The sequence below is a fragment of the Lactuca saligna genome, chromosome 5 (assembly GCF_052625555.1).
Source record: "Lactuca saligna cultivar CGN05327 chromosome 5, ASM5262555v1, whole genome shotgun sequence".
NCBI classification, from domain to species: domain Eukaryota; kingdom Viridiplantae; phylum Streptophyta; class Magnoliopsida; order Asterales; family Asteraceae; genus Lactuca; species Lactuca saligna.
In genome coordinates, this window is record NC_136421.1 from 156,094,219 (window position 1) to 156,166,307 (window position 72,089).

Consider the following 72,089-nt stretch of genomic DNA (forward strand, 5'->3'; position numbering starts at 1 on the left):
CAGAATAATGCTCTCTCGTGAAACATCCTCGTGATCTCCGTTACCATCTCTTTCCTCTGTTTGAGAGATAGAAACTCATGGGGCCAACCGTACCCTCTCCATCCGGGGAACGAACTCATCCTAAAACAGTTGGGTAAACCTCTTCCAAATCACTACATGATGCTTTTTAGGAGAATAATCATTCGTCACAAACTTCCACCAGTCCTTCGCTCCCAACCGAAGCTGGTTCAGTGCAAATCGAACCTCCTGGTTCTTTGGGCATGAAAAGGTATAGAAACATCCCTCAACATTGGAGATCCATCTCATTTCATCAATCAGGCCATGGGTCCCTTCAAACTCTAGTGGCTTCGTGTTGTTGAACTCTCAGAACATCAAAGAATAACCACCCTGAGGCCTCACAGTTGCAAGGGATGTTGTGGATGCAACAGTGGCACCCTTAGTGAAAGACACATATCGCTCCTCAAAAGTCTCAATCAACGTGGTCTTAATAGAATCAAACATCTCTGGGATAGCCTCCCTGATTACTGAGTCCACCTCTTCAGCAATGATCCCGCAGATCTCATTGTCACTGGTATCTGTCCTCTCGGGGATGTTGGATCCCGAATATCGGGTAACCACCGTATTCTCTTAAACATAAACATGGAAATCATTAGGGACATAAGAACAAAAATCATCAGGGAGAGGCTAAAACGCACACACAATACTCATACATCCCTTCAATCTCCTTAGCATCCTAAGATTCCTTCTTGAGTCGCGTACGAATCAGGTGCTTTCAGTAGTACGACCCTAATACTACATTACACACCAACCCGTGTTTGTCCCAAGTTGTCCTGTTAAGACCCTAAGTCACAAGTACTTTATCCCACATGGATATCTAACTAATCTGTCAACATACTTCTCAGGTAGATATCTAGGCACTCAACCTAGACTATTCCTTGATGTCAAATCACATCGCAAGGATCTCACCACCCTCGCCATCCGCTCCATGCACACCAATTGTACATGATATAGGGCTCGATAGATAGTGAAATAAATGATTCTTCCTTAACTCCACAACCAAACAAGGAACAGGAAGAAAGGCTAAACCATGTATTCTAAGGCTATGAAGTCTTAACGATACACAACTAAATAGCATACCTAGAGCAATTAGAAAGGATGGCTTTAATCAAATAAATGACTTCAAAGGATAACACATCACAAATCAGGAAACTCTAGCTCATACTCGTGGAGACACTTAGCCTACAATCTAGCATGCAGTTCTAAGAACTCAGGAATAACTCATTCTCATAACATAATCAAGTAAGGGTATTTCGGGAAATCACGACTCGGGCTCTAGTTAATTATACACACTATTTCGACTGGCCTTTCTCTTAAATCCCTTTACTCTTTTTTTTAGAAAATCATTTCATTCTGAAATTTAATGACTCCTTAGTTTGAGTACAGACATACCCGAGGGTGTGCCTGAATCCCTTAAACTAAGGCTCTGATACCAACTTCTAACAACTCAAAATTTCAATTTTAAATTTCTTAGAAAATAGTTCATAGAATCCACCCATGCCAAAAATGTAATTGTCAAATACAAAATATCATGAAAAAAAGTCAACTATCCTAGAATCCACCTAAACTCTAATCATCAAGCTATTGTGTACAATCATGTTGGTGCCTTCCTGCGATCCTATGATGTACCTAAAACATACTTAATTAACAATGTAAGCACAAAGCTTAGTGACTTCCCCAAAATACCATATACACAGATAATTAGTCTCTCATGGATAAACCTCAATAAGGACCCTTCGGTCATATATCATAGTGAAGACCCTCCGGTCTTACATCTCGGTATGGCCCTCTGGTAACAGCTCAACAGATACACATAATAATATAACAACATAAGTGACAACACATAAACCGATAACACCCTCTGGTCAATAATACAGTTAAGACCCTCTGGTCCAAAACATGAATAAGACCATCCAGTCACATATAAGTTACCACACATGTAAGTATGGTGAGAAGACTCGCCTCTCATTGGAATGCAATCAATCTCGCACCCGAACGACATGTCTAGAGTCCGCCTTATTATGTCTCTTTCAACTCTAATTAATAATTAATACTAATAAGCTCAAAATGCTAGACCAAGTCTCTCTACAAAATTTTAGGTGGGTGAAAAAACCATTTTTCCCCTCCTTGGACAATGATCCACATATTGATTAAAAACTCAAAAGTCAACGAAAGTAAACACTCATCGAGTACGTTGGGCATATAGCCAACCATGCATATATCGGGGGGTCTCAATGCTACGCTGCATATAGTTGGGAGTACGTACGGTGTATTCCCTAGACTCCCACTCCTCACTTAACTTGGTGTTAATCCGTTCAGAAAAATCCTACAACTACAAATCTCAGTTGAATAAGGCAGATTACTTCATAAAGTCGTGGACTTTAAGCCTTAGCATGGCTGAACTAGTCCCAAACTCACACACTCTAACCTTCTCTACACAAAAGTCCACATAACTCATGCATGGAGAGGTTTAGACAACCAATCTCCCATTTTTATGAATCTAGATAACCAAATACACTCTCAACGACAAGAGATATGCTCTGGAGTTCACCAAACTCACAAGGCTCCAAACTTGGTACATAAAACCCAAAAAATGGACCCAAAACATTAACTAACACAAAAATGAGCAAGTTTCAAACTTGATACCTCTGGAAGACGAACCATCAAGAGTAGAGTTCAGATCTAAGCACAATCAATCCTTCCTTTAAGGCTCGTTCTTCACCAAAAGCTACACAAGAACACTCAAATGAGACACAAACACTCATACAAGCTAGGAATACGAAATTAGGGTTTGAGGGAGGTTGGAGGATAGAATTGGTGGATGGAAATGAGGGAATAATTTTCCTTAAAGAAGGGGAAAAAAGGGCATTAGGGTTTTACTATGACCCTAGTACGCCCAACGTACCCTCTGGTACAACCTGCGTACTTGGTGGCCTCCGCAATCATGCAAAGTGCATGAGCACGCTGCGCATGCACATGCGCACACCCCGCGTACTCAATTGCTACCTTTTTTCAATATGGACTAGTCTTGACAAATACATAAAAGATTAATATCAGAGAATTATACCTCTTTTTGGGATCTTACATTATGAGTCGACCAATCCATCTAAGTTATTTCTTTTTACTGCCTAGTTTCTTATTTATTGTTCTAGATCTGTTTTTAGGCATGTTTGGCTAAAACCTTAGTTTTCAGTTCTTCAAAGATTCATACTTTTTATGTAATTGATCATTAGATTTGGTTTTTTAATTTGTGTTTCTTTCTAGTGGTTTCATTTTATGCTTCACAAAGGTTTGATTTTTAATTCGTTTTAGCCTGATTACCTAATTTAGGATTAAATCATTCTAGTTAATCAGTTATTGAAGTCTGTAATTGTTTTAATAAAGTGGTAATAAGTAACAAGTAAAAATTGATTCCATATTGGGATTTAATTGTGTTGTAAACCGAAAATCATATATATTTATGCTTCCAAGCTTATGAGAAGTGTTGAATATTATTGGGAATTTTATATTGTTCATAATGTTTATTTTTTGATTTGATTAAGAGCTTGTTTAATTAAGTTAGTAAACAGTTAAGATTAACTAAAGAGAATGCTTTGGTTAATTGATTTGGTAAAAGAGGATTTACTAGACCTTATTATTAGTTTTCTGTACCAATTTAGATAGAAAGTAGTTTAAATAACTAGATCTAGTCTAATTGCAAAATTTAGAGAGTCACAATAATATTGAAACACATTTTAATATTGAATTTTATTAAGTTTATTTTCAATGCTATTTTTAGCTTTAATTCTAAACAAAAACTATTTTTATATATTTTTATGTTTTTGACTAGTATGTTCCCTACTCAAAGAGGCATTGACTATTAGGATATGTCCTTGAGGATTCAACAATGCTTCCCTGTGCTATCCTTTTAGTGCAACCAAGAAATGATTTTTAAATATTTAAATTCTTACGACACATTTAAAAAATTGGCACTGTTACCGTGGACGTAATATTGCTAACAGTTTTTATCGTAGATCTTTATGTATAGGTAATTTAGTCTTCGTCCTAGAAATAGAGAAAACCGCAAACAAGCTGAAGAAGCAAGTAAAACTCTAGAAGCAACAAATAGGTTCCTTAAATCCATTATCCTCCTTACTACCATAAATCACCACACCACAAGGTAGTCCATTGTGGAATGAACATGCCACGGTTTCACTTGCTTTCCAAAAGTACCGCCATTGTCATCCACTCAAAGTTTTCACAAATCATACTCATCATCCTCATTAAATCCAAAAACACTGAATCTTGCTATTTTTATCTAGAATCACCCACCACAACCACATGAGACAGGAATCTTAATTAGTGGGCTACGCGAGATGTTACTTAATAACCTCTTTCCATACTTTTCCTAATGCCAAAAAATTTAAACTTAAATTCTAATTTAATACACCTCCTTTCCATGTTTTGAGGCCGTGAAAATGAAGATCTAAACAAACTCCTCAAGGAATTTCATGTTTTTTGTACCAGAATGAAATCACACGTCATCACAAAAGATCAGATAAAGTTGACAACATTCCCCTTTTCAATACAAGATTCAACGAAGGAAAGTCTATGCGATCTTCCATCTGGCTCCATAACCACCTAGAATGAGCTCACAAAGCTATTCTATTACATTTAGAGTATACCAAGAGAATGATATATGTGTTGGTGGAACAGTATATGATTTTTTTATGGCAAGTTTTAAATAAATCATAAGCTCCCTAATGATTTATAGGTTGACATTATGTTATATAATATAAACATTTCAAAATGATAAATTTGATCATTTGTTAAATGTTATAATTAAAATTTTAACTAATCTTGTGCTTACTTTTTGTGAGTATCGTTTGTGTTAAGCAAAAAATGTAAACCAAAGCAAGGGAAAAATAGTCATCGACAAGTATGAGTTATTTTAAATGAAAATTTACATTTTTTTGTATAGCACTTTGTGACACAAAAGGGATATTGGGTGCAGTTTTAGCATGTACTCTTTATATTTACTTGTGTTTGTAAGTACTTAACTACCTAATGGGTTTTGATATATAATATTGGGTGTATTTTGTTCATAAAATATTTGATAAATCTGGTTGTTACACATTCAATCTATTAATCATCATCAATTCCATTAAGTTTCAACTTTTATCACTCCTTTCTCAAGGTTTTATTGTTTCAACCTTTGATAACCATTAGGTTACATTTTCTTTATGATTGAAATTTTGTTAAAGGATTTTATTAATCATTTTATTATTTTCATTCAAGTTAAACTCAATGGACGCCTAACCCATGAGGGTTACTTCTGAAGATGTTTAGGACTTGTGGATGAACACACTTGATTATTACTTGGTTCTAATTAATTTCAATTGTTGTTTTATGTTTCATGTTATGACTTTCAGTAATAATAGTTGAAATTGGGTCGTATGATTTTTTTGATGTCATAACTAAAATGGTATATTATCAATTCACCAATTGTTCCAAGCTCAAGTTGCAAACACACTTGTTTGAATCCACATATAGTAATCTAACTTATGAAATTAAGTACTTAATACTGTAATAGGTAGTTTCAAGACACTTTATTTCCAATTCACTAATTGTTCCTGAGCAATTCGATGTGGGGAGTAAGACAACTAGTTGAATGAACATATTTTATACCCAAAATTATGTGTTACAAGATAGTAAACCCTAATTACATATAAGTAATTAAATTAAAATTTTACGGAAGAAAATGTGTTAATCAGAACTTTCCGACAACTGAACCGGGACTACCTTACTTTTCTCATGGATAGTTTCGTTTTAATTAATAAAGTTCCAATCTTTTTGTTTAATATTTTTTAAAACCTTTTTCGTTTTAATTAGTTCTTTTAGTTTTATTTTTAGTTTAGAATCTTCACTATTTTTTTTAAATTTTTGTGTAGGTACACCAGTGTCTACAAACAAGGCCCAACGTGTGTGTATACACACACACACACACACACACATATATATATATATATATATATATATATATATATATATATTGTTGCTGATACTCGATCGTGAATGGAGGAGTATAATTCCATGAATCAAGAAATGTGGTGGGTGTGCGGAAATCTAGACCAATATCAATAGTATGATGATCCATACGATGATCCATTTGATAATGATTGTTGGTGGATTAGCGATTTGACTCAAAGCCAACACCATGAATTACATTGTTTCCCAAAACATCAAGAATTGGATGCATCTTCATTTAGCAATAATTTAGATCACATGTTATAAATAAATGAAACCTTTAACAAGGAGGAAGACAACTCCAAATCAATTTTGGTGCTTGAAAAAAAACTGCAGTAAATAAAAGAAAAGTTAAATCAACAAACAGGAAATCTTTCAAACAATACAAAAGTGAGTGCGGTAAATTTTCTATCTAGTGATAATGTTATGCATAAACCTACACCACCTAAACTTGAGGTTGTAGTGGATGATTTTGTATATTTAGATGATCCAGAGACAGTCATGATGTTTGAAATAAAAGAAGTAGTGATGGAATTTGAAAATTCGAATGTAAGGTTGAATGGATCGGAATCGTCCAAAGTTGGGGAGGGGTCCATGGAGGTTAATACCACCCCCTACATAACATTTTTTATAAAAGCTGAAACATAAATTCTTTTTCGATAGATTCTAAAACAGTTGACAAATTGAAACAAATAAATATAATTATTGATTGTCCTTTTAGCAACCATTTATGCTCAAATATAGTTGTTGGGAAGATGCGATTGATATGATAGATGGAAACCAGAAAGTGAGATTTCTATTATTTAGACCTACTAATGATCATCCAATCAGTGGTGATCTATCTGTAATAATTAAAATTGATGATTATTTTGATAAGCATACCATAAATATATTCTATGACACCACCCACGATTTGGAGAAACTTTTACCTTGTCATAGGTCATTGACATTGGATGAGATTATGTGCTAACAAGTGGAGAAAAATTTATAGACCATGAAACACAACATCGTTCTTAGCTAGAAACCAAAGATTTAGGTGTTTCATGATAGCAAACATCAAGTCAAGAAATCCAACCAAAAAATTATACTTGGCTGTTCAAATTAAGGTGTAAGTGTCATCGTGGAAGGATTAAAGGAAAAAGCATAGAATTGCACAATGTTAAAGATATCATGCCACACGATCTAGGAAAAACTCAGGAATGTGGTCTCATCAAAGATATACTTCCCTCCAATCGCTCAAAGTAAGAAATTGATAATATGGTTGGCTACTAAGGAACTAACATATGATCCTCTATAATCATCGCTCTAGGTAACCCATCTGGTTGAAGATGTTAAACTTAGAGCTATTATAGGATGTAACCCAGACACTTTGTGGGTAAGTTCCTTGTAAACCCTCATGAGACTTTTCTTGTCAACTACGCTAACCTAGGGGTGTAAAAGGCTTGTTGCAAATTCCAAGTGCAAACGAAGACCCTGATGAAATTGAGGGCTAGTTAGTATAGTTTATTTTTATTTGATTTGATTTGTATGCTTGTAGTTGATATATATATATATATATATATATATATATATATATATATATATATATATATATAATTAATTTAAGAATTCACCTTTTGATGTATTGAGGATGATGCATGTCTTAAAGTTGGGGAGGGGTGTACATAAGAAGAAAGCTAATAATTAAAGAAAAAGTGAAAATTTTCAAAAAAAAATTAAATTTTCAATGTTCATTCCTGCATAAAAGAAACATATTGCAACTGCCTCTAATTAGTGAAACTTTTCGAGAATAAAAACTGCCTCTACCACCGGCACCATCTGGTGTGTTGTCCTCATCATTTTTTTGTTAATTATGATGACTTTTATTGAAACAATCAATTTGGAATGAAGGTATTATACCTTAAACTCTCCCTTGATTATCTAATTCCCTTGAGTTTGGCCGTTACCAAATATGTGATGACTTAGTAACTTCTTTATATCTTGAATGTAACTCATTAAGATGTGAAATGATAGGAATTCCATACATCAAGTCATAATTACATATGTAATGTTGATTTTGTAGGTTGCTAAGCTGGTTTGAGAAAAATATAAAAATCAAAATAATTGTTATGTGAAACACCTAAGTTTTTGAAAAATGAAGGTTTTTGGATCGGCATTATGATCTTTCAATTGAGGACCCAACCAAAAAATATATGTTAACATGCTCTTAGTACTCCATCTTACTTATTCCTATGCCTATGTGGGTTAGGATGGGACTTGTTTTCACATAGTCAATCACTATCAGAAGACATCGAATAAACTTCCAAGTATCAAGATTGAAGATCATGTCAATCCCACAAATATAATCAAATCTGATGTATACTCACTTAATCATTACCATACAAGAAGTCATCAATGAAATAGATGAATGCACACTTAAGAGAAATATGAAATAAAGTTCAACTGGAAGACATTGTGTGAAACAATATGTGACCCCTTGATAACAGGACTGTATGGGTTAGTCTATTAAGTGTTATTGACTGTGATAACTCTATTAGTGCACCTTGGAAAAGATTCTTTGACAATGAGTTCAACTGATTACTCATGAGGTTGATTGTTGGAAAGGTTCAGAAAGTATAGGGTTTCAAATACCAAATTAAAATAGGCATAACATGTATAATGTGTTCAAATGTTCTGGATGAGCAATTAGATACATAAGATCGATATATCTTGCTTATTGATAATGTTTCGATAAAATGTAGGGATTTTTTTTTTTTGAGGATTAGGGATTAAGACTGTCTATGATTTCAAGCCAATCTCGTGACGAGTTTGGAATAAAATTTAGGAGGTTTGATAAGTCTATTTTAGGAACATGATAAGTTGTACTAAATGTGTTGACTTGAAGTGTGATTGCCCAAGAATGGCACTAATTTGATTAATTATAGAACATTATGTGCAGGTAATCATATGTGCTTAAATGTGGGCAGAACCTGCAAGAAATATGAGCAAAAGGAAGCTACGAAGAATAGGGGACAAATTATGCGAAGTTATAAAGAAAAATGGTGTTGCTAAATTTGATCTCCCTTCAACATTTTGGTTATATCTCAAGTTCTATATCTCCCATTTACTTGAGTCAAGATGTTTCGGATACTAGACAAAGTTACCTACAACTTTTATATTTTGTGTTTTTGCTAGTTTAGCAATTTTCATAGCTAAAGTTGGCTTGCAAGACCGATCAACATCTAAAATGTTCACTACAATGCCCTCTCTAACGCCTCAACGTATAAGATGTACACTATGACACCGACATAGAAAAATGCCCTGAAAATTAAGGTTTTAGCATCTATTTATAAGGGATTCAACCTTAACTGAAATTCGACTCCCTCCCTGTGATTTTTCCCACTTTTGGAGAGTTCCAAACATGTTCAAAACTTCTCTAAATTCATTTTTGAACACTCCAATCCATATTCAAGTTAAAATTTCATCAGATTCTTGATTAAGCACTATTTAAAGATCAATCAATCAGTGGATCAACATTAATTTCATTAAGTTGCATATTTCATTACTTCTTTCTTAATGTCTTATTGTTTCAAACTTTGATAATCATTAGGTTACATTTTTTTTTATGATTAAAAGTTTGTTTATGGATTTTATTAGTCATTTTATAATATTCATTCATGTTATTGGTTTTATTAACTCAATGGAAGGCTACTCGATCCATTAGAGTTACTTACGGGGGTGTTTAGGACTTGTGGGTGAACACACTAGATTATTACTTGGTTTTGATTAATTTAAATTGTTGTTTAATGCTTCATGTTTTGATTTTTAGTAATAATAGTTGAAATTGATTTGTATGAATTTGTTTGATGTCACAACTAAAAAAATATATTGTCAATTCACTGATTGCTCCAAGTTCAAGTAGTCGAGGAACAAAGACACTTGGTTGAATCCACATGTATTATGCCAATTTATGATATTAAGAACTTAATATTATAATGGGTAGTTGCAGGAGACTTTATTGTTAATACACTAATTATTCTTAATCAAATTAGACGTAGGGAGTAAGACAACTAGTTGAATTAACATATTGTGTACCCAAAATTATGTGTTACAAGATTGTTAGGAAGTAAAGTGGATAACTATGAAAACTATAAGCACATAAGTCACAGTATTTAGGTGGTTCAGTTAAGGCGAGTAACATCCATGGGGCAAGAGGGGAGTATTCTTTATTTCAAAGATCTCAAAAAGAGGTTACAAGTACAATTACAAAAATATTCACCTATCACTCTACAAATCAAGATATAAAATGATCTAGCATGGATCCCTATTTATACTTGAGGTATTACATCTAAAACCCTAATAGGCCAAGCCCATTGGCCCATAGGTCCATGAAAGGTGTCAACCAATCACAATCCACCATACAACATTTTCTGGAACATTCTTCCATGTCATACAACCCATAAGCATCAACAACACACATGATGGAGCAACTTGAGCCATAGTGGATCATCATGATGTACAAGTTGTGCATCATGAACACTAATGGCCCAACATCCATCATGGTGGCACAACATGGTGTAATCCTTGAGCAATACCAAAATCCTGAGCATCCTTGAATACCCTTAAGCATCATGGAGGACTTTATAACATATTTGGCTCATCAAGGATCAATTTGGTCTATCTTGCGCCATCATGGCGCAGCAGGAATATGGATGGTGCAAGTGGCTTCAAGTGTGGCATAAGAACATCAAGAATTGAGCAACAACACCATCATGGCGCAATAGGAAAATGCATGGTGCAACAAGGCCATGCATTGTGCAAGATCATTCCTCATGGCACAAGAGGAGTACCCCTTCGCGTAAAAAGGATTCTCGTTGCACACGAGGAACACCTCATGGTGCAATATGGAGTATCATGACACAAGACGAGATGCCATGGCGCAAGAGCATCCTTCTTGGCCCATCCATTTAACATGTGGGACAACAAGGTCCCCATGTTGCTCCATATCACTCACAAGTGGTCTAAACCTGTTCCAGGTGCTCTAAACCCCCTTCTATATGATCCGTTCCTTTTTCAGACAATCCATTCCTTTCTCATACGGTCTGTTCCTTTGTCACATGCTCCATGAATCCTAAGTGCTCCACAGAGTTCCAAGTGCTCTAAATTCTCCATGAACATGATCCAAATGCTCCATGAACATGATTCAAATGCTTGAGTCACATTTAACAATCTCCACCTTGACCTGAAAATCCTCTGAACTCCACCTCGAACAAGAGCTTCCTCTCCCTTCCTGCTACTTATCCCCAAAGGTACCTACCTCTTGTGAACATCAACCAAGTCTAAGAAAAGCTTGAACTTCTCTACGGACAAAAACTTTCTTAACATGTCTCCTGGGTTCACCTCGTTGTCAATCTTCAGTATTGAAAAACCTTTTCTTCTTCCAGAATATACAGAATGAAATTCAGCCTAACATTAATGTGTTTTGTCTTCTCATGATACATTAGGTTCTTAGTAAGACTCAATGAACTTTCACTTGCACAATACAAGACAAGCTTCTCTACCTTCCAACCAAGACTCTGAATAAGCCCTTTCAACCATAACTCCTTTATTCCTTCCGTCATGGACATGTACTCGGATTCAGTTGTAGACAATGAAATGGTATCTTGTAACGTTGACTTCTAATTGATGGCACATTCAAATAAATTAAATATGTAGAATGGCCATGACCTACGCTTCAAAAAGTCACCACCATAATCAGAGTCAGCATATCCCACCAAGTCATACTTCCTATTAGCTCCATACAACAAAAAGACATCCGCTGTTCCCTTCAAGTATCACAAGATCCACTTTATAGCTTTCGAGTGATTCTTCCTTGGATTGCTAATAAACCTGTTAACCACACTAATTGCATGAGGAAAATCAGATCTGGTACAGACCATAGCATACACGAGAGTTTTAACAACACTTGAGTATGGAACCCTGCTCATGCACTTCCTTTCTTCATTAGTAGTGGGTATAGAATTTGGACCAATTTTAAACTGAGATGCCAAAGGAGATCTAACTGGCTTGGAATGATCACGATTAAAGGATTGCATAACTTTCTCAATGTACTTCTGTTGAGAAATACACAACCGCCCTGCTTTTCTGTTCCTTTAAATCTCCATTCCCAGTATCTTCGTTGCTACTCCCAAATCCTTCATCTCAAACTCATTCTTCAGGGTCGCTTTTAACTCATTTTTTCCAACCATCTCCTTGGATATATCAATTTATTAGAGTAGAGACAATTATATATATATATATATATATATATATATATATATATATATATATATATATATATATATAGGAATCCGGTGACAATTTATTAGAGTAGAGACAATTATCAAACTGGTTCCAAGTATAGCCATTCAAGATCATGAATGAATCAGATCTCTTGTAACATTATCTCGGAGACTACTTCAAACCATACAAGGATCTCTTTAGCAAACATAATTGATCCTTCTTAGAATCAAGGAACCCTTTTGACTGGGACATATGAATATTCTCTTCTATGCTCCCATGAACAAATGTAGTTTTCATATCAGGTTGTTCAAGCTCAAGATTAAATGCACTCACCATCGCTAAAAGAAGCTGAATTTTCTTGTGTTTCATGACCGATTAGAACAACTCGCGATAATCAATTCCTTCTTTATGAGAAAACCCTTTCGTCACCAACCTTGCATTGAACGTAGCTGGTTCAACTCCTGGTATCCCTTCCTTTTTCTTAAAGATCCATTTACAATGCACTGACTTTGCTCCCTTTAGTAAACGAATAAAAATCCCAAGTTCCACTCTTCTCTAAAGATTGTGTTTCTTCATTAATGGACATTAACCAGTTATTTGCTTCTTTACTTGCCACAGCCTGTTTATACGGTTGATGCTCCTCAGTGTCAATGTCTTCTCCAGTTGTTAAGGGAAAAGCAATAGAGTCAAGTTCACCTGAATTCAAACATCCCACATATCTATCTGGTTTTCGAATGACCCTATTTGATCTTTTCTTTGCTCTAAATTCATATCCATCATCCTTCCCAACATCAGCACCACTGGAAGAAGATCCTGTGGTTGCTGTTGGGTTTCATCTTGTCCAGGATATTTACTATCACCTTGCTCTTTGTCACTTATAACAACTCTCTCTGGAGTTTGAGTTTCAAACGACACCTTCTAGCTAACACGTAGATCTTTGTTCCCTTCTTGAATTGTATGACCTCTTACCTGATTACCCATAGCAAATTCATCAAAGGTTACATCTTTGCTCATGATAAATTTAGGAGTTTTTCCTTTTTCTGTACATCAAATTCGATAACCTTTTACTCTTGTCAAGTATTCTAGAAATATACACTTCATTGCCCTTGGATTAAGTGTACCATCATTCACATGAGCATATGTGGGGAATCCAAATATATGTAAACCAAAATAGTCAGAGGGTTTTAAAAGACCATACATCTTGAGGAGTGTTTAAGTCTATTTTAGTTGATGGTGATCTGTTCACCAGATAGCAAGCAGTGCTCACTACTTCTGCCCAAAATTTCTTAGATAGGTTAGCAAATATATGCATGCAAGTTGCACGTTGCATTAATGTTTAGTTCATCCGTTTAGCCACTCCATTTTGATGCAGTGTGTGTCGTGCAATGTGGTGCCTTAATATAACTTCTTCGTTGTAGTAATTATCAAAAGGAGCACTGCAGAACTCCAACCCATTGTCTGTCCTTGGAGTCTTGACCTATTTTCTAGTCTCTTTCTCAACCATGGTTTTCCACTCCATGAACTTCCAAAACACCTCATATTTGATCTTCAGAAAGTACAACCAAACCTTCCTTGAATAATCATCATTTAATTTTACAAAGTTTGAGCATCCTCCTTGAGACTTCACTAATGCACGACCCTGCATATCTAAGTGAACATACTCTAGGATTTCCTTGCTTGTGTGTTGACCAGTACCAACTTCAATTTGCGATGCTTTCCCTTGAAGCAAGCTTCATAAAACTTTATCTTTCCAATAGCCTCTCCACCAAGCAGTCCTTGTTTACGTAGAACTGACATTCCCTTCTCACTCATGTGCCCCAACCTACGATGCCACAACTTTGTGTTGTCATTACCTTCATTCAAGGATTGGGATAGCCATCATTGTTATAACCATACTGCCTTCTAGGATATAGATCCCTCCATGGTTCATCTTCCTTTTCATTATAGAAAGAGAACCTTTGGTTATTTTGACACAATCACCTTCACCGCCATGCCACTAACTTTGATACTGCTCACCCAATCATCACCTATCTTGACTGCGCCACCCCACTCTTTGAAGAAGTAGAACTAGTCATGATTATACATCATGTGATAAGATGCTCCAGAATCTAATACCCAAGCATCATCAGGACATGATGTACTAACAATGAGTACATCACCATCGTCCCCTATATAATAACATTCCTAAACCACATCAATAATGTTATTTCTCTTTGCTTCACTCTTGGACTTCCTATTCTTCAACTGTGGATAATTTCGCTTGAAGTATCCCTTCTCCTTATAGTTATAACACTTGGAATTCATTGAACCTTTAGACTTTGATTAAGAATGTGATCTCCCTTTATTCCCCCTTCCTCTCATTTTTCCTTCCTCTCCCTGCAAACAAATAGGAACTGCAGACCTCCTCTTGAACTGAAACTTTTCTTTTCAGTTCCTTGGACATCAAGGAATCCTTCACATTGTTCACAGTGATCATTGTCCTACCATAGATCATGGTATCAACGAAATCCTCATATGATTTCGGAATAGAACATAAGAGAATGAACGCATGATCTACATCTTCAATTTTCACATCAACCCCTTGTAGATCCAAGAGGATGCGATTGAAGTTATTCAGATGATCTTTCACTTGGGTACTTTCAGATATTCTTAGAGTATACAACATTTGCTTATGTTACAACCTGTTTATCAGAGAGTTGTTCTGGTACTTGTCAAAAAGTTTATCCTAGAACCTAGAAGAAATTGTTTGATACACAACCTCCTTCAGTGTTTCATTTATTAAGCTCAATAGAATTTCACTATGTGCCTTTTTCAGAATGTCCACCTTCTTTTCAACTGCCATGTCCTTTGGCTGTTTTGCCTCCCTTCCAGTGTCGCTGAAAATCCTTTTTGAACCAGAAGAGCCTTCATCATCACCTTCCACAATGAGAAGTCATTTTAACCAATCAAATTTTCCAAATCAAACTCGTGAGTGGACATCTTCAATCATAGGAATACAAACCCTAGCTCTGATACCACTTGTGAAGAAGTAAAGAGGATAACTAGCAAAACTATAACACACAAGACATGGTATTTACGTGGTTCAGTCAAGGTGATCTTCTCTTATGGGCAGGAGGGGAGCATTCTTTATTTTACAGCTCTCAAACAAATGTTACAAGTATAATTACACATAGATTCACCTATCACTCTAGAATTCAAGATACAAAATTACCCAGCATGCATCACTATTTATACTTGAGGGATCAGACTTAAAACTCTAATGGGCCAAGCCCATTGTCTCATAGGCCCATGAAAGGTGTCAACCAATCACAATCTGCCATGCAACATCTTTTGGAACATTCTTCCACGTTATATAACTCATAAGCATCAGTAACACACATGATGGAGCACCTTGAGGTATAGTGGAGCATCGTGATGTACAATTGGCGCATCATGAACACTAGTGGCCCAACATTCATCATGCTGGCACACCATGATGTTATCCTTGAGCACTACCAACTTTTGAGCATCCTTGAATAATCTCGAGCATCATAGAGGACTTCATAACAAAAGTAGCTTATCAAGGACCAAGATGGTCCATCTTGTGCCATCATGGCACAACAGGAATTTAGATGGTGCAGGTGGATTCAATTGTGGCATAAGAACGTCAAGATTTGAGCAACAACACCACCATGGTGTAACAGAAACATGCATGGCGCAACTAGTCAATTCATTGCGATAGAGCAATCCTCATGGAGCAAGAGGAGTACCCCTTAGCACAAGAGGGATCCTCGTGGAGCAATATGAACCCATCAAGGCACAAGTGGGAGTATCATTGCGTAAAAAGAGATTCCACAGTGTAGGAGCAGCCTTCTTGGACCATCCCTTTAACATATGGCACAACAAAGTCTTCATGTTGCTCCAAATTACACCCACATCTTCATGTTGCTTGGTATTACACCCAAGTGCTCCAAACCTCTTCCAGGTGCTCCACAACCCCTTCTATATGATCCATTGCTTTAGCACTTTATTTGTTCTTTTGTCAGATGAAATGCTCCTTTCTCAGATGATATGTTCCTTTGTCATATGCTCCATGAACCCCAAGTGCTCCATTGAGTTCCAAATGCTCTGAATTCTCTATGAAGATGATCCAAATGCTCCATGAACATGATCCAAATACTTGATTCATATTTGAGAAATATAATAAACCCTAATTACATATAAGTAATTAAATTAGGATTTAGGGAAGATAGTGTGCGAATTTGAGCTATCCAAAAACTGAACCGTAAGTACCTTACTTTTCTCATTACAACTTTTTTTTAATTAAGAAGTTCCAATCTTTTTGGTTAATCTTTCTTAAAGTCTTTTTCATGACAATTTAAAGTAACACATCTTCCATTGATTATTTTGACACAAAGTTTAACTACGAAATCCTCATGCATTCGACCCGACTTACCTATCAACGTAGGTTAGTTGGTTTAGTTTTTATTGAGACGACGACCTCAATCAGGATTTAGTTCATAGAATGAGGATTAACATTTCATAACAAGTTTAGGTGGTTGTGGTACCTGCCTTCATGTGTTGTGAGGCATAAGGATTTTCTGATTTAACTCTGAGGTGTGTTTTTTCACAATAGTATTTATGGTAGAGTTGCTATGATGTGGTTGCATGCTTAGGTAAACCACTAGGTTCTTGTTTGTTACCTTTATGTTTTCATGCTATGTTGGGTGGAAACAGACCCATCTAGTTGATAGATATCATTTGATTAGATGCAAAATAGAGGGTTCTTGCAGACCCATGATCAATTTGGGCCTGTTCGATTGGAGGAAACCCATTGAGTCGATATAGACTCGAATTCGGTGTGGGCTCGGGGTTGATATGGACCCGTTATATGTGGTTATGTATGTTATATGTGATATTTTAGGGAAATAACTAAACTTTGGCTTATAATTATGGATTTTAATGTTTTAGGTACCTCTAAAGATCGGGGAAAAGCGAAGGCATGACTGTACACACTCTTTAGCTGTCTTCATGGTTTTGAGAGATGTTCTGATATGATACTCTGATTTAGATTTATGTTGTATAACAATTATTTTGGTGGGGTTTGGTTTAGAAAAATGACATTTATTTCCTTTTGAAAATTTGAAAAATCTTCTACAGTTTTTAGGATGTTATACAATGGGCTGGAGGTACATTGTTAATTACTTAACTATCATATATTGTTATTTCACTTTATGGTATATTTTTTATTGTATCCTTGAGAATTTAATGCCTTGTAACCGTACAAGAACTTATCATAGAGGACCTTAGTACTACACATGAAAATGACTTTTGGGAACAAGGCAATAAGGTAGTTACACCTCTCCAGTCATCGAATGATAGACTTGGGAAGATGTCTGCATATGTAGACCTGTCGAATCTAAAAGTGATTCCCCAGGGAGAATAAAAAACGCTACTGCTACCTCTTAGGTATCTGCATCAAGAAAAACATCTATCCATATAGTTTAATTCCCCATGCATACATATGAAAAAGAAAGACGTTGCACACTAACACCCAACACCGTTGGAGAGTTGTATAGACCCTAGTATTTACAGTCTATACAAACAAAGAAATGCTTCTCTATTGTTTGTCCATTGTTTTCTCACTTATATACTAACGATGGAGTTTTACACATTTTTACAGGGGGAATTTGACTCGGGCTGGTTGGAACATGAAACAAGTTATATATATGTGATCAGTATGTAACACAATTTTATATCTCCTTGTCGATACATGTGTTGATTGGAATCACATCTGATCTCCTTTTTACTAACTTTATTATATATATATATATATATATATATATATATGTGTGTGTGTGTGTGTGTGTGTCTGTTGATTGGAAGCAAATATGATCTAGATCTCCTTATTGATAGAGCATAGCTCGAATGATGCTCGGTGGACATATCTACCAAGAGTTTTCAATACACATGCATATATTTGGAATAACACGGTTGATGATCCGTTTACCCATCTTGTTATAAGTGTGATACGTTATACTTGTCTTTCAGTTACATTACTTGAGTAATAGACACTTATAAGAAAATGTTATCAGATGACAACTTAATGTCCAACATTTTGTGCAGCTATATATCACTATCAATATATCTAACTCACTGTGGTTTTAAGATTTTTAGATTTCTAGACATTCACAATGACTATATACAATAATTACATGAACGACGATCATTTTTCAAACTCAGCATCATGGTTAAAATCTACACGAGCCCGTATCCATAAACTCCTAGTGGATATCAACTATTAGGGTACCAAACCCAACGATGTAATCCACATTCAATGTTTCATTAACACCCTTTGTACAAGCATAAGCATACCACAACAATATAACGATAAAAGGGATTATGGAGTGTTCGTTTGTTGGTTCCTAAAGAGGTTGATCGTGGGCAATTTAGTGACCAATAGAGGGGTGCATTAAGATCTGTCAAGTCATATCGATGGAGATTTATGAAAATGGTATGGGGTACAAAGAAGAAGTAGAGGTCCATTAGACGATATATTATTAATTAAACATATTTAACTTTATGCAATTATTACTTTTTGCAATAGATTTAAGGGTTTTGATAAATTACATTTTAGTGTATGTTTTTTTTTATAAATTCATTTTTTTAATAAACCATTATTAAAAAAACTAATATATAAATTGATGGGTTATGAGCAAAACAACATTCCTATGGTGTTCATGAAAACGCTAATTCCTTGGATCTAGTTTTTGTATTTGTACATGCGTAATTGTTCGAGACTCGCAAACCCTAATCTAGCATTCAATGAAATCGAAATCTACATCTAATGAAGAGTTAAGATGATACCTTTGATTGTTGCTTGAAGATCTTTAGCTTATGAGAACCTAGCACCTCAAATGCGATGCCTCTAATGAATCACAAACATCAAATCAAGTTGGAAGATCTTGGAGAGAAGGGGAAGGCTCAAAATCGGCTCTTAGATCTCTGCGGTTCAAGTGGTAGCCAAAATATGAAGCATATGGGTCCTTTATGTAGGTGTGAGATTAGGGTTTTAGTTAGAGTCCTTATCCGGTTACATAGCCACCAAGCAGCCCATAAGAATCTTCTGAATCCCTACCTTGGACGAAATCTTATGGGCTATCCATAACCTATCCCTAGGGTTTCTCAACATACTTTGCAACTAACCAATAATTACAATTCAGTCCCCAAAGTTTAATTAATCTCTTTTGTTCATAAAATTAATTCTTAATTAACTCTTGACCAATATTAATTAAACAAATATGGTTTCTCTTTTAATATATTATTCATATAATATATTAATAAACCATAACAACCTCTTTCTCCATTAATTATCCAGTAAAGTTGCTCCGATGAAGACAAATGAAAAGGACCATGCTACAACCGGGTCAAGTACATACCAAATATAGTTATGGACTTAGACATTAATCCAACAGTCTCCCACTTGGATAAGTCTGATAACTACAAAAGCAAGTACTTCAAAATCCAATTAGCAATCGTTTCTCTCAAAAGCCGTTGTACAACTCTGACACGTCCTTTATATAAGGGATCGTATAGTCCTTCGTTCTCAAGATATCATGTGGAAAATTACATAGAACATGGTCATACTTATTATTGAACGATTTGTTTCTCGATCTCTGGTTCGTCTGACACAGAACTTTATTGAACACATCAACTTTGTCCTGACTGGGCCTAGCACATAAGTCAAACCAAATCATCCAGGGGCCCAAGATATCGCTTTTACCCTCTTAGGATAAAAGAAACAGACAAGCTTTGACTCATATGCATTTACTATTCACTCATCAAATCATACACAACAATACGTTTTATAACATAAGTTACTAATGGGTTTACGCATTATCAATGCACAACCAACTTGCAAACAATAAACCATATATCTAAGTTTAAAGCCTATATGATATTATCATCTCACAATCACTCATGATTAATTCCATGAAGTAATTCAAGTGAGTGCGGGTCTAATCCAATACTCAAATCTTATTCATAAATACTGATGAACGTTGCAGCAAACCTTTGATATGCCTAATAAACTTAGACAGTCTACAAACCAATTCATGACAGTCTTCTTTCATATCTACTTCCAACATATGTAGGATTGTGGACGATTTAAATAATCTTATTATTTAGGAAGTCAAAACAGGCAAAGTGAAACAATAGTAAACACTTAACACAAGACGTTAACTTTCCTTATAAATAAAACACCATTATTTAATCATCAAATGTTAATTACAATTTTCTCTTACAAGTTTCTAAAAGCTATCTAATCAAAAACTAATATCATCCTTCAGCCCAATGCTCTTAGCGTGCTGCAAGTGCTTAACCCTACTCAGCCCCTTTGTAAGGGGATCTGTTGGGTTCTCTTCTAATGATACCCTCTTCACTACGAGGAGTCCATCTTCTACCCGATGTCTAATAAAGTGATATTTCTTGTATATATGTCTAGATTAGCCATGATCCCTTGTTCCTTGTTTAAGGAAACTGCACCTTCATTATCACATAAAATTTCCATAGGCTCCTTTATGGCTAGCATAACTCCAAGGTCTCCGATGAAGTTCTTCAACCATATTTCCTCCTTCAACACTTCGCTTGCTGCTATATACTCTGATTCACATGTTGCATCAGCTATGGTATCCTGCTTGGAACTTTTCCAAGTCACTGCTATTCCGTTCAGGGTAAAGACCCAGCCTGATTAAGAGTGGAATTTGTCTCGATCGGTCTGAAAACTGGGATCATTATACCCTTGCATCCTTAAGTCATCACTCCCACCGAGGATAAGAAATCATTCCTTAGTCCTCTAAAGGTACTTAAGAATATTCTTGACTGCAGTCCAATGTGCTCTACCAGGGTTCCCTTGATATCTGCTGACCATGCTCAAAGCAAAGGCCACATCAGGGCGACTACAAGTCATATCATACATGATCGAGCCAACTACGGAAGCATAAGGTACTCGAATCATCTCTGCTATCTCGACTTTGGTACTCGGAATTTGAGTCTTACTCAACTTTGTATTGCTTTGGATTGGTAACTCCCCTTTTTTGGAATTCTCCATACTAAAACGCTTTAGTACTTTATCCAAGTAAGTACTTTGATTAAGTCCTATTAGTCTTTTACTCCTATTGCTCACTATCGTTATTCGAAGAATATAAGCAGCTTCTCCGAGGTCCTTCACAGCGAAACAATTCCGAAGCCAGGACTTAACCTCCTACAAGGTCGGCACATCGTTTCCTATGAGTAGTATGTCATCGACATACAAAACGAGAAAGCTAACTATACTCCCACTAGCTTTGACATATACGCAAGACTCATCCTCGCTTCGCAAGAAACATAACTCTTTGACTTTCTCATCAAAACAAAGATTCCATCCGCAAGATTCTTGCTTCAATCCATAAATGGATTTCTCAAGCTTACACACTCTATTAGGGTGTTTTGCATTGAAAAAACCCTTTGGCCGACTCATGTAAACATCTTCAGCAAACTTCCCATTAAGGAAAGCGGTGTTGACATCCATCTGTCATATTTCATAATCGTCAAACACGACTATGGCTAGCATAACCCTAATAGACTTTATCTTCGCAACCGGTGAGAAGGTCTCATCATAGTCAACTTTGAGAGTTTGAGTAAAACCCTTTGCAAACAATCGCGCCTTATACATGTGTACCTTCCCATCCATGTTGGTCTTCTTCTTGAAGATCCATTTGCACCCGACCGTCTTACGGCCTGGTACATTGTTGATCAAATTCCAAACTTGGTTGTCATCCAACTTTACTAGTGTACTATCACTAATAAACGTATCACCTTCACTTGTTATATGAAAACCCTACAAAACAAGCGGAACACTAACTCTACTAGATCATCTAAGAAGTAAGGAATCATCAATCGGTTCAATAGGATTTTCCTCATCGGGTTGATCGCTAGTGTTAGAGGTTCCTTCATCGCTTGATTCTTGAAGCTCTTCAAGATCAATTTGCCTCCACATTCCTCATGGATTATGAGTTCTCGCTCTCAAAAAAATCCTCTACTCGCAATGAAGACAACAATGTCACTTGGTTTATAGAAGAATTACCCAAAGGACTTCTACGGATAGTCAATGAAAATACACCACTCACTGTGAGGTTCGAGCTTGTCGTGAGTCTGTCATTTTATGAAACCCTTGCAACCTCAAACCTTGATATGTGCCAAGGAGGGAGCTTTCCCTATCCACATCTGGTGAGGCATTTTGGAAACCTTCTTTATTGGGACTAACTTAAGGATATGGGCGGTAGTCTCTAAGGCATGCCCCCTAAATGAGATAGGTAACGAAGCCCGGCTCATCATGGAACGAACCATGTCCAACAAGGTTCGATTGTGCCTCTCAGCCACACCATTTAATTGTGGTATCCTAGGTGGCCTCAATTGTGAAACACTTCCGCATTCCTTGAGGTAGTCGTGGAATTCAAGACTAAGGTACTCTACACCTTGATCTGATCGAAGCATATTGATTTTCCTGCCCAACTGATTCTCTACTTCTTGCTTGAGCTCTTTGCACTTTTAAAAGGTTTCTAAATTGTGCTTGATTAAGTAGATGTACCCATATCTGTTATAATCATCGGTGAAAGTCACATAGAAGTGGTTTGCATCCCTTGTGGTGGATCTAAAGGGCCGACACACATCGGTGTGTATGAGATCCAATAAACCCTCACCCTTTCAGAAGTACCAGTGAAGGGTGACTTGGTCATCTTTCCAAGTAAACAAGACTCGTACACGCCATCGTCCTTAAGGTCGAATGATTCTAACACTCCATCCTTTTGGATTTGGGATATGCGCTTCTTGTTGATATGTCCAAGACGACAATGCCACGAGCATGCTTTATCCAAACCATTGGTAGAATCGATATACAACACATCATTTCCTAAGTTGTCTACAACCATTACAGTTTCATATATTCCATTACAAGGCAATGATACAAAACAGAAAGTACCATTAAAAAAATCATTAATAGAACCTTTTTCATTATCAAAAGAAAATCTAAAACCCTTTTTACATAAACCATGAAAAGAAATAATGTTTTGTGCCATTTCTGACGAGTAACAACAAGTATTGAAATCTAAACCTAACCCACTACTAAGCACTAAAGAGTAAACTCCAATCTTGGTGACTGGCAACACTTTATTATTCTCCATGATCAAGTTTATCTTCCCATGATCCACATCCCTACTTCTTCTTAGGCCCTTCAAATCAGAAAAAATGTGGAAAACCACACCCTCTATTAAGGACCCAATACATGGCATGTGATGAGTTGTTAGAATGAATAGTATAAATACAGGCGAAGGACATCTTTATCTTCCCATCCTTGATATCTTGCAAGTACTTCGAGCAGCTTTGTTTACAATTCCCTTTGTCATGAAAGTAGAAGCAATCATCATCCTTCGGGTTCGAGGGGGGTGCAGTGGGACCAGCCTTGGTTCGACTTGAAGAGGTACCATCGTGGGACGTTCCCTTATGGTGGCTCTTAGAAGGAGCCTTCTTTTTCTTACCCTTCCCATGCCCAATAGCCAAGACGGGAGCGGTAGCAACAAGAGTCGATGCAGTAGATTTCTCTTTCAGACTAGTCTCAGCAGTCCTTAGTAGGCCTTGAAGCTTTCTTAGAGTGACCTCCTCCTTTTTCATGTGGTAGGTCATGCGAAACTGGTTTTAACAAGGAGGTAAGGAGTGAAGTATGATATCTATGGCCAACTCCTCATCAAAGTTAACATTTAACTTCAGCAAGCGGTCCACATACCTCTGCATTCTTTGCAGGTGGACATTGATGGACTCTCTATCCTTCATTTTTGTAGTGATCATCGAAGTGATGTGTAACACCAGTCAAAATAGGTCAATAACAATCACATGTGATTATGCCAATCATGTACTGTGATTTTTGTTAAACTAGTAATGTGATAAACATACTATGTAATTCATGTTAAAGTATGAACTTTCATATATATTTTATGACACAACTCAAAGTATACGTCCATACTATTCCAAAAATATAGAGAACTTCTAAATCTGACTTCGCATGAAGAAGTTATGATAAACCGAAAACTATAAATATCTATAATTAGAGGAATTTAAAATAGACTTATAATTAGCTATTGGAGTCTAAAATATAGTTGTAGTACTCGTAAATACCTACGCGTGGATGTAAAGAACGTCAAAAACGGATTTCGTATGCGAAAGTTACGACCTTCTGAAGTTATAGCTGTCTGAGAGCACGACACGTGTCAGAAACCCTAATCTGACTGGACTCGCGATGTGAGCCTAAAAACTCACAACGTGAGGAGTCAAACTGCCACATTTTGAAGCTAGAAGTCTACAGAATGATAACCCAAAAGCTCACGACGTGAGCAAGGTTTTGTCACGACGTGAGGACGCTACAGGACACGAATCGGGGCTAGAAAACACACGTTAAGGCTACATAATGACTCTTGCCATGATCAGGACGTGAACCTATCATGTTCACGATGTGCATAGGCCAAAATCAGCCTATAAATTTCCATTTCGACCCCAAGACTTAGGATACCTTCTACTTCCTTTCTCTCTTGTTTTCTGAAGGTCGTTTCGCTTCCCGAGCCTCGTGATCGCAAACCGCTGATTGTTTTTTAGTTAGATTCTATCGAAGCACGATCTTAAGGTGAGTTTCACAGCCCCATTTTCTAATATTTTCGGGGGGAAAACGCATGCTAAATATCGTGTATACGTTACTGTTATGTCTATATGATATTATATTAGTATCAACATAGATAGTTATAATAACCGGGATTTAGTTGTTGCATATCTGAAAGTATACAACTATCGTAAAGTTGTTAGCATGTTATTGTCATAGTAGTATACTAATGTAGATATTGAGTTATATTTAGGATTCTATATATATTTTGTGTGCGATATAGTTCCGAAGTTATATTTGGAAGTTCTATATGTTAAGTTATAAAGTATGCTGCTATTATTGGTTTTATGTCAAGATCAAGCTTGGTATGTTATATGTTGTTATTGTTAGTTTTATGTCAAGATAAAACTTAGTATATTATATATTGTTATTGATAGTTTTATGTCAAGATAAAACTAGGAACGTTATATGTTGCTATTATTGATTTTATATCAAGATAAAACCTGGTTTTTATTCTAATTATAAATGTTGTACTACTGCAAGGTGTGATCCTTGTACCACCGCAAGGTGTGATCCTTGTACTACAGCAATGTGTGATCCTTGTATTACTGGAAGGTGTAATCCTTGTACTACCGTAAGGTGTAATCCTTGCACTATCGCAAGGTGTAATCCTTGTACTGCCGCAATGTGTGATCCTTATAATAATAATAAGAGGTATAAAACTAAGTCATCCAATCGCAACTACAGACTCATGGTAGCACAACTTTAGAAGCATTATACTTTGTCGATATACAAGTATGAATGTTAAGTATAAGTTTCCTAAAGACTTATACTCTAAGTATAAGAATTTGGTAGGTATATTATTTGTATATTAAGTAGACTACTATACCTATCCTACTTACTCGTATAGAACTAAAATAGATTTATCCGTAGCGGTTTTACTCGTATAGAACTAAAATAAGATTTATACGTAGCAACTTAGTTTGTATGGAATTTCAAACATTTATATTTATAATATATGAGACTTATAGGTATATACTGATTTGGTAAGTAAACCATTATACCTAGGATATATATACTAAACGTTGGAAAGTCAAAATAATACTTTCAAAACTATACTTTTGAACTTGGAAAATGTATTATTTTTATATGGAGTTAAAACTTGTGGACTCACCAACTTTATGTTGACGTATTTTAAATTGCATGTGTTTTCAGGAAGTTGATAACTATGATATGAGAAATGACGTTACACTGCCCGGTGTTTCCGCCGACGGCCGGGGTGTGACATGATGATCTTATACCTTTCTTGCCTTGAGCATTGATGGAACCTATCCATCAAATCTTGATGCATCTCGTAGGAGTAGTAGTCCTTGTAGGACTTTTGGAGTTCGACAGTCACTGTCGCGAGCATGATGCAATGGACTTTCGTTGCATCTTGCTCTTGAGCTTTGAACACATCAATCTCTTCGGGTGTAGCAGTGTTGGTGTCAGCCTCCTTCACCTCCTTGTCAAGAATGTAATCCTTTTCCTCTTAGTGCATGACCATGCGGATATTACTGATCCAATCATTGAAATTGGTTCTATAAAAAATCACCCTCCCACAAAAATTCATTAGTGAGAATGAGCCAGCACGGGTTGAGCTAGAAGCGTTGCTCTTTGAATTAGACATATGAAAAGAAAAAGGGAAAAAGTTTTATTAGATAAGAATCCCCAATTAAACACCCAAATGAGAAGTTAGGGCTAGGACCCAACACAATTATTCACAATTTAGAAACGGGATGCTATAATCTAGAATACAAATAATTTGAAGGTACATGAATGACGATTCACTAATTTCCACCATGAAAAAGGAAAAAGAAATTAAGTTTTAAAAGTATCGAAAGCTCCTAGATGTTTTGAGATTCATTGAACTTCTCAATGGCATGTTTAAATCTTGATATGCCCTTCAACTTTGTGATTGGGATATCGAGGATCACAAACAATGTGTGAATAACCATGCAAATATACTTAGCACCCTTGATGTCATTTACCACCTAATCAATGTACCAGTTAACCACACATGCTCCATTGATCTATGATAAACATCGAGTCACCTTTTATCACCATTGCTAGTCCATATTTGTGTGCCGGTTATCCACGCATGCTCCAATAACGACTTGGCAGGGGTACAAAGTCTAATTTAATGAAATAACATCATTTAACATTTTTCTTAAAGTAACTAAGATTGGGTATTTTCTATAAAAACATTTAGTTACTTTAATTAGTCATTATACTTTTAATGAGGAATTTGTTGCCCTATCCTACCCGTTCTGCTAACGACCATCCACCAATCAAGGAAATGGTGCGTGAGAGTGGACACCGTTAAACTGCCATTATATAGGCAACAACGTTATACCCCCTATGGTGCTTATAGCTCATCTAAAGACTCGATGAGTCAAGCAGTCAGAGGCTAGATTTTTCGAGTTTTGAGTTTCAACAAGTTACCAATGCATCAAATACAAAGGAGAAATTGTCTAGGCTCTGATACCACTGATGGTTTATGAGCAAAACAACATTCCTATGGTGTTCATGCAAACCCTAATGGCTTGAATCTAGTTTTTCTATATGTATATGCATAATTGTCTAAGATTTGCAAAACCTGATCTAGCATACAATAAATTGAAATCTACATCTAATGAAGAGTTAAGATGATACCTTTGATTGTTGCTTGAAGATCTTTAGCTTATGAGAACCTAGCACCTCAAATGCGATGTCTCTAATGAATCACAAGCACCAAAGCTAGTTGTTAGATCTTGGAGAGAGAGGGAAGGCTCAAAATCTGATCTTGGATCTCTAGGGTTCAAGTTGTAGTAGAAATATGAAGCATAGGGATCCTTTATATAGGTGTTAGATTAGGGTTTCAGTTAGAGTCCTTATCTGGTTACTTAGCCACCAAGCAGTCCATAAGAATCTTCTGGATCCCTTCCTTGGATGAATTCTTATGGGCTATCCATAAGGATTTTGTCCACCCTATACCTAGGGTTTCTCAACCTACTTTGCAACTATACAATAATTACAATTCAGTCCCCAAAGTTTAATTAATCTCTTTTGTTCACAAAATTAATTTTTAATTAATTCTTGATCAATATTAATTAAACAAATATGATTTCTCTTTTAATATAGTATTCATATAATATATTATTAAACCATAACAACCTCTTTCACCATTAATCATCCAGTCAAGTTGCTCCGATGAATGCAAATGAAAAGGACCATGCTACAACCAAGTCAAGTATATATCAAATATAGTTATGGATTTAGACACTAATGCAACATAAATAATCTATGGAATTTCACTCCGGAAACCACTTAACTATATTTTAACAAAAAAGTTATAATAAATTAACTAATCTCTAGAATGTCACTATGGAATGGGGCTCGAAGTTTATTGAATAAGCTCTGAAATATTTTATTCCAAACAATGTGGTCAATTTATAAAATAAAATATGATTATTTTTATCAACACGTACATGTATATGGATTAGATTGCTTATGATATAAGATAAAAATGGTGTTAAGTACAATATTTTTTAATTTTTTATAGACAAAACTATTTAATTTGGGGTTTTTTAGGCATTTAAACATTAGCATTGATATCTATCCTTAATTTAATTATCATCGTACAACGAGTGACATGGAAAACTGGAAACAAGTTGCACCGCTAAACCATTTTGTATCGTAAAACTAACTCTTTTGAAAACCACATCCATAAATCTAAGGGATATAATATTGTTATGCATGATCCGTTGTATTCTGTTAAGAAGTTTCACCGCATCCAAAACGAGGAAAGCGAACGTATCAAATGCAAATGGTATGAACACGTGTTGATTTTCCATGCACGGTTTCTCATATTTGGTGACTTTGCCTATGGTAGCTTTTAAAGCAGACTGTCCTGCCGCGAAACCCCCAGCCCTCAAGCCTATGAGAGGGGATACACTTGTAAGGTCTACACATGTGTTTTTCCTTCCAACCCATCCAAAAATAAAAATGTCAGACGATCTGAGGGTTGAACTTACTTTTGTCTGGTCAGTCAACAAATTCAGATGTGCCTCTTTCTTGGCAGAAACCCGGCACACTTAAATAGGTCAAAGTAAACATCCGTAAACATATCATACGTATATTTGAACCCCGAGAGTTATTTACGGTGAACTGCATGATCTCCAAAAGAGTCCAAACGTGCATTGCGACACACCGAACATATCTCGTCAGCTGGGAGTATTGGAATCATGAGTCAATATTTGAGGATAGTACGATACTCCATAGGATACATATGTTGGCCAAGCCCATCTATAGGGATAGCTAGAAGAAACTCTTGAGCATGAGGTACACGTAAGCACTAGAAAACCGCTTTCCGCCGAGCCGTCATGTCGAGATGCACTTCCATATCTTAGACAATTTTATGAAAAAGGGCACTTGCCAATGTATTTTGGGATTTAAGGGGGGTGTATTTAGTAGTAAACCTGATAAGGTCAATATCCCAAAGCTTGTTACGAAGAGAAGAGAAGGCACAATCATTATTAGAATCCATATCATATATGCCACTATCCCGTAAGATGTGATCTTCCAATACCCAAGATTGGGCCCTTGAGGCGACAATAGCATATGAGGTAGGCTCTACTACTGAGTATAAATCCAAACAACCAAACCTAATGGATAAGGAAGTAATTCGCCACTATATGTCGCCAAATAAAGGGCCACCACAAATCACAATGTCCTCAATTGCAATGCGCAACCCATTGTCAAAGAATAATGCCGCCTGCTCCATGTAAACGGGTTGGCACGTCCTCAACCCAAATAAACGTTTAGCAATACCCATACAAGATTGAAATAGAATGATCACACTCTGGCGGTCAGACAATTATGGAAGAAAGCACATCAAACTCACAACATTTTTGGTTCTCTTTATGGATAAGTTGCTAATGAAACTAGCATCTCTACTAACATCGCCCCCAAGAAGTTTCACCACTAAAGGCAGCCTCCCTATGCAAACCAAGAATAGCCCCAAACATAGCTTCCTACCATCATACGAGGGCTAAAAGAGCTCGATTTTCTTAATATTCAGCTGAAGACCCAATTTTGGGCCAATCACCTTAATGATGTCCAACACTTTGGACAACTCCTCCGAACCTACAATAAGTGTGCCATCATCAAGGTACGATACATGGAGAAGAAGGTTGCAATTGTATCTAATATTATGTAAGAGCGGATACAATATAAAGGCTAATAAAAGTGATCCCAAGGGTTCTCCTTGTTGAACCCCAGTAGTGGACCAAATATGTGTGTCACCTAGATACAACCTTGCTTCTTAACCATATTGGAATTCTACCCCAAGTATACAGAAGGACACCTCAACCTGACCTAATGAAGTAATGCAGATCTATCGACAAGGTTAAAGGCATTGGAGAAGTGCATGGTTTGCATGGAAAGAGACCTGTCATTGTGGCACTCATTCAACATCCTATTGGCACTATGTAATATGGCCTCAACGATATCTGACATCCCGACCTGAACTAAAAATCATTAAGATACCTGGCCATTTCTTTGCCAACACCTTTCATTTCCAACAGGTAAACCAAACATCTTCATATAGTTCCTACTACAACAGGTCTTATTCCCTTGTCAGATTTTAAGAGTGACGTAAGAAGAGCAGAGGCAAAAAATTATGCCAAACTCAAAGAACATCGTCCCCGTAGCAATAGATTAACAACAGATGTAATAACACGTAGGAGGTCTTTGGCTATAGTTGAACCTTCTCCACAAAGAGAATCTAAAATGTGTTAAGCTCTCAACCCGTGTCTCCCACACGAGGTACCTTAGGGAAGGATTTTGTAACACCCGGTTGCTAGTATGTATTTAAAATCATAATTTATGCACTTTATAGAGGAACTCGATGAGTTTGGAGCCCCCAAACTCCTCGAGTAGGAATTGTTTTGGGATGCAGGTTAAGAAACCTACTCGATGAGTTGAGAGCCTCAACTCGACGAGTAGGCTGGCAGAAATGAAACGCTAATTTTTATGGTTTTGCACCCTATTTAAAGGCATTAATGCTTCATTGTGGCCTCCCTTATTGTCCCCTCAGTCCAGAGAAAACTGTAATCGTTCCTCTTTCCCCATTTTGAGTGTGAGTGAGCCTTAAGAGTGTTCTTTCATGTTTTTCTTTAATGAGTGTAAAGTTGGTACTACCAGGTCGAAAGGAGGAGCTTCGATCCGGGATCCTTAGTGCTTTAGCAACCATTTGGAGGTATCAACTCAATACCTTGGCTATTTATTTGTTAGATCTCTTCATTGTCACTTTTATGGGGTTTTTGGTCCAAGTAGCATGGTCCTTGGGAAATGGACGTCCTAAGTGGGATACTTCCAAATCTAGGACCGTGGAGGGCTGTCATGGCATAAATGTGAAAACTTTATGACCATTAAAGCCCAATACAAGCCCTAGAACATCATTTTGGCCTTTTAAGACCCAAAAGGACATGCATGGGGTGAAAGGCAGATAATTTACATGTTCAAGTGGTGTCTAGGGTCTGGATCTCAGTTTGGCTTGTAGATCAAGATCTAGGTATTAAAGAGTTAGGTTTAAGCTAAATGCAATAAGAAAGGCTATCAACAGGTAAAGTTGGAAACTTTACCCTTAAAAGGATGTTTTCAATATGTAGACGAAGTATGGAGCCTAGATCTGGAGGATATGAGCTTAATCAATTAAAATGGCTAAACAGAATGAAGACCTCGTCGAGTCCGTAGAGGAAGTCGATGAGTTGGGTTGAAATTTCCCGAAACTATAAAGGAAAAAACTCGATGAGGTCAAGGATGACTCGACGAGTTGACTAGGAAAGTACCGAATCTATGGATAAGAGATGTAACACATGGTTCTTGGTATGTATTTAATTATAATTTATTCATATTTGAAGAGCTACTCGATGAGTTAGGAGCCTGAAACTCATCGGGTAGAAATTAGAATGGACGTGGGCTTTTAAGTCGCCTACTCGAAGAGTTGAGAGCCTCAACTCAACAAGTAGGGCTACCCGAGTGAAACTCTAATTTCGGGGATTTGCACCCTATTTAGGCATCTTAATCCCCACTTGTTGGCCTCATATCCGACCTCCAAGTACCAAACCCTAATCCACGAAACCCTAGTGCCTTATATGAGCTTGTGAGTTGTTTTTGATTGATTATTGTGTGTTTTGAAGCTTGTGGAAGAAGGAGGAGATTCGAGATTCAGAAAGGAGCTAGTAGATCCAAAAACAACATCTCATCCTCTTCATTTTCTAGTATGCAAGTGTCAAACTTGCTTGATAGCTTTTTAGATCTCCTTGTTATCATTTTATCGGGGGTTTTGGTCCAAGAAGTATGATATTTTTTACATGGACGTCCCACGTGGATATGCTTTCAGATCTATGACCTTGAGGGACTCACATGGAATAAAGGTGCAAACTTTATGGCCATGGAATCCCCAATCAAGCTATAAGTTACCTTTTAGCCTTTTAAAACCCCAAAAGGCCATGCATGGAGGAAAAGGCAGAAGCTTTATGTGTTTAAATGATGTCTAAGGCCTAGATATATGTTTATACGCTTTAGTTTGGAGTATAGATGAAATTGTGGACCAAGATCTAAGTTTTATGAAGTTAGGGTTTGAGCCAAACCCATTAAATAAGGATATTAATGGGTAAAGATGGAAACTTCTCCCTTAAAAGGATGTTTTTAGTATATATGGGAATCAAGAAGCTTACATCTGAAGTGTAGGGGCTTAATCTATTAAGATGGCCCAAGAAGACAGAGGAACTCGTTGAGTTCACAGAGAAAATCGAGAAGTTGTGGTAAATTGTCTCGATTATGATTATGGAAGAACTCGACGAGTTTGAGGATGAATCGACGAGTTGACTTGCTAAATCGCGACTATGAGTAGCCAGGGAACTCGCTGAGTTCGGGGAGTGACTCAATGAGCTGGATCGTGATTCCAGGGTTCTCATTTATAGAACTCGGCGAGTCGATGGAGCAACTCTGAGTTTAGTCAACCAAGAATGTTGAATTTGACCAGAATGTTGACTTTCACCAGGGGTAAAATGGTCATCTTACCATAATAAGGATTATCAGTTTTTAACTATCTGTTATTGTGTTAATGATAGTCGGGGAGTCTTTGGAGAACCCGTTAGGGATACCTCACACAAGATTTCACAGTTAGCTTACGAGGTGAGTTTCCACCTAGTTTAAATGGGTTGAAGGCACCAAGGCCATCCTGTATATGTTACGTGTATAGATCAGTAGCTGAGTGGGTAGGGCTCGTATATCATCGTTAGCCGAGTGAGGGCATAGCCCATTTCTCATAGCATTATTTGATATAGAACTGATTGATAGATTAATTACACTTCTTGTCTGTGTGATACATGTATGTATGCTTAATAGTTAAGTGTGGGCGGGGCCCGTATCTCATAGGTAGCCGAGTGTGGGTGAGACCTACATCTCATAGCTAGTCGAGTGTGGGTGGGGCCTGTATCTCCTAGCCAGCAGAGTGTGGGCATAGCCCATATCTCCTGGAGTGTGGGCAGTAACCATATCTCCAAGCAGCATGATTATGTGTATGGTATGCGGTAGTTTGGGGAGACTCACTAAGCTTCGTGGTTATAGTTTTAAGTTGGTTTCAGGTACTTCCGGTACCAAAGGGAGAAGCTCGAGATGATTGCAGTGCACACATCTTTTGTCCAATCTGGGATGTTTATACTCTGATATTATAACATGTGTTTTGATACAATATTATGATATGATGTTTAATATACCAGTACTTATATTTTTATGAGATGATTTGGGGTTCTTATGGTTTTATTTATAAATTAAAAATGAAAATTTTGGATTGATTTTTGGGATGTTTCCGGAGGAACTCGACGAGTTGTGAAAGAACTCGATGAGTTGGATCGCGGTTTTAGAGTTTTATGATTTATGGAACACGACGAGTTGATGGGTGAACTCGGCGAGTTGAGTCAACTCGGATTGTTGACTTTGACCAGAGGTTGACTTTAATCAGGGTGTTTACCTTAACTTTAACTTTGACCACAGTTGACCCTTAAGGGGTTATGAGTATGAAAAGGGTAAGTAAAGGAAATATTTTATGTGTAAGAGTTTGGGTAGGGTTGATTTCAGAGCCAAGGACAATTCAACATTTCACAACATTTGAGGCGAGTTACCTTCTAGTAGAAGTGGGTCGAAGGTACCAATACCGGCCCACTAGTAGTTAAATATAGTTGAGATGATTGCCTTTGTGATAATTGTCTGATAGGCCATTATCTGTTATGCTTTATGTGCTAGTATGCTATGATATTATGTGATAGTGGTAGAGGTTAGGATAGACCCTATTACCGGTCGTAAGGAATGAAAGGGGTAGGTAAGCCACCTAGATATGTCTGATAGTATGTTTATGCTACGTATTATGTAGTAGTCGTAGGGATGAAATAGTCTCGTAGCCGGTTGAATTAAATCGGAGGGATGGTCGGGCACCCAAATATGCCTGGCAGGATAGGTCGAGCGCCCATATATGCTTAACAGGGTATGTCGAGCACCCATATATGCTCGATAGGGTAAGTGGAGCACCCATATATGCTTGATAGGGTTGGTCGGGCACCCAAATATGTCTGATAGGGTAGGTCAGGCACCGAGAAATGTCTGGCAGTATGTGATTATGTGTTATGATGCGAGAAGTCACTAAGCTTTGTGCTTACAGTTTTTAGTTTTGGTTTCAGGTACTTCCTCTTTGAAGGGAAAAGGGCCAACACGATCACAATGTATCACACTACATTTTCTACACATAGGATTTCTGGGAGTGTTACTCTGAAATTTTTTATCACCACATGTTTTGTTTATGGATACATTGATTTTGATATCTGTTGATTCTATGATGTTTTCAGACAACGGTTTTATAATTATTAAATTAAAAATGAAATTTTTAGTCTTGAATTTTGGAATGTTACAGATTTAATGCCCCCAAGGACATTGTGAACATCCACTATAAGAGGAGGTTCTGAAAATACAATGCTCGTCATAGAAGGTGGTGGCGTATATGGATGCTTTTCCTCCATTGCCTTCGTGGTATCACCCCCAAATGGAGCAAACCCCGAAGAACATAAAACTTTCATTGCTGCTTTAAAAAGTCCATCGACAACCTTACAAAGACATCGTATAATATTAGTGTTGCCCAATGTTCTTTCCTACTGAATGTACTCTTCTTTTTTTTCCTTGTTGCTCTAGTCTTGCATTGTCAACTACGTTTTTAACTAGCTTGGAGATACCATCTTCGGTGCCCCAAGTAGCTAATGCACTTAGGATATTACGATGTTGCAAAGACTTCCTGTTGCCAGATCTACTTTCTTGCATATTATTAGGCCTGAACACCTGGAGAGTACTCCAATGAAGAATTAAGAAAGCAACATGCGCTACAATGGACCCAGGATGAGCAATCACCTTGAAAATGGATGCTTCCAAAGCCAAAGAGAAAACCATATGTTGGTTATGGGGGATGCTTTTAACGGTGGTGATAAATAGTTTAAAAAACACAATCAAGTAGTTGAGTATCCATCACCAACCCATCATTGAGGTCGGCTTCCGGTCCATTGGTAGCGGTTTGGAATGCCAACTATATGACCGCTTATGTTATTAGCCCTCTCAATAAACTTAATCAGGCCACCTAGCCTAGGTGGTGACATGATCGACTCATGACATGAAGACTCATGCAATTCCAAAATAGACCAAACTCCTTCAAAGTTAATAATTTGTAGAGTAAATTACACGAATGGTCCCTATGGTTTAGGGTAATTTGCACGTTTGGTCCCTAACTTATTTTTTTAACTCGGAAGGTCCCTATTGTTTGTTTTTGTTACACGCTTTGTTCTATAGAGTATGAATTTATATTTAATCTTGGCATGTTATTCTTCTGAATTCTTTGATTATGATTTGAATTCAAATTCCGATACCAGTTTCGAAATTATTTGATGCCTACAAGGTGTTTTTTTTCCTTCGCTTTGTCTTTGTTAACTATAGTTTTGTAGTTAACTTGACTGATATTATGCTAACGATTCGTTAATGAGACTGTTGAATTGGTTATATGTGACTGATATTTGGGGTTGTAGCTTTTTGGAGCGTTTTTACTGACGTGTTTTTTTTTTCTTCTTCTTCTTCTTGGAGTTCATTCATTACGTTAAAAGAAATCATTGGTGTGTATGGTGGTCATGGTTTTGTGATCATGCTAGATGTTGAATTCTTGATTATAATATTATGTTTTTAGGATTATAATTAGGCACAGTGAGTTCTTGTGTGGCTCTCTTTGTAACTGTTGCTTATTTTTTTGTAAATTCTTTGGGTGGCATGAATTTCTAGAGTTTTCAATCATGCAAAGCTTATTTTGTGGTGATCGAGATGTATGTGTGTGTTTGTGTTAATATTTCTAGAGTTTTTGTTAATTTCAAGGATATCATAATTCCTGACTGTATATTTCTTTTGGTTTTTCACTTAATTAATTAGGTTTGCATATGTTGTTAATGGTAATGTGGTATTTGACTTTCTTAATTGAGTTTTCTTTATCATTAGCTTATTTTTGTTATTTCCATGCATCATTTGTGTGCTTGTGTCTAGATATGCATTTTGTGCTTTAGTTTACAAGCATCATATGTTTTTCATGTTATATGATATTGTATATGATGTGGGTCTGTGTTGATTGGTTTGTTTTGTTGTTACTAGGTTTTGTTTTGTTTTAGGGGGTGAGTCTTGTTTGTTTTTTAAAGATTCTTGAAGCTGTCACATACAGTAATGATAGTGATCATAGATTGTGTGGTTTGCTAATGTCAATGACAGTTTGGAAAAGAATCTATATATTTGAGTGCCTTTACCTGTTATCTTTATAATTAGAGATGTTATATGTGTTTCGTTTTATGGGTTTTTAATAATTACGTATTGCTAACTTTTTTCTTTTTTTTTCTTTTTAACTGTAAACAGTAAATGTTGGTTATTTGTTTAATCAAATAGCGGGAGATTCGCAAAGCCAATTTTTGGTGAACATATTTTTTTGTTTAATTGCTTTTTGTTCAATCATGGTTCATAATAATCTCCCTTTTTATTATTTTTGGTTACACTTGTTTCGATTTTGAAACTAGGCTTATTATGTTGGTTCTTTGTGGGAGTGTTTTTGTTTATTTATTATCCATTAGATGAGTTGATTATAATGCATTATTTTTTGATACACTTGTTATTTCTTTTGATTATTATTATTACATTTTTTTATATCGTCGTTGTAAATTGTTGTTTCATGTTTTATGCATGGGTTGTGTGCTAAATTTTAGGTTTATATGTTTTGAATTTATAAACACTCATTTAAAAAGGTGTAATTATGTGTAATGTATTCAAAATGACATTATTTATGGGAGTTTTATAGCATAATTGATCTAAACTTTTTGTCTATTGGATGTCAATCGCATAATTGTTTCACAAGTAGAGCATTTGTTACATATGCATTATATACTCTTTTTTTTTTTGGTGATACTTGAGATGTTTGTTTAGTTCATATCATTAATTAAGTTCTTGTTTTGTAGTGTTTCATCATTTGTGTATTATGTTATGCATGTTGTTGCACTTGTGCTTGTTGGTCAAGCATTGTTGTTACATTTTTTTTTTGTGTGTAGCACACGTTTGTAGGGTTATGTTAGTCAAAAAATTATTTATTTTTATTTTACATTGTTTAAATATTGTTAAATCATTTGTTTTATAATATTCCCTTTAGGATATGATTGGTTTTACTTCTTCTTATTTTTGTGAATCCTTGTGATTGATTATGAGATTGTGCACAATGTGTTGTACTTGTGGATTCTCCATCTACCATATGTATAGATTTTGATGTGGGTGGTAAACATAAAGTCACTTCATCTTTTAATAGTTGCTTTTACAAAATCTAAAAGCCACGTGGATGGATTTTCACCGTGGTATTCAAGTAGTTGATATCAAATAACCGTGGAGAGATTCTTAAGATCATCAAGAGATTTTTTTTTTTTGATATTTTTCAAAAAAAATATAAAGTTTTGACATTTGTTATATTTTTTTTAAAATAAAAACTAATGTTTTATTTAAATCATATTTTATTTTCTATTTTTTTATTTTTTAGTCAAAACTAAAACTTTGTTTAAATTGTTTTCGTTTTTTTAGTTTTTTTAAACTAAAACTTTGTTTAAACTAAAACCTATTTTTGGTTTTTTCAGTTTTTATATTTCTGTCACCAAATTAAAAAAAAATTAAAAAAAAACATTAGAAAAATTTTAAATAACCCAAATTTTACAAACAAAAAAATCAAATTGCCAAAAAAATACATTTGTTTAAAAAATAAAATGAAGAAAAAACAAAAAACAAACGAAAAATAAAATAAATCATCACGTCTAAAGCGAAGTGGAAAGCAACATGGATATCTTACCTACCGGCGACAACTCGTACACAACTCGAGGTCGATAGACAGGAGACAAATTTTGGTAAAAGACGAGGAGATACGGGAGGAAAAAAACTTGGACCATGCCTAGCTCGATGGTGGAGGGTTTCTTTTATGTAACCACAAAGTTAGGAGCACATAACTTTGTGTCAAAATAGGTGGTTCGTCTTGGTGATGGGACGATGGATCAATTAGGGAGTTTTAGTTGTCATTCTCGATGTCATCCAACGTAGAACAAGTTTTCGATTCACTTCATAGAGCCACGATAATTTTTAAAATTTATCTTAAAACTGGCTTGCATGAAACCAGAAGACGGTTCCAAAACAACATTTTAAGCACACGACGGGCACTATAAATTTCTTGTAATGTCGTTTGGGCTAACCAACCCATGGCTCGGGCTTTGTATTAGCATTTTTCGATGACATGCTCGTATATAACAAAACGACAATAGAACATTTCGCACGTTCCGTGAGATTATTTAAGATATTACGTAAAAACCAACTTTATACTAACAAAAAGAAATGTTTTGGGACATATAATCTTGAAATTTGGGGCACAAAGCACGTTGGACGATTCAACCGAGATCGATGCCATGAAGAGTGGTCTGAGCCTAAATGTTACACCCGATTTAAAGTTTCTTCTACAAATTCTCAAAAAGCCACATGGATCGATTTGCACCATCAATGTGGGAATCAAGTAGGTGATATCAAATACCATGAAGAGGTTTTTAAGCTCATCAAGATTTTTTTTTTTTTTGATCTTTTTCAAAAAGAAAATATAAAGTTTTGACATTTGTTATATTTTTTTAATAAAAATGAAGGTTATATTTAAATTATATTTTATTTTCTATTTTTTAATTTTTTAGTCAAAAGTAAAACTTTGTTTTAATTGTTTTTGTTTTTTTTTTCATCTTTATATTTTTTTTTTGTTTTTTATGTAAATATTTTAAATTTTTGTCCATAAATTTATTTCTGTCATTCTTTTCTATAATTTTGTTCACCAAATTGAAAAAAAAATGAAAAAAAAAACATTAGAAAAAAATTAAATAACCCATGTTTAAAAAAAAATGAACACAAAAAAAAAGTCAAACGGCCAAAAAAAATTTACATTTGTTTAAAAAATAAAATGAAAAAAAAACAAAAGAAAAATAAAATAAATTATGAAAAACATATTTTTGAATAAACGAATAGTATTAGAAACCAAGTTAAATTTTGAATAAGAAAATAAAAAAAAAAAAAATTAAATTAAACATAACTTCAAAAAATAATTAAAAAGAAAATGAAAAAAAAATTCTAGCAAAAAATCGAAGTTCCGGGTTAAGTAAGGCAAAAACTCCATATGCATCATTTGAGTTAGCTCGTTCATATTTTACTGGTCGTTATTGTTTCTTATTTGATTCGTTAATGAAACATATTTTTGTTAAAGAAATAAAAAAATTAGACCCGGCCAAATCATTAGGTCTAAAGCGAAGTGGAAAACAACATATATCTTGCCTACCCGACAGGCGACAACTCGTACACGACTCGAGGTGGATCGACAAGGAGACAGGTTTTGGTAATAGACGAGGAGATAAGGGAGGAAGAAAACTTGGACCATGCCCAACTTGATGGTTGAGGGTTTCTTGTATGTAACCATAAAGTTAGGGGCACATAACTTTGTGTCAAAATAGGTGGTTCGTCATGGTGATGGGACGATGGATCAATTAAGGAGCTTTAGTTGTCATTCACGATGTCATCCAACCTAGAACAAGGTTTCGATTCACTTCATAGAGCCACAATAATTTTTAAAATTAATCTTAAAACTGGCTTGCATGAAACCACAAGACTTCCAAAACAACCTTTTGAGAACACGACGGGCACTATAAATTTCTAGTAATGTCGTTTGGGCTAACCAACCCATGGCTCGGGCTTTGTATTAGTATTTTTCGATGACATGATTGTAAATAGCAAACCCATGAGATTATTTAAGGTAATACGTAAAAACCAACTTTATGCTAACAAAAAGAAATGTTTTGGGGCATATAATCTTGAAATTTGGGGCACAAAGCATGTTGGTCGATACAACCGAGATCGACGCCATGGAGAGTGGTCTGGGCCTAAATGTAACACCCGATTCAAAGTTTTTTCATTTTCACCCTTGTTATAAAATTACTTTTCAAAATTGTTCCCTAAGGGCGTTTAATTCAGCCGGGGGAGGTGTGCATATGTTGGATGTACATCTCATGGTGGGAGGAGGTTGGTCACGCCGTGGGAGGTGAGGTGGTTGATTCGATGACTTGGGAGGATTTCATGATGATATCCGGGGCTTAGTTTGCACCTACGATTAAGGTCCAACAATTAGCAGTGGTAGAGATCACCCTTATGTTCCATGAGAGGGCGTTATTGGTTCTGCAGTATGTGAGCATATCCAGTTTCAGGACACTAGATGATATAGTGGAGAGAGCTAGGGAGAAGGAGATATAGATCTAGAGATGGAGAAAAAGAGGAAGTCGGATCAGGTTCAGACTTTAGAGGGTTAGGGCAAGGGGCCCATGGTGTTTGATTAGAGATCGAGGGGCTAACAGGTCGGGACTATTGTGGAAAGTCCAACAAGATGCACAATGCAGCTTGCAGGGGGTGTTTCGGGATGCTACAAGCGTAGCAAGACTGGACACTTTAGTCAGGATTGCATTATCACATCCGGGGTTACATTGCCACCATCCAACAATCGAGTCTGATTTTCTTTCAATGCAATCAGATGTCACATAAAAATGGTAAATTATCTAAGTTTAGTAGTGACATGACTAGTTGCAACAACTGCTCCGACGACCTTGAGGATTTCGGATGGTTGTCAAGGCAAGCCAGAGGCACCTATTGTGAGGAGCAGAGCATTTTAGCTAACCGCCGAGGAGGCTTGTGCAACACCATATGTGGTGACGGATATATATTTTCTCCTTATTTCTTTATTTATTTGATTATCCTCCTTATATTTGTATTTTGCTTTTAGGGTCACTCCTTGTGAATGATCTCTCTGCTCTGGTTTTGTTTGATTCAAGGGCTTCCCGATCCTTTGTATCTCTTACGCTCAACAAGAGGTTTGCCGATGCTCTGGGGGAGCTGTAACCATTAGCGGTTGAGATTATTGACGATCTTCCAGTGCAAGTATCGAGGTTTCATCAGGGATCCACCTTGGTGTTGTTTAGTGAATAGTACCCGATCAATTTGTCTCCTATTCCCCTACATGAGATCAAGGTTATTGTGGGGATGGATTGGTTAATCCCCAATGGGGAAAAGATAGAGTGTGAGCATTAGTTGGTGCGTATTCAGACCCCAAGTGGGGAAGAGTTGGTGATTCACGGAGAGGGTGTTCAGAGTGGACCAATTCTCTACTCGGCAGCAAGGGTCATACATTCTTCAGCAGGGGTATTCTGTATTTATGGCTTATGTGATCGATACTCGGGAGAAGGCGAAGGTGTCTATGTGTGATGTACCAATTGTTTGGGAATACCTGGATATGTTCCCGGAGGATTTTCCTAGAGTGCCTCTGGAGAGGCAAGTGGAGTTTCAAATTGACTTGGTTCTAGTTGCGGCTTCGATAGCCAAAGCACCTTAACGGTTAACACCTCCAGAGATGCAGGAGTTGTCTACTCAAGTGTAGTAGCTGTTGGACAAATGATTTATTATGCTGAGTAGTTCAACATGGGGAGCCCCGATCTTGCTTGTGAAGAAAAAGAGGAGGATACACAGAAGACTGCCTTTCGGGCTCGTTATGGTCATTACGAGCTCATGGTGATGCCCTTCGGGCTTACTAATGATGCAGCCGCATTCATACATCTCATGAATCTTCTATGCATACCCATGTTCGAACGATCTATGATTGTGTTTATCGGTGACAACCTTGTCTACTCCAAAACTCAGGAAAAACATGATGAGCATCTACGAGAGGTATTTAAGACTTTTAAAAGGGAGAAGCTGTATGTGAAGATCTCGAAGTGTGTTTTCTGGTTGTAGGAGGTGCAATTTCTGGGACACCTCGTCAACCAGAACGGTATTCTGGTCAACACGGACAAGGTTGAGGCGGTGATGAGGTAAGAGTTTCTGAGGTCTCCATCCAAGATTCGAAGTTTTATTGGATTGGCGGGTTACTTTGAAATATTCATTTAAGAATTCTCCAAGATAGCGGTCCTTTGACCTAGTTGATGAATATGAGGGCTTGAACAGTAGGCAACTTTTGAGACTCTGAGACATAGATTATATGAGACATTGATTCTGATCCTTCCTGAGGGTGTTGAGGATTTTATGATTTACTGTGATGAGTCAATATCAGGTTTGGATGCAGTATGTGGAGATGTGCTTAACTTGCAAGAAAGTCAAGGCCGAGCATCAATGACCACACGACAAAATAGCGTCATTAGGTGTTCCCGTCTGGAAATGTGAAGACATTACGATAGATTTTATCATGAAGTTACCATGGACGACACATAAATTGGATTTGATATGCTTCATCGTGGATTGATTGAACAAGAGCTCACACTTTATTCCGATCCCGGAGAGTGTCTCAGCCAAGAAGGTTTCCAACAACTACATTTGGGAGGTTGTGGCACAACATGGGGTGCTGGTTTTGGTGGTTTTTGATAGGGATGTTTTGTTTACTTCTAGGTTCTAGAAGAGATTCCATGACGAGTTAGGTACTCATCAGCACTTCAGCATGGCTTTCCATCTCTAGGTCAGAGTGAGCAGACTATCTAGACATTGGATGACACGTTGTGAGCATGTGTACAAGATTTTGGTTAGAATTGGGAAACATATCTTCCTTTGGTGAAATTTTCGTATAACAACAGTTATCACGCTAGCTGATATTGCCATATTTATACATATGTTTAGGCAATATTTGAATACACTTTGTTTAATATTTTTGTTATTTGCATAGATAAGTGGTAATTATAAGATTAAATTGTATTTTGCATCCAAAAGAAGTCATCTTGAAGAATAAGGACTAAAAGCAACAAGGATTGGAACTTTGGAGGCTAAAAGCTTAAAAGATGAAGAATTCAACAAAAACACGACTTCACAAAGTTAGGAATCATGCCTCACGAAGTGAGTATTGAGGTTCTAGAAGATAAGTATTAGGAGGCTACAATCCGTTTCCGATACAGATTAATACTAAACTCATGATGTGAGAAGACTTTCTCACGATGTGAGGAGGATAAATTCGAAAACTATAAATACTCTTGAAGCTTACGGATTTGATAGGTTAGCGGGCGAGTATACAGATTCCAGAAGTCATTTTTCAAAGGAAGAGAAGGCATAAACCTAGTAATAACATCCAAGGAGGAAGAAGAAGGTCATACTTTTTATTAGTTTGGTACATTACTATGTTTTTAATTATGAAGATTACTTGTTTTATTGTTACTATGAGTAGCTAAATCTAGCTGCTTCAGTTAGCTAGATGAAGCTTGAACTCATGAATTATTTATTTTTTATGGATATTTCATGTTGGTTGAATCCTTGAGTTTGATTGGTAATACCTGGCATGTTAGAATTTAATATTTGAATTGCTTTAACTCATGCTCTGTGTAGTTTAGTGAATATTGAATTGCATGAACTCGACACCTAGTAATTTAGTGACCATTGAATTGTTAGAGCTAGGATCCAACCAATCTTAGTTAAGTGATTAAAGCATTAGTTTTGGTTGTGCTAGAGAAAATATATTGTGACTATAATATTGTGTTTGTTTAGTCAATGTTACATAGCTCCAATAATAATTAGTAATTGATTATGTGTTCAATTATGTGTAACCATGCATAGCTCTACATGAATTAATTCAACTTTAGTAAATTTGACTTGAATTGCTAATAATATATTAATTGGTAACCAACGGGAATTGTCCATAATTAATAGCTAACCATTGAGGGAAACTGGATTCAAACTAACATAAGTGTTTTTAATATTTGATTGAATAAATTGTTGAGAATTTAAGTTTGTTTAAACTTGCAAAATTAGATAAAAAAAAACATTTTACTTTTGCTTGAAATTTTAGGTTAATTTAATAGTAAGTAAGTTAAATAATTAATTATCTTCTCTGAGATCGATACCTTACTGTTTGTGCTATACTATTTGCGAAAGGGTGCACTGTCTTGGGTCGAATAGCTAGTAGGATAGGAGGTAAAATTAGGTGTAGTAATATTTCGAGATCAAGTTTTGGGCGTCGTTGCCTGGGAACGGCTTATTTGATTGTTAAATTTATTTGCTTTGGGTTAATTGATCCTTTTTGTGGGGTAAAACCTGCAAAAAGTGAATTTTCTACATTAGTTTTTATATTAGTACTGAACTTACGACGTGAGCGCAATAGTTTACGTTTTCTTTTGTTTTTTGTTTTTGTTTAGATTTTCAGTGACAACATGACGTCGTGCCCTTTACCACGTTGTGGTAAAGCTGAGGATCCAACACACCTTTGATACCACCACTTGAAGATCTAGAGTTGAGCAATCAAATGAAAGACGAAAACAAGATTGAAAGCTTTGAGAAAAATCATAATCCTTAAGATTCCGAATATGAGTCTGAACCTGAATTCGAGTTAGAGCATAGTGAACCCGAAAACAAGCCAAAAAACGAGTTGGCAAACATTGTTGATATGTGCATGGAGGCATATAAGAAGAGAATATGAGAGGACACCGATCCCGAGCTAGTGCAGCTCGCGATTCCAGTCACTGTCACAATCGATCTTAAAGAACATATTCTTTCCACACTTAAAGATGTTCCATTTTTTCGGGAAAGATCATGAGGATACATGAAAACATGTTGACGAAGTCAATGGCATTACTTATTACTTCAACATCCTGAATGTTCAAGAAGATGATGCTTTTGAGAATGCTTCCCATTACTTTCAAGAGAGTAGCTCAGGATTGGCTAAAAGCACTTCCACGTGGTGCAATTACTACTTGGGCATAGATGTGTGAGCAATTTTTCGAACACTTTTTCCCACCTTCCAAAGTTTCTAAACTCAAGAAAGCTATAGACAACTTTGAGCAACAACCGGGGGAGTCACTATACGAAGCATGAGAACTCTATAAGGGGTTTATAAGGAATTGCACCCAAAATGACTTGAATGAGCAAAAAGAAGTATCTATCATTTATGATGGGGTTAACTTCATGAAAAGGAAACTCCTTGATTCTCAAGGACCATAGACTAAGAAAAATCTGGTTGAAATCAAGGAATTAATTGATGAATTTTCCAGTTATTCTCATGAGTACTATAATCCTAGACATGATGGAGCGAAAGGAATATGTAAGTGAACTTCTAAAGTCATGGTTGTTGTTCTTGCTATGCTTAACAATATGGACCAAAGGATGACAAAGATGGACCAATCAACTCATGCTATAAGAGTTGGTTGTGAAAGATGTAATGGTCAACACTTGACAAAAGACTGCCACTTGGATGTTAACGGACTTAAGAATGTGCAAGTTTGCTACTTGAGTGGAGATAAGTATGATGAAGATTGGAGGAAACCAAAGAAGGAGTGGTTGCCATATGAGGAATATAAGAAGCCATTAAAGAAGAAAAATTTAGGCAGACTAGCCGAGGCTTCTACCAAAAGAACAATCACCTCCTAAAAACAAAGTTGATCTTGAGTCCATGCTAGCACACTTTATGGAGGCTTCAGAGAAAAGACACAGTAAGACCGATGCAGTGATAAGGGAACATTAAAATCTCATGAAGGATTAGCAAGCCTTATTAAGGAATCACCAAGCATCGATCCAAAATATCAAAATCCAACTAGGTCAACTAACTACTTTGGTACATGAAAATTTATCTACAAATATTCCTGAGAAAAAGCCTCAACCACGTGTTATGGTAATAGAAACCAAAGAGGATACCATCTATGAGTTCCTTGAAGCACTTGAATTTGATCCACATCAATCCGGACCAAAGCCGTAGAAGTCAAAACTCGAAGAAAAAAATGTTGCTGAAACATCTAACTCACGAAATAAGCATTCAAGGCTCACGATGTGGGTAGGGTCAGGTCAAAATTTTTTTAGTGATGTTCAAGCTTGCACTCCTTTACCATTTTTGTCTCGAACTCATATTCACCCACTGGAGCAACAATACTTAAAGTTTATGAAGCAAGTGAAGAGTATTTCAATTAATACCCCTTTCACTGAATCATTGTCTAAAGTTCCTGAATATGCTAAGTTCTTGCAAGATCTACTAGAAATTCGCCAGTAATTAGAGAAGAATAACAAGGTGATAGTTAGTGAGAAAAGTTCTAAAGTAATATTGGGAGAGTTACCAAATAAAATGGGAGATCCTGGACGCATCACTCTTCAGTGTGAATTTGGAAATAACACAAAAACTTATGCTTTAGCCGATTCTGGAGTTAGCATAAATCTAATTCCTTTTTTCGTTTTATCAAAAGCTAAATCTTCCAGATTTGAAGGCTACAAGAATGACAATTCACATGGCTAACCATTCAGTGGCACATCCAAGAGGCATTGTACATGATATTTTGGTAAAAATCGGGAAATTCGAGTTCCCAATTGATTTTGTCGTTTTGGATATGGAGGAAGATTTCAATGTCCCAATCATTATTGGTTTCATTTTATTAAATACTACCAAATCCTTGGTAGATGAAGCGAGTCCAAACTTACTTTGAGAGTGGGAGATAAAGAGATTACCTTTGGAGTAGAAGATGGATTTTAGAAAACCTTTCTCAAGATGAAGTTTTCAACATAGGTGAAGAAAATGAGCTTGAAGAGTTGGAGAAGTTAATGAAAGAAGAATATAATTCAATCCAACAAGTTGGGCATACAAAGCCGAGAGCATCCATTCCGAAGGTTTTTTAAATAATTTCTTTTAAAACTCTGACATCTTTGGTAACTAAGGAGAGTGAATAAGAATTAATTTCTAGTGATGATTTAGAAGTTACTTCAAGGTTGAAGTAGACAACTATGGAAGTTGAATCATGAGAGCTGAAAAGTGAAGGCGGTGCAAATCTGAAACCGGAAGTGAACAACGGGCTAAAGAGAAAACTTGAAGAAGGGGATTCAAAGAGTAGAATGGAGAACTCTAAAAAGGCCCATCTTAGATGAGTTCAAGATTACAAAAGAAGGTGAAAGGAGAAAAGGATTCATTTGGTGTTGGACACTCCTACAAATTTAAGGTAAAGAGGCACAATGTCCGACTCATCACTCCAACAAAAAAGTGCTTCTCGGGAGGCAACCTAAGCTTGGTTTGCGATTTTCTTTTCATTTTTGCATTTACTTTTAGTTATTGAATTTTTATTTGAGTTTAGGATATTGATCATCAAGTCATCTAAATTATAGTAAAAATCAAGTGCGGGGTCCTTAGATGTTGAATGGTAATTTTTATTTGAGATTGAAAGAAAAAAATAGATTTTTAATGAAAAACCTTGAAAACACGTCATGGTACAAGGCCTACTTCGTGTTTATTTGAAATGGCCCGATATTTTAAGCCCACACATAGCTTACGATGTGATCCATAAAGATCGCAAAGTGAGCTTCACAGATATGGAACCACAGCTTAAACTAACCAGATGAACATTTTGACCATTACTTTTCTTTACCTACAACGTAAACTCAAACCTTTGGACCCCCCCTCCCCCCTAAAAAAACTCGATTTCGGCTATATCATCTACAAACCACTCTTTTTTCTTATGTAATCTTCACTTTAAGGTAAACAATTCATGTTATTGATTCTTTATTTTTACCAATTTACTAGATTTAGGGGTTACCGTTATGCCTATATCTTCAAGATTTACAATTACCCATAATTTTGTACGAAATACCACTTGCATGTTGTTGATTTGTGCTTAGGATACATATTATAGATAACCCTATATGTTATTAGGACTTATTTGCACTTGGTTCAATTTTGAGCGCTTGACTGAACAACCTTCGCACCGAGTTCACGACGTGAGCTTGACCCCCATGACGTGAAAACTGAAGGACAAAAATGTTTTATTCTCTGGTTAATATTTAATTGCTGTTGGTGTTGGGTATTTTTATTTTGATATTTTTGCAGACATATGTCTCCTAGAAAAATGTTGAAGAAGCACAAGGTGGTGTTTCTAACCTACAACCGTTTTATGCCTTCCCCACTAACATATAATGAGAGGTGCATAATCGATATACTAATAGATTGGGATGGCTTCATAGTCGAGAGTCTGCTTTGTTCCCAACAATTAATTGGAATAAGCTAAGAGAGCTAGGATTACTTGATTGGTTGAACCCGTTTCTTACCAAAACCTTCGTGGGGAACGGGATAACTTTTATATGCAAGGGCAGGAGTAATTTATTTGCAATTCAAGAAAGGGTTTATAAGGAGTTATGTGGTGAGTTTTTCTCAGTAGTGGTGTTCCAAGATAATGTGGAAGACCTATGTTTAACTGAAGCTTTAGTCTTTCGTTTAGGAGGGAAATACCAAAAGTTTAGTCTTGATGAATTTGCATGGAGAATGGGTTTGTATGAGGCCCATGAAACGATGATCCCGATATTTTATGTGTTTTTACAGGGAGCTGCACGGGAATACTCTAGGGGTATGTCAAGGTATAATTTTGGAGTCACATTGCTATGGGAAATTTCAATTTGGGTGTATCTCTAGAAAGCAACATTAAATTTTCGATCGATCACTTGATCCACAAACTCATCACCTTTACAATTCACCATAAAAAGCATGGGACAAAGTTACAAAAATCAATTTCTTCTTTTTATGGACCATCTTGCAACCGGGAATCTATTGCAACATTCCTTACTTTTTAACAAGGTACTTAGCTGAGTACGCGGTTAGTTCTCGGCTTGGGAGCCCGATATGTAGTGGCCATTTTGTCACCTATTTGGCATGCTCTTATGGAGTAATCATTCCCTTTATCACTAGGGCTCTTACTTGTAAGGGGGGATGAGTTTTCTTTAGGTTATCTGGAGACCATGTAGGTGGTGGTCAATATGGGTACACACTGGAGTATTCCAAATAGTGATGATGAGGATGTTGAGCAACCATAAGAGGATCCCGATCAGCAGCCACAACCGCGAGGAAGGAAGAATATGTGTGTGGTGAGAGAGGACAATCAGTACATCATAATGCACCCATAGGAGATGCTATTTTTGGAGAAGATGATATGGTTGGTTAATTTGACCAATTATATTTAAGCATTAGTTGGATTGGAGGCACAATGGAATACATGGTCCGACACTTCAATGTTGACCAACCACCTAACTTTGGAGATCATTATCCAACCTGTCCTACATGGAGTGATTATCGGGTTCAAGGTGGAGATGGAGCAGCAACAAGTGGAACACACGATGATGAAGAAGATGCTTGCTATTTATCCTTTTATTTTTAGATTTTCTTATTTTTAGTCTTGTTTATTTTTGGTGTGTTTGTTTTTATTTTGGTTTGATGTGGTAATGCCACAATACTTTAAGATTGTTATGTTTCTTCTTTTCCACATCTTTTGGTTGTTTATTGATAGAAATTGTGAGAGAAAAACGCAAAAAGATAGAGAATTAGTGATACGAGAGTGTACAAGTTTTAGCTGTGTCATTTAGAGTCGAGAATCGAGACCCACAACTTTTCATATGTGTGGGGTCGATCATGCGAGTAACAAGATTAGGAATGAGTCAAGAGTAAACAAAATATAGAGATTTGGAAGAGTCGTAATCAGTTAAGATGTTTATATAAATGACATTTTCCCAGAAGAATTCTCTACAACATCACATTCTATAAGACCCAATTCTCACGACGTGAGGCTTCATATCTCACGTTGTGAGCCGTTTCCAGTGGTATTTTGCAATGCAATTCGCACGATGGCATATCATATATGTTTGATACCCCACATCGTGAGTCTTATTGTTTTACAAATTTGGAAGCCGTTTACTACATATTCATTTAATGGGTCGCTATCCGAGTTATCATAAATTTCGTTGTTACTCTTTTTCTCAACCATGCAATGTGGCTTATGCTTTCCCAGATTGGTACTTTGATATTTTCTAAACCATATTTATTGAAGATTTAAGTCTTGGTTTCACATTTTCACGGCATATTCACGCACTTCTAAAGATCCAAGTTCTATAATTGAAGATGTCCAAATTCAAGATGTTCAAAATTTTCCACACGTCAAGACATCGATCTCGCCGCTACTACCCCAGGGGAGTTTGTTCATTTTTCTCTCTTTTATTACTTTTTATTATTTTATTCATACAATGAGGGCATTGTATGTCATAAGTGGGTGGTAGGGGGTCGAAAAAGTAAATTGCAAGAAAATTTTAAATTTTAAAATTTTTAAAAATTTAGAAATAGATTTGAAATAATAATCTAAAATTAAATCTAGTGATAATTAGAAACATAAGTTGCTAGTGTTATGTGGGATGATCCACTGCGAGCTTATATGTTTAATAGAGCCAATATATGTTATAGTATATTTGTAGCTTCCCAAGTCTTAGTGATAAGCAATGATATACGAAAGGTAATCTGGTAATTTATATGTCGTCATACATTTTGTAGTGTATACCTAAAATCTATCAAGGAGAGCTTTTGTAGTCATTGCACGTATACTAATACCTCTAACCAATAAAGGTTGAAGTTAAGCTCCCTTGCTTAAGCATGTAGGATTTGAGAAAAAAAAGTGAGTTATAAAAAAATATAGAGAGAAATTACCAAAAGTTTGTAAGAAATTTGGAGCTATCAGAGCATAAAGATCAAAGATCAAAATTCTAAAGAATCAAAAAGTAGAAGATACCAAAAATTAAACAATAAAGGTGGTGAATTCAAAGATATCAATGACCAATTATATCAAAGAAGTGATGAATTTCAAAGAGCTCCATTGTGGTATCTAAAGTTGTAATTTCTAGATTATGTATGCTTGGGTAGCTTAACCAAAAATACCTTGAGGTTTAGAGAGATTTATGAGGATTGATTCCGGGGGTTGCAAAAAGGAGTGTTGTATAAGCTAAGGCGTGAAGGTTCATAAGGGTTGTGAGTAGCTAGGACTGGGAAGTTATTAGGAGATTTAGACACAAATATGCGCATTAAAGTTTTGGTATAATGGCCGAGTTCAAATTGGATTGTTCTATGTGATGCTTGTGACGAAGGTTTGAATTAAAAATAAATTAGATTTCATTGGGGGCAAGCAAAAGATAAATGTGGGGTATTTAATATTACCATATTTATACATATTTTTAGGCAATATGTGGATACATTTTGTTTAATATTTTGGTTATTTGCATAGATAAGTGGTACTTATAAGATTAAATTGTATTTTGCAACCAAAAGAAGTCATCTTGAAGAATAAGGACTAAAAGCGACAAGGATTGGAAATTTGGAGGTTAAAAGCTTAAAAGATAAAGATTTCAACAAAAAGACGACCTCAAGACATGAGGAATCATGCCTCACAATGTGAGTATTGATGTTCTAGAAGATAAGCATTCGAAGGCAAGAATCTTTGTCCGATATGGATTAATATTGAACTCATGATGTGAGAAGACTTTCTCAGGACGTGGGGAGGGTAAATTCTAAAACTATAAATACACTTGATGCTTACAGATTTGAGAGGTTATTGGGAGAGAATAGAGATTTCAGAGGTTGTTTTTCAGAGGAAAAGAAGGCAGGAACCTAGTAAGAAGATCCAAGGAGGAAGAAGAAGATCATACTTTATTATTAGTTTAGTACATTACTATTTTTTAATTTATGAATATTACTTGTTTGATTTTTACTATGAGTAGCTAAATCTAGCTGATTTAGTTATCTAGATGAAGCTTGAACTCATGAATTAATTATTTTATGATGGATATTTCGTGTTGGTTGAATGCTTGTGTTTGATTGTTAATACCTAGCATGTTAGAATTTAATACTTGAGTTGCTTTAACTCATGCTCTGTGTAGTTTAGTGAGTATTGAATAGCATGAACTTTATGCCTAGTAATTTAGTGACCATTGAATTGCAAGTGCTAGGATCCGACCAATCTTAATTAACTGATTAAGGTATTAGTTTTGGTTGTGCTAGAGAACATACATTGTGACTATATAATATTGTGTTTGTTTAGTCAATCTTACATAGCTTCAATAATAATTAATAATTGATTATGTGTTAAAATATGTGTGATCGTGCATAGCTCTACATGAATTAATTCAACATTATTAAATTTGAACTTGAATTGCTAATAATATATTAATTGGTAACCAACGGGAATCGTCCATAATTAACAGCTAACCATTGAGGGAAAGTGGATTCAAACTAACAGAAGTGTTTTTTAATATTTGATTGAATAAGCTGTTGAGAATTGAACTTTGTCTAAACGTGAAAAATTACATAAAAACCATTTTACTTTTTCTTAAAATTTTAGAGTAACTTAATAGTGAGTAGGTAACATGATTAATTTCGTTCCCTAAGATCGATACCTGACTGTTTGTGTTATACTATATGTGAAAGGGTATATTGCCCTAGTTCGAATAGCTAGTAGGATAGGAGGTAAAATTAGGTGTAGTAATATTTAGACATCACTAACATTGATCGACCTCCTTTTGAGATGCCCTATGAGAGGAAGTGTAGGACCCTAATCTTAGATTGAGATTGGTCAGCAGGTTATGGGGAGTACAGAGGTGGTACTCAAAATGACATAACTGATTTAGTAGGTTCACGACGGACTTCAAACAACACATATCGATAAAAGAGTTACGCAAATAGACACCGATCAAACTAATACTTCCAGGTTGGGGACATGGTACTCCTAAATGTATCACCTTGAAAAGGTGTCATCCGATTCAGGAAGCGGGGTAAGCTAGGCCCGAAATATATTGGTCCGTTTAGGGTGTTACTCCAGGTGGGTAGTGTTGCGTATCGTTTAGATCACCCAGAAGAGCTCAGCAAGATCCACAAGAATTTTCAAGTCTCTCAGCTACAGAGATATTTGGTTTGATGATTCCATATTTCCATTGGAGGACTTTCAAGTGGATGATCGTCTAAATTATACAGAGAGACAAGTGGCAATCCTTAACCAGTGGACGAACATGCTATCAAACAAGGTTGTAGACGTAACATCCCGACTCCCATGTATAAATTTGAAGCTTTTATATTCATATTTTTAGACCTACTCGACGAGTTGGCTGCCCCAACTCGTCGTGTAGAAACTGATCCGACGGCAGAGATTATGAAGCCTAATCGACGAGTTGCAGGGCCCAACTCGACGAGTTGAGGATGTGCATGAAAACCCTAATTTTTAGGGTTTACACCCTATTTTAAGGACCATAAGTCTTCTCTCTAACCGCCCTTACTACCCTATTGTCCAGAGGAACCCCTAAACGAGCTTACTTCCCATTATTAGTATGTACAAGGCTAAATAGTGTGTGTTTGGTGCATTTATTGGAGAAACTTGAAGGTTTATGAGCTTGGAATGAGAAAGAGCTTATAGATCTGGCATCTACTCAGTATTAGAACCTTGTGAAGGTAAAAAGTCGTTACCTTGATCATTTTCTTGTTAGATCTCTCCATTCAAGTGTTTAGGGCCCTTTTACCCCACTTTTGATACATTTTTGGAAGTTGAGCATGATTTGAAGTTGTAACTTCAAAACTTAACTCCTCTAGTCCCCCACAGTCATAAAGATATCGACTTTATCTAGTCCTGGCCTTTCTCCATGCCTTAAACCTCTTCCTATGACTAGTTTTGGGTGTTTTTGCCTCTTAAGACCTTGCATGCACGTAAAGTTAGCAAATTTTCATGTTAACTACACCCTAGGATGCTAGATCTACAATTTGGAGCCTTGGTTTCGCTTAAAAGTGTCCGAATTAGAAAATGGCTGAAGGAAATCGACGAGTTGCATAGCCAACTCGACAAGTTCGATAGGGTTTAAATGCCTTCTGGATTTTGAGTGAACTCGACGAGTGGGTGAAATGACTCGGTGAGTTGATTAGGGTTTTCCCGGTCTTCTAGAAACTGAAGAACTCGACGAGTTACTCAGGTAACTCGGCGAGCTGACTAGAGTTTTCAGTTTTTGAGATCTGAAGGGACTCGACGAGTCAATAGATGCACTCGATGAGTTGGTTCAACATGGACTGTTGATCTTGATTTTTCACCTTGATCGTTGACCTTTAATTTGACCATGGTTGACCAATTTTGACTTATGGGGGTATTTTGGTAATGTGGGATTTTAATGGAATCACTCATATGGGGATTACAGGCAGCTGTGTTTGGAGCTAAGAGTTGGTGGCGGTCCAGTCATACCGAACACTCTATATGCATGTTGTTTTTTATGGTATTTTACTGTTGGTATTGCGTTGGTATTTTGGGGGAACTCACTAAGCTTCGGGCTTACAGTTTTGAATTTTGTTTCAGGTACTTCGGATGATCGCGAGAAGGCAAAGGCTTAATCGTGCACCTCCTCACATTTTTTGATTTTAATTTCCAGGATTCTCTGATATGGAACTATTTTGAAAACATTTGGTAATAACTCATGACTTTTTTATGTTTGAAAAAGTTTTAAATTTTTATGAATTTTATGGATGTTACAAGTTGGTATCAGAGCCTTGGTTTGATTGAATTAGAGGAACACTCGTGTGAATCCAGTTTCAAACTAAGGAAAATGTTTTTCAAAAGGTTTTTAAAATAGTAAAGAACGATGCAAAGTGTACGATCAGCTATAACCAGTAAGTAGACCCTAAAATACCATACTGATATTTGATATTTAGATATGTTAGACCAACATGTTAGTAGCAGTGTAGGTATCTTCAAGAATTACAAGATAGGATTGCCTGATATATGACGCCTTATCTCTTGTAGAGCACTTGATTGATGGTTGTATGAATCTTTCATTTGTGAACTGATTATTTAGTGAATACGCTAAGTCACATGCTACATGGGTTAAATGATCTGAGGGTAAGGGGCTTGGTTTTGCTGCACAACTCTTGTCTCAGTCAAACCGTTGTAGGATTAAATCTGTTAGTCTAAGATTGTTTAAGATTTACGACATGTGATTGTACTCATGCACTAGTCATATGGCACAAATGAAGGGTCATGTAGCAATTAGTGGTTGGAGGATTCGTGTGCGGTTAGTCGGCCAGTTGTGATCTGTTTAACCTTCCTCTAGGAGTGAGGATTGAGCATTTGTCTATGCTTATGTATATTTTAGGGCGTTGTGATGATCCTTGAGGATAATATGTGTAGGTGTGGAAGGTAGTATGGGCCCTTACTAATGAAAGCACAGGACCCATGTGTGTAGCGAGGAAGTTACAACCCCTAGGGTTTCGGTTGGGAGTTGGTTCCCTTTATTATATGGGATGTCTAATATCTTCCTGGTATATTTTCAGCATGGTGGTTACATGGCGATTTGTGACCGTATCCGGGTGAAGATCATGAGATGGTAGTCAGGGTGGACCAGCAGTGCCCGAGACCGTTGGTCAGATGAGGCGAGATGAGCTAGATGCCAGGATTTGGGAGATCCTGAACGATGAGGTTGCTACACTTTTCTGGGCCGAGTTGACAGAGATGTTTGGATCTATTAAGACTACGAAGGTTAAGTACTTTGATGAGCGTTATGCAGTCATTGCTGAGACGGCTGATGTTGCAACTGTAGCAGCCGTTGGAGGTGGGACCAGTCAGGCTTTTCAGTACCAGAACTTCGATAACACGAAGCCCGCGACTTTTGATGGGATTCAAGACCCGATCATAGCCATGAGGTGGCTATATGACGTTGAGGGATAGTTTTTTACAAGCTCATGTCCTACTCACTAGAAGGTCAGTGTGCTCTGAACCTGCTGAGGTCCAGAGCAAGGTACTGGTGGAGATTGATGACGGGGTTATATTCTGATGAGCGAACAGCTACTATTACTTGGGATTAGTTCAGCGAGATGTTCCACTCCCGCTACATTCCATGGGTTGAGTGCAAGAGGCTATCACAAGAGTTTTTTTGATTTGATACAAGGATTGGAGTCGGTGATAGTGATCACCTACATGTTTACTAAGAGGGAAATGTTTTGCCCGAAGTTTGCTTCCGAGCAGGCTTAGATGACACGTTATCTAAGCAGGATCAAGTCCAACATCAGACAGTTGGTTTCTACCTAGCGTTGTGATCCACTACTGGAGTTACAGCAGGCCGCTAATCGGCGTGAGCTTGAGATTGAGCTGTAGTTGAGAGAGAAGAGGTAGGACCCGACGTAGTTACAACTTATGCCGAAGGGGTCAAAGACCACTGATTCTAGGTTTGGAGGCCAGCGTGGCCGCACTTGTGGAAAGTGCAGGAAGGGTCATTCTAGAGTTAATAAAAAGATTTATGAACAGAGAAAAGCGTGTTCTGGATGTAATCATCCGAGCTCAAGTAAGTATGCCTAAACTACCCATACAAGTTTATGTTATGACATGTTTATGAGAACTGCATGCTAGATTAGGGCTAAGGATCTAAGAAGGATACCTTATCTGCCTGTTATATGTATATCAACTTTTTGAAATGCAAGCTAGTATAGATTAGTTAGAGATAAGATGACCTGATTAGGTTATGTTTGATTATGTTTACTCGTTGCTCGAATGTTGCTTGCTTTGTGCTTATAGAATTCTAGCTCTCTTTTACTAACTAGTAAACGAATATGTTATGTTACATATTAAGAGGACTAAATAATTTTAGAAGGTTAGGTTCCAGCCTTATTTCTCATCTCTCGTTTGAGTCTAACCGATGTAGGGTAGAACCTCTCATTCGAGAATTATCTAGTCTTAGTGATATGTAATGGTATTCACGAGCTAGTTAGGGGGGATTACATGGAATTCTTATGAAACTGATGGTGGAGAGTGGTATGGTCATTACCCTAGGGCAAGCCTATCATTGATTAGTGTGTGAAGCTGTAGTAGAAGAAGGGACTTAGTGAAGTCAAAGTAGCTCTTAAGGAAAGTACAGATAAATATGGAAAGTAGTATGGGCCTGTACTACTGAAAGCTGAGGTTCCGTACTTGAATCAAGGAAGGTTGAGATGAATCCGGGGAACTTGGAGTATATATTAGCCCTCGAGGTATGATTAGTATCTTGATGTTTTTTAGGATGTGTTTTTCAGTATGGTGGTATTACACACTAGACTAGTCGACAGTTTAGGCATCAGTGAGGGATCAGGCTCGGGCTCTAGAGTCGGGCAGCTAGATGATATGACAAGAGAGTTCATCGAAGGGTTTTGTATACTACAACATCCTATGGTGCACATATAACCCTAGAAGCTTTAGATATGTGTTTTCACTAATTATACATGTAAATGGTTTCCAAAGCTTTAAGCCTAAAACTAGCATACAAATGATATAAACTACATAAAATACTAGTTATAAGTTTACATACCTCTTTATTGTAGCTTGATTCCGTGGAGCCTAAAAGCGTAGCGCCTCAAGTGTGACACATCAAATGGTTCATGCAACATCAAGAAATCTTGGAATAACATGAGAATAAGAATACTTGTACAAAATTTGGTTTTTCCCTCTTGTGTACACACACTAGTCACACTAGTTCCACCAGTGTCATTTCATGAACCATAGAACTCTTTATATAGTGTGGAGGATTATGGTTACATTCATGTAAACCCTAATACCCATGATCTTTCATTTCCATAGGATCCATGGGTTAAACACTCCATGGACTATCCATGAAAGCTTAGCCCAACCTAAATGAACTTTGCCCACCATATATATAAAAGAGTCCATATTTAATTAGTTCCTTTTGATCACTAAATTAATTCTTGATCAATACTAATTAAATAATAGGATTTCATATTAATATACTAGAACTTATAATATATTAATATAAATCACTAGTATCTTTTTTCTCATTTTGTCTATCCAATTGTTCTGATCCCATGCAACCCAATTGGACCATGCCAAGTCGAGTCAAATACATACCGATAATAATTTGGGCTTAGACATCTAATCCAACAATCTCCCACTTGGATAAGTCTAAAAATATTATTGCGTATGATTCCAAAACCCCGACTAGCAATCGTAGCTCTTAAAAGCTGCTATTCAACTCTGAACAAATCAATGATGTGTCCATTAGATAAGGGATCATATATTCTTCCATTCTAGATATCATATGGACTGAGACATGGATTATAATCATTCTCTCTGTCCATCTGTTGTTTCCCGATTCCTGATTTATGATGACTTACTAATTGAACAAATCAAATAGTCCAGGCATGGCCAAGCACTTCAGGGTGTCATCACTAAATCACCGAGGGTCCTACATATATCGCTTTTATCCCTTTAAGGGTAAATGGAATGGATAAACTTTGACTCAAATGCTTGTTCTACTTCTTGTTGAATCATACACAAAGGCACGTTTTATAACATTGAGTTACCATTGCATTTTCGTGCAATCAATGTATAAACAACTCAAAGTCAACAACTCATATCTCTAGGTTTGAAGAATATAAGATACTATCGTCTCATGATCACTCGTGATAAAATCCATCAAGTGCTTCAAATGAGCATGGGTTGAATCCAATACTCAAAACTTATTAGCACTCATGAATGTTGTAGCAACTCTTGCTATGTCCACTACTTTGGACATCTACAAACCAGCTTCATGATAATCTTGCCGTAATACCTACTTCCAACGTATTATTGATGGTGGATGGTTTGAACAACTTAGTTATTTGGGAAGAATGACCAAGTTATTCTGGAAGTCAAAACATGCAAAGTGAAACACAATAATAATCAAAGCCAATATGGTCTTAGAACTTATGAATATAAACAAAACATCTTTTATTTATCACCATATTGATTACACATTATTCGTTGTATAATATTTCAAATTTATCAACTTAATACTTGAATTAAAACAATAGTTGTCCTATGCTCCAAGTATGTACACTATGTTTTTCTAAACACTAGTTATTGTTGGATAAGGTGTCTAAGTCCATAACTATTTTTGGTAAATACTTGACCCGACCCGGCATGGTCCATTTGGGTTGCATGGCACCATGCAATTAGATAAAATAAATGAGAGAAATAACACATATGGTTTATTAATATATTATAAGTTCTAATATATTAATAATATTATTTAATTAGTTTTGATCAAGAATTAATTAAGTGATCAAAAGAATAACTAATTAAATATATGGGTAGATTATGTAAATCTTCCATATCTTATATAGTGGGCTAAAAAGCTCCATGGATTATCAAGTTAGATTCCACCTATAGGATGCTCCATGCATGCTCCATGGAGTTAACCCATGGATTGAGAAATGAAGAGTCATCTTACATTAGGGTTTTACCTAATTCAACACACTATATAAGGACCATGTCTCTCCCCAAATCGGCTACACAAGAGAAAAAAGAGGGCTTGGCCGATTTTGAGTGTGTTAGAGTATTCTCTCAAGTTTATACTTTGCATTTGGTGTTGTGTGAAGCATTTGAGGCATCACACTTGAGGTGCTAGGCTCACAAGGTTTCAAGGAACACTTTCAACAACAAGGTATGTAATTCTATCTATTATTTAATTTAGAATTGTTCCCCATGTATGCTAGATAGGATCATAGCCTTGGAAATCAACTTTGCATGATAATTAGACAAACATAGATCCAATATTATTAGGCTTGCATTTATACTTAGGAAGTGTTAAAATGCTCAAAACCCAACAGTTATGCCATACACCAAGTATACACACTATGTTTGTCTATGATCTTTGCTTTTTGAAATAGATCGATTGTTCATAGTTCCAATGATTCTGATTTTACAATCCCAAATCCTTACTGTAAATGTAAGAATTTCAAATTCCTACAATTTACCGAAATCTATTAGATTTTAAACATGTATGCACTGATCCTCTTGTAATGATTATTCACAAAGTCACAGAGAGTTGCTAACACTCATTATAGAGTATTCCAATGGAGAACATTTCATGGAAGCGAAGTCTCAAATTGAAAGTAAATTGCTTTGAACATCCTTCTTACATTAAGCTTCCTAATCTACACAGATTTAATAAATAACTTCCACCTATGGAAATATTTCCATATTCCCATTTTGACTACCACTTCTGAACAAGAGTTGCCTCTTTTCAGAATATGTCAATATGGTACTTCCTAAAATTAACAATATACTTCCAATTGTCCGTGAACAACCAATCTTTGGTAAACCTTAGATTCTCCTCGACAATTGCTTAATCATTTTAGTCATATCCAATTATAGACTTTTCCCATGTTAATGCCCTAAGCGTTTGGAAAATTTAGAAAGGATGAATATTATAGAACATGCAATCGATCCTATATCTGAAACATATGGGACATGATTCATGATATCTAACATAAAGACATGATACTAGACCAGTCTTGTTGCTATAATATTTCTATTTCTATTTTCCATGTTCTCGTAATTCAGATTATGAAAAGGGATGCACTAATCATAATTGAATTTTAGAATGCAAATAATGTACCCATATATAGAATTTCCTTATGTTGAGCCATTCCAACATAAAATTCATATATATATATATATATATATATATATATATATATATATATATATATATATATATATATATATATCCTCGACTAAAGATGATTAAAAACCTCAATAAGCTTTTAGACTTGAAATGAAATATAATTTCCTCTCCCTTAATTATAGCAAAACAACTTTTCCCTATTAAACTTTTGTTTTTCTATAATTAACATTGCTAACTTAGAACACTGATCATAATTATCATGCTCCCACTTAGATGATGATTATTAGCATAACACTTATGCTCCTACTAGAATTGACATGTATCCAGAAATCAGCTGGACTTTTAGATATCAATACTTTATTGGCTTTCTTAGCAAAGTTCGGATTTTTGATACGAGATGTTTCGATAAAACTTTATCAGAATCATACACCTTTCCTTAGATAGGACACGTGTGTATCTAAACAATTTCAGAACTATTAAAAGGGATGCCGTAATCATAGTCTCAATTGTTCAGGCCATTGTCATTCCTCACAAGTTCATGTTAGTGTGTCGGTTAACCACACATGCTTCACTAACGACTTTGAGAATGCAAATATCACAATTGCTATCAACTTAAAATCTACTTAGTGAAAGCGTTTCCTCACCATCGTTTTCATGAATCGGAGAGAAACCTTATGACAATTAGATTTTATGGTGTATGAGTTCCTATCCATGTGAATTTGCCAAACCATAATCACAAGACAAGGTTAGTGACAAATCCAAACTCATATGGACTGAACTTGTGCAATCTTAAATTCTTACCACCTGGCAGCATAAGGGTCTGCCATTGCTTCCAAGTTGTTATACAACCAATTGAGAACTCTCAGAACTCATATGCAAAACCAACTTTAACTGGAATGGGCACAAAAATAGGAATATGTCAACACGATAGGTTATAAACCTCTCGTCGTGTGCTAGTGATAAACTATAGGTTTCATTCTTTACTCTTGAAACACTTTCAGGATTTTTAAGATTCCCACTGTCCTCTTGACATATAAGACTCGCTTGCCAAATATTCAAGAGATAGTGCAGATTCTTTATCAAGACAAACACTTCACGCAATTGGCCTTAGTTGGTCTTCGTTTTATCAAAACCATCACAACTTACCAATTTCAAATGTACAAGAGTAGAACACTTTTACTCTTACATTTGACAAGTGTTATAAACCTTTCTTTAAGATATGTCACTCAAATTACAATCTTGGAGTATGACTCTAAGAATTATTTTTGGAATGAAGTATGACTCATCTTCTTGATTTAACCATTTCAACAATTCATGACTCCTCTTCTTAGCCATAAGAATGCACTAGGATCTCCTTAGAGTATGAATTGTGATATGGTCTCACAATCATTAGGATGATCATATAACATGATACTAAAGTACTCTCCCATCTTATTAAGTTTGAGAAAATTTTATCTTTCTGCCTAACTTGATTCTTCTCATTCGTTCTGCCATACATTGAAACTTTTTCAATGTTTCAGAATTATACTTAAGCATGTAAGTATAACCATATTTACTAAATGTTAGTAAATCATGATGAATAGTCTTACCGATCTTTTGTGGTGGACTTGACCAGTGCACAAGAATGTGTACTTGATCCCTTTAGTCCTTCACCTTACTCACATATTCATGTGAATAAGGAATTAGTCTTAATTTTCCAAATATGAAAATTCTCAATCATCATACTATACAGCTTACATAATTCCAAGTTTCGGTCCAATTGAAACTTGGGTGATGAGAATCTTTCCTTATTTGGTAAATTTAGACACTACCATAAACGAAAGAATCAAATCTATTTTCCAATAGTGTTATCAATGGAATCGTATAAACAACAATTTTCCCACATTCCATTGTAAGGATATTTAAAATAAATAAATAAAAACAAAATTTTTCCCTTTTATTTTAAAATTGCGGAAAAATTATCCTTACAATGCAAATACAAATGAAAATTATGTTATTATGCATTCCTAAGCAATCTATCATAACTCTTAAGTAATAGCTCAAAATTCTTATCACCGAACCATGCGATCGAAATCTATTTTCGAGAACAGAAGCAACATAATATTCCTTTAAGCTTCCTCTTTTTTCTTTGATTCTTAAAACATCAACATGCGACCCAGTCACATCATGTAATAAGAATCTCCAAATAGGAACTTAATAGAGTTAGACAGTGGACTTTACCTGAAGTAGAGTCCAACTTTTGACTCGACCTTTTCTTATATCTTTCAGGTAGTTAGGGCAGCTTCATAACTAATGCCCTTTCCTTTGGCAATAGAAACATATGGAACCTTTGGGAATGGTATACGGGACAATCTCAGACTTAGTCTTTCTCTTTACCATTTGGTCAACGGAGTTGACAATTTTTGATCCCTTTCCATTGGGAAGAGAAAGTTTTTCTGAATTTCCAATGTCCATGGAAGTTTGGGAAGTTGATCTTCTAATCAAATTTTCTTTACTAGTCCACCGAATCATTGCTGATTCAACATGACCAAGCAAACAGATAAGATCATTAAGGTTCATGTCATAGTCAGTTTCATATTAGTTCCAAAGGAACTCACTATGTGACTTAGAAAATGATTGAACATCCAACTTTCTCAAGACTTTGACACCCAACTCTCCCGACTTGTCTATATGTGACTTCATCTCCATGATGTGAGCATACATAGACCTTGCTTGCCAATAGGGCTTGAGTGATCTTGAACTATTCAAGAACTTGTAGGTCAGGCATAATAATTGGAGGAGGTGGACGAAGAGAAGTATGATTTCCATTATCCAACCATCGAACATCATCTTCATTAGGAAAGCTTGTTCCAAGGGCTTTTGGGAAGATCATAGATGTCTGAACCAAACATCTTTTGGGAGATATTCAAGATAGTTGATTTAAAGTCCTTAATATGACACCCAATATGAAATATTAAGGATAAGACCCAACACAATATTTTATAACTTAGAAGAGGGATGCCATAATCCAAGCTATAAAGTATTTGAATGTAGGTGAATGACAATTCACCAATTTCCACCATGAAAAAGGAAATAATTTATTAGGTTTTAAATGCATTTGAAACTCCTAGATCTTTTGAGATTCATTGAACTTTTCAATGGCATGTTTCAATCTCGATTGTGCCCTCTCAAGTTTTGTAACTGGGATGCCGTGGATCACAAAACAAGGTGTGAATAACCATGAAAATATACTTGGTACCCTATATATTTACCCCTCAATTGATGTGCCAGTTAACCACACACGCTCCACCAATACTATGATAAACATTAAGTTACCCCTTGCCTACCTTGTTAAATCAAGCAAGTGTGCCGGTTAACCAGACGCGCTCCACTAACCGACTTAAGCAAAGTGCAAAGTGTAATTTCATGGGTTAGCACCAATTATACATTTTCCTAAGTAACTAAGATTGGGAATTCATAAATGTTTAGTTTCTTAGTATTTATCATTATACTTTTAATGAAGGGAGAATTATAGTCCTTGTCCTACCCGTTTGGCTAACGACCCTCCACCAGTCAAGGAAGCGGTAGGTGAGAGTGGACACCCATTAAACTACCATTTTATAGGCAGTAACCTTATACCCCCTTATAGATCGGCTTCGTGAATGAGACCTACTAACAGTAACACTGAGTTTTTACTTATACATATAATATATTAAAATTTTAATATTATAATAGTATAAGGGTGTATTTTAGACATTTAGAATACTTGGTGGTTTAATCTATTAATTAAACTAGACTTTAATTAACTATTAACAAAGTCCATAAGAGTTAATTTGAACTATTCAACAAAACATCATAATTCCAATTATTAAATTCAAAATTAAAACCATTTAATTAATCGTTAAAGTTATGAACCCAAGATTTTTAGAATTCAATTTTTTTTCCATAAAAAAGTTTTTTCAAATTCCAAAATTTGAGGGCAAGTTTTGTAACTCTTGAAAACTTTTTGATTTCATAACTTATGGAGTTAAATGCTTGTTTTATGATGAAACTTTTCATTTTCCATAAATTAATAACAAGTTATGGAATTCTTTAAAACATTAACACCAACTTTTGTAACTCCATAAAAAACTATTAATAACTTTTTTTTAAAACTTTCATATCCATAACTTATGGAGGTTTCAAAAAAAACTCTTTAGCTGAAACTTTTAAGACTAATAAAATAATCATATCATTTTATCTTTTACTAAATTTGATCTTATAAAATCCTATAGCAAATGATTCAAATTTTACAAATAATTAATTTTTCACAAAAACAAGTAATTATCTTAAAATTTGACAAACTTCATGTTTTTTTTTTTCCTTTTTTTTTCAACTTTGAAAATCAAACATTTGCATCTATATAATAGAAAACAACCCATAGCTCTGATACCACTAAAGGGTTTTCTATACTACAACATCCTATGGTGCACATACAACCGTAGAAGCTTTGGATCTATGTTTTCACTAATTATACATGCTAATGGTTTCCAAAGCTTTAAGTACAACTAGCATACAAATGATATAAACTACATAAAATACTAGTTAGAAGTTTACATACCTCTTTGTTGTAGCTTGATTCCATGGAGCTTAAGAGCCTATTTCCTCAAGTGTGACACCTCAAATGGTTCACACAACATCAAAAACACTTGGAATAACATGAGAATAAGGATAATTGTACAAAATTTGGTTTTTCCCTCTTGTGTACACACACTAGTCACACTAGTTCAACCAGTGTCATTTCATGAACCATATAACTCTTTATATAGTGTGGAGGATTATGGTTACATTCATGTAAACCCTAATACCCATGACCTTTCATTTCCATAGGATCCATGGGTTAAACACTCCATGGACTATCCATGAAAGCTTAGCCCAACCTAAATGAACTTGGCCCACCATATATATAAAAGAGTCCATATTTAATTAGTTCCTTTTGATCACTAAATTAATTCTTGACCATTACTAATTAAATAATAGGATTTCATATTAATATATTAGAAGTTATAATATATTAATATAAATCACTAGTATCCTTTTTCTCAATTTGTCTATCCAATTGTTCTGATTCCATGCAACCCAAATCGACCATGCCAAGTCGGGTCGAATACATACAAATAATAATTTATGCTTAGACATCTAATCCTACATTCATCTCCTCTGAGATGACGAACAATATTTTGGACCAGACTCCTGTGATCTTCAGCACGATCTAGGAGGATATTTTGGAGCTTTTGGATGAGAGACTAAATGCATTCCGCACTGAGGTGACGACTATGATGGTGTCGTGCACACTGATGTTCAGGGAGTTTAGAGCTTGGGGAGCTCCTGACTATCATGGGGCTCGGGACCCCATTGCTAGCACTAGATGTTTGGTTGATGTTGCCAATGCTTTCCATACTAGCAAATGTCCTGGGGGGACAAGGTTCGACTTGTGTCCTGTCTTCTGAAGGACAGAGCACACGATTGGTGGGAGAAGGTTGGGCATGCTATGGGTGACGCTGCCCTTGATAGTATGACTTGGACTGACTTCTCAGCTAGGTTTAGAGCCGAGTTTGCACCTGTGATATAGGTTTAATAGCTTGCTAGGGAGTTCCAGGATCTCCAACAGAAGTTTGAGATGTTGATGGAGATAAACACTGTGTTCAGGTAGAGGGCCCTTCTCATTCTGCAGTGCATCGCGGACGAGGAGATGAAGAAGGCCTGATATCATGGGATGTTATAGAGTGACATCTTCCAATTTGTAAGTCGATCTAGCTGCAAGATGTTGTAAGACATTATCACGAGGGCGAGAGAGAGAGAGAGAGAGGGAGAGAGTTAGATTTAGAGATGGAGATGAAGAGGAAACCATAGGGGTTTCGGTCAGGGAGTGTGGGCAAAAAGCCCAAGGTAGATTCCTAAACGAAGGGCAAGCAGGGCCAAGGCTACTGCGGAAAGTGTGGGAGGTCGCATGAGGGGCCGTGCAGGGCTGGTAGTTCGGGCTGCTTCAAGTGCGGTTAAATTGGGCATGTTAGCAGAGACTGTACTACTACCACCCTGCTCCGACAGTATCTGGTCTGATTTACTTTCATTGCAATTAGAGGGGCGAAAAAAGGTCCCAGTGTCCGAGTTTAGCAGCAGCAGGATAGGCGGAGGCACCCGCTCCTGCTACCTTGAGGATTACTTACGGCCGCCAGGTCGGACGGAGGAGCCAGAGGCGAAGAGCAGAGCCTTCCAGTTGACCGAAGAGGAGGAAAGTGTAGCACCCAATGTCGTGACGAGTATATACTCACTTGATTAAACTATGCTCGGATATCACTACGACTTGTAGAAGTAGTATTCTTTGGTAGATGTGGAAGATCTTCACAAAAACCGGGCTTCTCGTGGACAGAGCTTCGACTCGGGAATTTCACTTCTCGGGATCTTCGGTGCTTGCTTCGGGTCTCGGGAATGATACCGGGGCTTCGGGATATTTCTTGCACGAAAAACAAGGTAAAACGGGAGAGAGAGGAGAGGAATTGAGCAACGAACTCGGGTGCCCTCACACCCTTTATATAGGGGTTGATTCTTCGAATTACGTTGGGCGTAAATCCAAGTACACTAGGCGTAACCCGGATAAGCCCGATGACTCCCCTCCTTTGGATAATATCCGAATTTATATTTAAATTAAATACTTTAATTATTTAATAAACTTCAAAAATCCATATCTTCCTCATACAAGCTCTATTTTCAACATTCTTTATATACCTGCGTAGGTGACACTACGATCTTCAACTTTCGTTTAGACTTCATCGGCTAATTTTGAATTTATTTTTATTATTTATTTTTAGTAGGCCGGGACAAGAAAACTCTGTTATAAATTCATAACTTCTTTATCCGACATCCGTTTTCGTCTGTCTTTTACCATTGCACTACTGTCAACAAGATCTTCGATTCTTGTTTAGATTGTTTCGGCTAAAAACCGCTCGATCACAAATCAAGTATTTGATGGGTTTTATACAAACAATCCTATGTGTGCATGCAACCCTAAATTTGGATCTATATTTTCTCTATTAGATACACAATATTATGAACAGCAGTAGAAGCCTAGCATGCACCTAGGTATTTTGAAATCTATGTAGTAGAAGGGATTACATACCTCTTGTTGTTATATTGTAATAACAACACAAATCTTCAATCTCTTTGTCTTGGAAAGCAAGTACCACAAGTGTAGTACCTCTAATGGCTCACAAACACCACAAGCAAATGGAGAGGCAAGAGAAAGAGAGAGAGAGAGAAAGGGGAGAGGCAAAAAATCGGCTCTAGGTCTTTTAGGGATCAAGTGGCTGATTTCCCTTAGCCAAGGGGTCTTTATATAGGGTAGAGATTAGGGTTTCAGTCCTTATCCTTATCTAGTTGCTTGCTCACCAAACAACCCATACGATAAGCCTAGAAGCCTTATCCTTGGACGAATTCTAGAGCCTTATCCCCTTCAATTCGTCCACCCCTTCCGTGGGGCAACCAATGCCCTAATTTGCAACTATCACATAATTACAATTCAGCCCTTGTAGTTTAATTAATTACATTTGATCACAAAATTAATTGTTAATTAATTATTGACCAAAATTAATTAAACAAATATGATTTCTCTTTTAATATATTATTCTTATAATATATTAATAAATCATAATAACCTCTTTCTTTATCATTTCTCCAATCAAGTTGCTTTGGTGAAGGAAACCTAAAAGGACCATGCACAATCGGGTCAAATACTTACCAAATATGGTTACGGGCTTAGACACTAATCCAACAGTCTTCTACTTGGATAAGTCTAGTAACCACAAATGCAAGTATAACTCGATTAGCAATCGTAGCTCTCAAAGACGCTGTTGAACTCTGATCTTATCAGTAATATGTCCATTAGATAAGGGATTGTATAGTTCTCTATTTTAAATATTGTGCGGATAATCTTATGGAACATAGTCATACTTATTGTCCAACAGCTTGTTTCTCGATCTCAAATTCATTTGACATAGAACTTAATTGAACACATCAATTTAGTCTTGACCGGGCCTGACACATAAGTCAAATTAAATCATCGAGGGGCCCTGATATCGCTTTTACCCTCTTAAGATAAAAGAAACATATAAACTTCAACTTATATGTATTTACTATTCATTAATCAAATTTTACACAACAATGCGTTTTATGACATCAATTTATTGATGCGGTTTCGCATTATCAATGCACAATCAATTAGCAAACAATAAACCATATATCTTGGTTTTAAGACCATATGATATTATCGTCTTGCGATCACCCATGATAAATTCCATGAAGTGATTCCAGTAAGCGCGGATTTATTCCAATGCTCAAAACTTATTCATAAGCACTCATGAACGTTGTAACAAACCTTTGTTATGTCTAATGCCTTTCAGACAATCTACACACCAATTCAAGAGAGTCTTCATTCATATTTAATTTCAATATATGAAAGACTGTGGATCGTTTGAATAATTCAATTATTCTTAATTGTCTCAATTATTCAGTAAGTCAAAACATGCAAAGCAAAATAATAGTTAACAAATCAACATAACACGGTAACTATACTAATAAATAATACGCCTTTATTTAATCATCAAATGTCAATTACAATTATCTATTACACGTTTCTAAACTATCTAATCTAAACTAACATCGTCCTTAAGCCCAATGCTCCTAGCATGCTGCAAATTCTTAACCCTACTCAGTCCCTTCGTAAGAGGATCTGTTGGGTTATCCTCTGACGATATTCTCTTAACTACGAGGAGTCCTTCTTCTACCCGATGTCTAATAAAATGATATTTTCTGTCGATATGTCGAGATCTACCATGATCCCTTGGTTCCTTGGTCAAGGCAACCGCTCCTTCATTATCATAGAAAATTTCCATAAGCTCCTTTATGGCAGGTACAACTTCAAGGTCTCCGATGAAGTTCTTCAACCATATTGCCTCCTTTGACGCTTCGCTCGCTGCAATGTACTTTGATTCGCACGTTGAATTAGCTAGGGTTTCTTGCTTGGAACTTTTGCAAGTTACTGCTCCTCCATTAAGGGTAAAGACCTAGCCCGACTGTGACCGGTAGTTGTCCCTGTCGGTCTGGAAACTGGCGTCACTATACCCTCGCACCTTTAAGTCATCACTCCCTCCGAGAACTACAAACCATTCCTTGGTCCTCCGAAGGTACTTAAAGATATTCTTGACTGCGGTCCAATGTGCTCTGCCAGGGTTCCCTTGATATCTATTGACCATGCTCAAAGTGAAGGCCACACCAGGGTGAGTACAAGTCATAGCATACATGATTGAGCCAACTGCGGAAGTGTAAGGTACTCGGCTCATCTCTTCTATCTCGGCTTCGGTACTCGGACTTTGAGGCTTACTCAACGTGGCATTACCTTGGATCGGTAATTCTCCCTTCTTCGAGTTTTCCATACTAAAGCATTTTAGCACTTTGTCCAAGTAAGTATTCTGACTAAGTCCTATTAGTCTCTTACTTCGGTTTCTCACTATCCTTATTCCCAAAATATAGGAAGCCTCTCCGAGGTCCTACATAGCGAAACACTTCTCGAGCCAGGACTTAACTTCCTACAATATCGGGATGTCGTTTCCTATGAGTAATATGTCATCGGCATACAATACGAGGAAGCTAACTATACTCCCACTGTCTTTGACATACACACATGATTCATCTGCGAGATGCTTGTTTAAGTCCATAAATGGACTTCTCAAGCTTGCATATTCTATTAGGATGCTTCGTATCAACAAAACCCTCTAGCTAAGCCATGTAAACATCCTCAGCCAACTCTCCATTAAGGAAAGCGGTTTTGACACCCATTTGCCATATTTCATAATCATGAAATGTAGCAATGGCTAGCATCACCCTAATAGACTTTATTTTAGCAACTGGTGAGAAGGTCTCATCATAGTCAACTCCGGGAGTTTGAGTAAAGTCGTTCGCAACCAATCACGCCTCATAGATGTGCACATTCCCATCCATGTCCGTCTTCTTCTTGAGGATCCACTTGCACCCAACCGCCTTACGTCCGGGCACATGGTCAACCAAATTCCAAACTTGGTTGTCATACATGGACTGAATCTCGCTGTCTATCGCCTCTTTCCATTTCATAGACTTTGGGCCTGCCATGGCTTCCTTATAGTTGTTACGTTCATCTAGATTTACTTGTGTACTATCACTAATATACGTGTCCCCTTCGGTAGTAATATGAAAACCATACAACTGGGGTTGAACTCTAACTCTTTCGGAACGTATAAGAGGTAAGGATTCGTCAATCGGTTCAACCAAAGATTCCACCTCGGGTTGAGCGCCAGGGTTAGAGGTTCCTTCATCGCTCGGCTCTTGAATTTATTCAAGATCAATTTGCCTCCCACTATCCCCTTGGCTTATGATTTCTCGGTCTCAGGAAACCCCTCTCCTCGCAACGAAGATAACATTGTCACTCGGTCTATAGAATAGATATCCAAAGGAATTCTACGGATAGTCAATGAAAATACACTGCTCACTACGAGGTTCGAGCTTGTCGTGAGTCTGTCATCTTACGAAAACCTCGCAACCCCAAACCTTAATATGTGCCAACGAGGGAGCTTTCCCTGTCCACATCTCGTGAGGTGTTTTGGTAACCTTCTTTGTAGGGACTAAGTTAAGGATATGGGTGATAGTCTCTAAGGCATACCCCCAGAATGAGATAGGTAGTGAAGCACGACTCATCATGGAACGAACCATGTCCAACAAGGTTCGATTACGCCTCTCAGCCACACCATTCAATTGCAGTGTCCTAGGTGGCGTCAATTGCGAAACAATTCCGCATTCCTTGAGATAGTCGTGGAATTCAAGACATAGGTATTCTCCTCCTCGATCGGATCGAAGCATCTTGATTTTCCTGCCCAACTGGTTCTCCACTTCTGTTTAAACTCTTTGAACTTTTCAAAGGTTTTTGACTTCTGCTTGATTAAGTAAATATACCCATATCTACTATAATCATCGGTGAAAGTCACATAGAAGCGGTTTGCATCCCTTGTGGTGGATCTAAAGGGCCCACATACATCGGTGTATATGAGATCCAATAGACCCTCACCCCTTTCACAAGTGCCAGTGAAGGGTGACTTGGTCATTTTTTCAAGTAAACAAGACTCGCATATGTCATCGTCCCTAAGGTTGAACGACTCCAACACTCCATCCTTTTGGAGTTGGGCTATGC